Raw genomic sequence first — 72,089 nt, 5'->3', positions numbered from 1 at the left:
GTCCCTAATTAAATATTCTCTGTCTTGCTCATGCTCACATATAGCACTTCTAATCACCATGTTGTTTCCACCAAGGGTAATGGCAATATATCAATGGCAATGGCAATATATCAAAATGCTTTGGTTAAAGTATTTTTTTAAACCATCATACATTTGAAAATGCATCTTTTGACAGAAAATACATTCTTAAATGTGAATTTCATGCAGTTCTTTAAAGTCTATAATTAAAGAAAAGGTTAATGCAGAAATAGCCTGAAATGGATTTATGAGTGAACACAGGTGAAGGCGACCTGGACCAGAAATAAAAGGATTTGTCCGAAGGTAGGAGGTGAGCAGGAAGAATGGCTTTAACACAATTTGAGCTGGAGAAGAGACGTGGGTGGGGGACAAAATAGCTTGGATTGGAATACTGGTGTGCTTTTTGGAGCACAAAACATTGGTATTCCTAGCCATTCCAATTCTTCAACACACCAACTCAGCACTGTGCAAGAGTGGATAATACTTCAAAAGCGATCTGCTATCTTAAAAATCCATTTTAAGTGACTCTTCTTTTTCTTTTCCCCTTCATTGTTGATATATGAACATAAAACAGAAATTAGAAGTTGTTCTAGTGAAGTTAATTTTGGTCTATGGGAAATAGGCCTTGAGTCTCCTCAGTGATTGTTGCATTTACATAATACATTTGTTCCCATTAAAATGTGTCTGTGGAAATATTCAACTTGAAAATTACCTGCCAATGATTCCAGACACAGAAAACCTGGCTTCTGATTATTGGTTGTCAAATGTTCTGTTCCACCCTTATAGTCTGCTAATTTCCCCAGCTATACAGATCCCCAGATGGACTGAATCTGTGTGCAATGATGGAAGGGTGATTGGTTTCAAATAAGATGAGAATATCTCTTGAGCAGCAACACTATGGCAACTGTGCAAGCAAGTTCCCACTGAGCAGCTGGCAAGGAACACCATGATTTAAAATGATTTTCATTTGACAGGATAGATAGATGAAGTCTGTGTTTGCTGCAATGCAGTACATGCTTAAGTTCATATTGATTTCAGTGAGAGACGTTGACATGTGGACTCAGTAGTCCCACTGAGTTCAACGGGGCTTATTCCTGGGTAAGTGTGTAGTAAAGTCTCCAAATCTGGTGGCCTCCGGATGGCTTGGATTATAATTCCAATGAGCACCAGCTAGCATGTCTAATGGTAAGGAATAATGAGACTTTAAAAATGTAATACAAAAATTGCATTGAAGGACTAGTAGAAGGTTAGCATAATAGGCAATACCAATTATATCTGATTACAGTGGTACCTCGGGTTACAGACGCTTCAGGTTACAGACTCCGCTAACCCAGAAATAAATAGTACCTCGGGTTAAGAACTTTGCTTCAGGATGAGAACAGAAATCGTGCGATTTAGCGGGAGGCCCCATTAGCTAAAGTGGTACCTCGGGTTAAGAACAGTTTCAGGCTAAGAATGGACCTCCAGAACGAATTAAGTTCTTAACCCGAGGTACCACTGTACCAGTAAATCACAGGATATTTTACAAATAACAAGAAGCACATACAAAGCTGTTCCAGCTTCTAACCACCTTCAATTTCTAAGACATGTTCTTATGGTAAAATGTGTTTCAGGAAGGAAATAGTTAAATCCACAATTTAGAAGCATATTATTATTATTTATTAGTATTATTTATTAGTAGTAGTATTATTTTATTTATTAGCCTCGCTGATTGCCATAGTCCATTGGGGGAAAATTCTGGCCATGATCTTACATATGGGAACTGGAGAAATAAGAAACCTACTTCCTGGAAACTAGGGCAGGTTCTGAAAGTATGATATTGACTTCCTCAAAGATTTGCTTTAAAAATAAATTGACTTCATGAACGGAAGGCAAAGTGCACAATGCACCATCATGTATCTTAATGGGAGCCCAAGGGGCCCATTAGATAATGTTTTGAACTGGGCTTGGAGAAATCTTCCTGCTTGCAAGTTGGGAACGGAGCAGTTTGGCTACTCAAAGCAGTACTTTGTATGTGGGCTCGTGTCAATGCTGAAATGAATATTTGGAAGGATTAAAATACAACCCGTGTTTCAACGTTGTTCTTATAATGTTGATTTCAAAAAACTGAACAAATCATATTTGTATTTAGAATGTGACATGTTTGACACCCTAACCTGAACATTTTAGACAGCTTAATGTAAAAAATGGTGACATCAATTCTAGCAAACTCCAAACATGAACATCAAATATGTAATACTAACTTTCTACCATTCCATGCTATGTGTTAAATGCTGTCAGATACCAGGAGTCAGGGTGGGAGAACATTGCATATCTTCACATCAAATGTAGATAGGATACAATGCATGAGGACCATCAAATACTGCCAAATACAGTTCAACTTTATTTATTTGCACAAAACAATATCAAAATGATATCTCTTAAATATCACAGCATACATATTGTGCCCCCTTTGGGGCCTTATCTATCTTGGAAGGTTGTGGTTGCAAGCACATGGATCCAGTATTTGATCTTCCTCTATAGGCGCCGACTTCATGGGGCTTGAGGGGGCCCGAGCCCCCTCAAAAATTCGTTTGGGGGGCTCCGCCCCCCAATAATCTCTGGCGCCCCTCCAGCAGAGCGCCATCACCGCCCCTCCCCCAGCCCAAAATGCACAGGGTCGGGCTGCATGCCTCCTGCCCTCCCTCCCGAGCAAAAGCTCCACCCAATTTCCTTCGGAGCTGATTAATAGGAGCAGCACGCTCTCCCCTATTCGCTCACGAGGAGGCGGCACCACTTTATTTGCATATTCATGAGCTTATTTATTATTCATGAGCTTTCCCGCCCCCCCCCCAATATTTTTTATAAGTCCGCGTCCCTGTCTTCCTCTCTGACTGCAGGATCAATTAGATCAAAGTGCACTCCACAACACTCTTGCTGCAGCCATGATAGGACCACATCCTCTATTCTAGATTCAAACAATACCCGACTTCTGGTTCCATTAGGCTGCAATTCTATATCCACTTACCTAGGAATAAGCTTCAGTGAATTCAGTGGGGCTTACTTCTGAGTAAATAATAAATTATAAATAATAATCAAGCAAAGAATTACACTGTTAGGCCACACACGCGCGCGCACACACACACACACACACATCTCCTGGGATGGAAGTCAGACCTGTCCATGGGAAAACAATACAGGAATCTACCATAACAGTGATTGTGCAGCAGTGTGCTTACCTTCCCAAAGAAAGATAGCAGCACAGACGGCAACCCAGAAATTATTCTAAAGAGAAACTTCCTATCCCCCCCCCCCTGCCTGATCAACACCTGGAATGCTGTTACATCATGAGGCACTGTTGTTTTCACAATAAGCTTTTAGCAAAATCCAGGCTTGTCTGAAAGAAATGGGAAAACTCCACTTGAATTCTATCAAGCAAAATACAAATCTTATAGTGTGTGCACACTTTTTAAAATGTGAACTTAGTACTTGAATACTTACTGCTATGGTATGGAAGCTCTTCTGAGATGTGACTGATCAGCTCTTTTGAATAATAATCTCCATATTTAGGTGATTATCTGTAGAACAGCAAGTTTGAAAAGCATGACCTTAATACTTGGCAATGAATACTGATCATTGGTTAATATGATGACCTCCTTGACAACCAAATTCTAATTCAGGAAAATAAATTGATTTAATGAGCATAAAGTGCAAGTGATACATTCAGAATGTATGTTGCACTTGTGATATTATGACTACCACATTGATATTAATGTGTGTTGAACTAACAGAGCCTATTTGGCACCCAGATAGCTAGGGACAGAAGACAACGAAAGAAATGAAGTGAGCCCATGAAATACGTTTAGAACAATAAGATTAGTGCTGTATTTCCTGTTTTCAACTTTTTAAAAAAACAAAACGGAAACCATGTGCTGAGAATTTCTTTCATTTTTTAATGTTTTTATTAAACCAGAAAACTATAAAAGTGTGTGCTGAGACAGTGTGCTTTTGTGCCCTTCCGGGGAGGGTTATTTTATTTATTTTGTATGCAAGATGTGAGTGTAGCTATATGTGAGCATGCTTTGTCAGTACTTAATCAACATAACAAAACCAACAGATTAGAAGGCAGGAACAAACACAGAACGGGACATCTACCAATAGGAATGGAAAGAAGTTGTTCCACTTGTACAGATTCAAGTACGTACAGGCATGGACTACTCTGGTCTAATTTAGAGTTGCGTGTCGAGGTCCCCAAGCCACCCCTCAAAATAATTCACAATTCACACATAATTTTTGTTTAAGGTTTTTGGCATAATTTTGGCCACAACTTTATTAAACTACATAATCTGTGAGTGGTTGCTTAGGCATTGGTTAAGAATATCTGTCCCCCCGCCTGGGACAGAACTGACTTCCGAACTCCCTCGGAAGCCAGTGAAGGGAAAACAATATTGGGGAGCAATGGAGCTGAGTCACAGGCCTTCACCGCTCACCCAACCTGCTCCCCAGGGCTTGCCGGCCCTGGTCCCATTTCAGGGATTGGACGAAATCGTGGCAAGCCCCTGGATTCCTTTAACGGAATTCCCTTCCACACCACCATTGGAGGGGCAGGCCCAGCCTATCCTTACCCCCTCCTTCAACCAATTTTTATAACCAATGCCTAACTGCAACCTTACAAGGTTGCCCCAGGCCAGCTCACTTTACCTGCCTTGCAACAGAGGGTTGGCTTGGCAGACCCCACCGCAACACGTGCTCTCATTTCAGGGAGAACAGACTTTGCCATACATCTGGAATTTCCCAGACATAGCTGGACTACGTAGTCCATAGCTGGACTATGGCAGTCAGAAGCAGTGTTTGGGCAGAAATTGCTTTAATGTCTGGGGAAATGCATCTGTTAAAGCTCAACAACTTTATATGGCAACCCCAGTCTAATTCAAATGAGGAAAAAGTGAGTTTACAGCTAAATCATGCTTGGATGTGGACAAGCCCTGTGTACTGTGTGAAGTTCTTTTCCTGCCCTTATTTTGCCTGTCCTGAATCTTCCAACATTCAGCTTCCTTGAAATCCCCAAGTTCCAGTTTTATGAGAGGGAGGAAAATTTTTCTTTCTCTACTTCCTTCACACAAATATACACCTCTATCATGTCTTCTCTTGTGTATGGAAAAATCAGCATATACCTTATGTTTTCTTAAATTGTTGGGCCTGAGAGGGAAAGCTGGATGGGGATATGTGAGGTATATATACCACTTCCTAATGCTTGGTTGTTGTGATGATTGTTTATAGCTTTTTCATATTTTAAAACCAGTTCAGAGGTTTTTCAAATAAATAACACAATAAAACATACACAAAATCATGCACTCTAAATGGTAATTGTCCTCTGTACTACATTGTGGGAACACTGTATTTATACAAAGAGAGAAAAAGAAGAATCTATTCTCCCTCCAATCATGGGGAATTGATTATTTAAACCAGGCATGGCCAAACTTGGCCCTCCAGCTGTTTTGGGACTACAATTCCCATCATCCCTGACCACTGGTCCTGTTAGCGAGGGATGATGGGAGTTGTAGTCCCAAAACATCTGTAGGGCCAAGTTTGGCCATGCCTGATTTAGACAAATAATAAAATGCTTTCCTTCCAATAGTTTAAATGCAAAGATGTAAAAAGAACACTCAAATAAGACAAGAGATTGTGATGAAATTAAATTAATTCTTAGCATCTGTCTAAGCACTGAGGTTGGATAGAAACCTTCACCTGGAGCTAATATAGGGGAGGCACTGTGTGAAACAGAGGTGACAAGGATGGGTTTTTAAAACTAATTGATGAACTAAATACTAACAAGTCACCAGATGGCATTAAGCAGAGTTGTTAATCAATCCAAAGGTGCAACTGCAAAACAGAAACAGCAAAACAAAACAAAACAAATTCATTGCAATGACTATTGGAATAGTTCATTAGTTGGCTGGAAGATAGCCAATGTACCACTTTTTAAAAAAGAATTCCTAGAGCAAGAATGAGAAACTTTTGGTAATCCAGATGTTGCTGCACTATAACTCCCATCAGCTCTGACCATAGGCCATAATGGCAAGGGTTGATGGGAGCTAGAGTCCAACAATATCTCTGGCCCATAGGATGTTGTGAACGGTACATCTCTCCTCTCATTATCCTTCTGTGGTAAAATGGCAGGATGCATTATTAAGGCTAAAATGATTAGACACTGAGGAACATTACCTGTTTAGGAATAGGACATTGTCCAGTCTACATAATATATTTGGAGTTCCCTCTCAATTTTTCGATCTATGCATCAAGCCCCCATGGCATGGACACGACGAGGCTTTCTTTGTGATTGCCCACAAGTCCTAGTGCTTTGCCAAAGTTAACAACTTTGAAAACAATCTTATGTGGCTTGCTTTTAGCGGCCATTATGAGGTAATTTTAATTTGACCATATATTATATACTTAGCTGAAACCTTAGAGTGCAATCCAATGCATGCCTACCCAGAAGTAAGTTCTTGTTCTGTGTGGCTTACTCTCAAATGATGTATCATACTATTTGTTGTTTGTTATGCTTACTTATATGAACTCTCAGATGCACCTGCTTAGCAAAGATTCTTCACATTTGTTACTGCTCTTCCCAAAGGGGTAGTCATGTCAGGCAACAATCTGAACTGCTCACTAGGAGCAGTGGGGCAGAATAGGAAGGACAGCAGCAACGTGCATGCAGAAGGTCCCGGGTTCCATCCCTGATAAGGCTGGGAGAGGCCTCTCTTCAAAATCCTGGAGAGCCACTACCAGGGAGCTTGTTAAATTCCTATGCTCAAGCCAGCCAGGGTGGAAGGTAGGGTGGAGCTAGATTATTATTTTTTGTCATTTTTGCTCTGCCAGCTCATAAGAACATAAAAGCCAATACCCCATCTAGCTCAACATCCTGTACTCACAGTGGCCAAGCAGATGCCCGTGGGAAGCATCCAAGCAGGATCTGAGCACAACAGCACTTTCCCCTCCTGCGGTTTCCATCAATTGATATTCAGAAGCATAGTGCTGCCAACAGTGGAGGTGGAACACAGTCATCACTGATAGCCGTATCTTCCATGAATTTGTCTAAGCCTCTTCTAAAGCCAGCCAAGTTGGTGGCCATCACTACATCTTATGGGAGTGAATTTGGTAGTTTAAATATATGCTGTGAAGTACTTTCTTTTGTCTGCTGTGCATCTTCCTACATTTAGCTTCATTGACCCACTAAATCCACCTTCTCCACGCCATAAATAATATTGTAGCAGATTTGTGGTTTTATTAGCAGAATATAACTTCAAAGCGATTATCAGATTGAGTTCTATATTTACTATTGTGTCATCTAGAGATATGTTTTCTATTATTTCAACATTTCATCAACATAGGATTATGAGATCCTTTAACAGGTATATTAATCACAGCCATGCCAATCAAGAGCATTTCCCCCATTGCATCTTTTAAAAGCAGACTTAATGCAATGCACAGTTGCACAGTGATAGCTCTATCCCCTGGTGTAACCACAGTCTAGAGAGCGGCAAAGCTCTGTCTCAATACATAAGTTTTGGCAAGTTGTGAACATCAGAGTTATTTGAAAAAGGGAAGTGAGCTCCTGGCGGCTCCATGCAGGGACTTCTTAGTGCTGTGTGAGTATGGTACCAGTGCAACAGATGAAGCATTCTTAAAGGACAGTGGAGCAGAACATGGTATTGGTGCTCTGTTACTGTCACATAAGATGCCGTTTTGGACCATATCAGCCTCACTTGCACTGGAAGGAAGACTGGACAGCCTGTAGGCCATTGGTATATTTTTGAAGCTCAGTTTATGCTCTGTTCTCTTGATTAAATTCTGCATCGTCAGTTCTCGTATGGCTGTTTATGAAGCAGCTGCTTCGCAACGATTTGCATGGATCTTTAATTTGCAGTTTACTAATCCTTTCCTTCTATATTAAAAAAAGACAACCTAAGCTAATTATAAGATGATCTCAAATCACAGGAATTATGGCTTGGCTCATAATTAGCTGGGATCAATACCAGCTCACCCTCCTGCTTCCTGTTTCCATGTTCCACTGCAACTTAGGAGTTCATTTTGACTTAGAAGCAATAAAGTACTTGTTTCAATCCATCTACATTGGATTGATTCATTGTTTGCACACTACTTTTGACCTGTTGTTATCATTTATGGTACTCACTTATTTTAAAATTCTGATCAGTTCAGTAGCTGCACCCTTTACAGACTTGCCTTACACAGCAATGCAAAAGTACATTAGATACAGTTTTGGATGCTGTACCTTCATTCCAAATATGCTGAAAACTGAAGCACCTACATTTCAGAAAGTTGTTTGTTCACTATGTATTTGGACACCTTTTAAGATGCCATGCCCAAATTTTGCATGGTAGTTCATGAAATCAAGGACAAAGTTTTCATCTGTGTTTGTGTAGAACTGGATGACATTCTGAATCAGGATGGTGGACTGAATCTTTCAAAACTGCAATGATTTTAACCATGTTTTGTATCATAGCTGCTGAGATCAAGGAGCTGGATGGATACAGTTAGACACCAATTTGAATCAAGATGGCAGAATAAGTCTTTCAAAACTGCAAAGATTTTGTGGGGTTCCTAGAATTCCTGAGCAGGTATAAGGCTGCTAGTTTAAAATAAAGCAGAGGTGAGTAACCCATGACCCTCCAGATGTTGTTGGACTACAGTTCCCATCATCAATGATCATTGGCTTTTCTGGAGTTGAAGTCCCACAACAGCTGGAGGGTCACAAGTTTCCCTCTGCTGCTCTAGAAAATCTTCTGGATTTTATACCAAGGGATTGTATGTTTCGCCTATTCCAATTTCTGAAACAAACCCTTAAAACATTTCTGTTGTGCATATGCAGAATGTAAGTAGACTGATAAGAATAAATCATGTTGTATAACACTGACACCATATATTTCTATTGGACTCTGCTCTAAACAATATCAATGATTATCCCAATCATATTTATGGGAACTGAGTGTATTTCACCAACAGCCATTATTTGTGGTTCGAGGACCCGACCCCCGCAATGTGAAATAAATACACAAGGACACGTGATATAAGGTTAATGGGCAAGAAAAGGCCACAACTTTATTGATTACAGCAGTGAAAAGGTATTGGCTTAGGCATTGGATGTCTAAAACAAGGGGGTTTATTCACCAGTAGGTGGAGCCTGTTGATGCTAATCCAACTATAGGCTCTCCCCTGATGTCACCGGGGTCGTGCCTCCTGCCAAGCAGGCATCGGACAGAGTACACGACCGCCAGATTCCTTTAACGGAATACCCAAAAATTGAAGGCATAGGCGATGGCCACACCCAGCCCTTCGACACACCACAACACATTATTCCAATGCCTAACCTACCCACCAATACCACAAAAAGTTGTGACGCAGTATGTTCGCTACGAGGTAGGCGAAAAAACCAAAAAGCCTAATGCCAAATGGAAAAATTCCTACCAGGCCCCCTAGACAACCAGGGCGGCCAACCTAAGGTCCATAGCAAGGCCAAAGAACAAAGACCCTAAGCTAAAAGGGAGTGGAGGGTGGGTGACTCACGGCGAGACGACGGCGAAGAATGAGGCCGAGGAGAGGCTGGCGCCGCAGCAAAGGCTGCTGAACACGCCCCCTCGAAGGCACCTGGTTGGATGCCTGCCAAGGGGGCGTGGGCACCAGCCAGGTGAGAGGAGGAGGCAGGGGGCTAATGCCCCCTGCTGGGGGCAGTGCTCGGGCTCCCACCCACAACCACTCCCCTCTCTTCCAGGGAGGAGAGTCTTTCCCACCTTTGACAAAGCTGGTGTAAAATTCAGATGCAAAATAGCTCCATTTAATATACCAGAAAGCCTCTCAAAAGATACATTTAACTTCAATTTCTCAGTGGATGTGAACTTCCCCCTGCCCTGCTTCACCCCTACTTTTCAGTTTCAACCCCACAGCTACTGGCCATTTCTTTCTTTTTGGCCAGCTTCTAAAATTGTACAGGAGGAGAAACAGGGTTAGACAAAGCAACAAGTATTGTGGGAAGGCATATTCGAAGTCACAAGTGTTTCCCCAAGTTGGGAAATATTAAAGGATTAATTTCCAGGAGGCTACAGTCAGCTTATTGAAAGGACATGGTCAGTGCAAATCAATTACACGGATTGCAAGTAAAAGATGATAGAACTGTTTCTGAAAGAACTCATTGCAATGACAGAATGTGGTAGCATGCAGAAAGTGCTATGCATGTTAGTCTCTCTTATTAAGGCATAGAAACAATATAGCAACACAGGGTGACGCAATAATGGTTTCCAGCTTATAGCTCAGTAGGGTTACTTAGCAACTGCTAGCTAACCTGTACCTTAAAAAAAAAAACACATTTCTATATAGAGCTTTAGATAGATATCTAAAACTCATTTCCGGTTCTTCTTCTTTTTACTTCATAAACCAGTGCAGAATTGACATGCTTAATTTTCGTGAGAGCCTGTACATTTCCATATATAAATGAGGGGGTGGGGAGGGATTTTAAACTTGTCATAGGCAATGCTGATTAACTCAAGAACATGGCACCACAGCCTTGATGGCAGCCTGAGGGCTTCATGCAAAGCTGACTGAAAAATCCCAGGGATTTCATTGAGCCCCATAGCAACCAATGCATCCTGAAATCTTCTAAGGGGGTGGGGTAGGTGGGGAGAAGCACATGATAAAAAAGACCTTGGTCAGAATGAACAGTCGTGGTTTGTTTGCAAGCTGCAAAATGGGCAAAGAACATAGTCGGAGAGTTTTCTGTATATCCTAACTCTGCATCTGCATGCACAGAGCTTAGTCTTCTCCCACTGCACAAGAACTGTATTCTGTAAAGCAGGACTGGACAGACTTCAAGCTTGTCAATCTAATAGGTTTTTCCCTAGAAACCTGAAATATATCAGCAGGAATCAAATGTGAAACAGTGACTTAGAAAGTTGAATGGCCGTGGAATTAGAGCATGGCACCATATACATACCAGTTGCCTCTTACAGGAGCCTGGCAAATATGACCAAGGTGGCTTTATGGGTGAGATCCCATGGGGGCTTTAGATTTTGTCCCCACTTGAGTATCACCTTCCAGTACTACAAAGGAAACTGATTTTGAAACCCAGAATGATTTTGAAACTAGTTTATAAAATGGCATAATATTAGTTGTTCTGGTTTTTGTATTCAACACAGCAATTTGTATTCCTTGTGAGCAGCAATTCATCTTAATACCAGTTGCTGGAGGCCACAGGAGGGGAGAGTGCTATTGTTCTTCAGTGCAAGTTTTCCACAGGTATGTGGTTGGCCACTGTGAGAATAGGATGCTAGACCAAATGGGCTATTGGCCAGACCCAGCAGGCTCCTCTTATATTCTCATGTTAAAAACAATACTAACAGCAACTGAAAAAAGCATGTCAGCGCCTTTAGTTTTTAGCCACTATTATCTACAGATCTCCACAAATTTTCACATTTTATAAAATATATGTCAACAACACAAATGTCCCTTTGAGGTGTTATTTGGTCTGTGAATATGAAAGTTGTGTTTTCTGCTTGAATTATACAAACTGAACCGTAAAACCTAACACCGTTGATTTTTAGAAAGCTAATATATTGGGGGGGGGGGGAGTTGAGGAGCGGGAATGCTGCTCAATACCAAACTGAAATCTTTCAAGCTCAAGGTTTTTGGTCTGAAACAACATTCAAAGATGTCCAGTGACCTGAAGCTAAATCGTGCTGATGTGTTGCAAAATTCCTGATCGGTGTAACCAGCAACTAAGGAACTGACAGTCACAACTCTAAAGATATAGCAAGTTGCTCCTAAATCACTAGGGCAACAGGTTGGAAACTGCCAACTGCGGTGCTGCTATGTGTTACTTGCTCATTTCATCACATTGCTAGATTAGTTCAGACCACTGCACCTGTTTGGTTTCCCTTTGTTCATTCACTTCACTGCAGGAGCTATAAAGTTGTTAAAATACCAAGAAAGATAATGGGCTTCAGCAAGTTGGGTAGGAGGGGGGTGTAAAATGTTGCTGTATTGTCATATTTTTAAAAAAGCGCTTTTAAAAATGGGCTAAAAATCTTTACTTAAGCAATTCCCAGAAAAGGCCCCAGAAGATTCCTGCACCAGTCAGGAATGTACATGGCAACTGGGAAGTCAATGGATGACTTCTATCATGTGACATTATGCTATTTTGTAGAATGGCACAAGAGAGTTTTATGATATGCAGAGTACCAGCATACTGAATCCCTTTGAGGAATTTCTTTTTCAACATGAGAGGGCCTTTTGGGTTAGGCCAACAGCTCATCTAGTCAAGCTTCCTGTTCCCACAGAAGCCTATGAGAAACCTGCACGCAGGATCTTAGCAAGGGAGTCCTTCCCTTTCTGTGGCTTCCAGCAGCTGGTAGTCAGATGCATTTCTGCCTCCAACTGTGGAAGCAGCTGTAGGTATAATGGCTAGTATTGCTATTTTCTAAGTGGGCATATGAGTACCCAAAGTCAAAGGAACAGTTTTCAGAGGTTATGTGGCTCTCTCACAGGAACTTGTTACAGTCTTTACAAAGTCCTTCACTGCATAATGTGGGGGCACCATTCATCAGAGTGAGGCGGTCAACTCTGGAAGCAAATACCTGGTGACAGTGAGGAGCAGAAAGGTATTTGAGAGAAAAAACTGTTCCACACAGCCTGCCTTAGAGTAATATTCGACTGCCACCAGTCTGGTTGGCTTCTGTCTGTGGAATGGGAAAGGAGAGAAACTTGTCCTCCACCTCAGGCAACAAAATGCCTTTGGCAGGTGTTGTGTGGCACAAAGATTTATGGAGAAACATAGAGAAGGATACAGTGGTAACTTGGGTTAAGAACTTAATTCATTCTGGAGGTCTGTTCTTAACCTGAAACTGTTCTTAACCTGAGGTACCACTTTAGCTAATGGGGCCTCCTGCTGCTACCGCCACCACGCGATTTCTGTTCTCATCCTGAAGCAAAGTTCTTAACCCGAGGTACTATTTCTGGGTTAGCAGAGTCTGTAACCTGAAGCGTCTGTAACCCAAGGTACCACTGTATTCATTTTCCTGCCTGCAGTTTCACCCCGGACTTTGCTTAGCCAACCAGGCCTCAGGATGCAAAGATGATTCTAAGTATTCTCATTCTAGATAATGCTGATATGTCTTAGATTGTTGGCATGCCTGTTTATAGTAAATGTAGAAGCAGGGGGTTCTGATGGGATATCAATACCTTTGTATTGGCAACGGAAATAAATTCTCCACGGTATGTTCCCCACTTTTTGGCACAGGAGAATAGAATGAAAACATTTTATGAGCCCTAGCCATTCTTTTCTCTGCCCCTGCTGTCAGTCAAGCATCATTTTTCACACATGCTTTCTAACTAACCTATGGAATGTACTATCATATGACGTGTTGGTGACAAATGGCACTGGTGGCATTGGAAGAGGGTTAGACCAGTAGCAGAGGAGGTGGTGGTGGTGTAGTGGTTAAGAGCGGTAGATTCATAATCTAGGGAACCAGGTTCGTGTCTCTGCTCCTCCACATGCATCTGCTGGGTGACCTTAAGCTAGTCACACTTCTTTGAAGTCTCTCAGCCTCACTCACTTGACAGAGTGTTTGTTGTGGGGGAGGAAGGGAAAGGAGAATGTTAGCCACTTTGAGACTCCTTAGGGTAGTGATAAAGTGGGATATCAAATCCAAACTCTTCTTCTCTTCTTCTAATTTGTCAGACCCAGCACCAGATGACACGATGGGGCAGCACTGCTTACCTGAGTCACTGTTGTGTCCCGTGATGGGGAGGAGCTGGGGCAAAGCAGCAGTGAAGTCTGCATGGTGCAAACATATCTTCAGAAGCACTAGATTGGCTCCACTGCTGTGCTTGCAACAACCTTGCCTTCTGCCTTACCTGGAGGAGGGCCAGGTAAGTGGCACAGCCCCACTGGGCCATCCACTCCTGGGTTAGCCAAATTAATGATAAGAGCTTCCATATTCAGATGCAGTATACTGTTAATTACCAGAAGCTGAATATAAACAATAGGAATGTTAATCCCTTGTTTACAAGCCTTCAAAAGCATCTTAGCCGATCACTCTTGGAAATAAAATGTGAAACATTGGCTCTGATCTTGCTGGCCGGTCTTTATCCAGAGCCCTTTACAAAATATTATAGAACCAGGCTTGTGTTACCACTCTACAAGAACTATTTTATTTATACTTAACAACCTCTTTACACTAGCTACAAAGGACTCCCAAACCTAAGAGCTGCTTGAGTTTTCATTTTAGAATAACACATACCAGAGGAGCCAACTTGCAAGGGTGATGGGAGGGCAATGGCAGGAGCTGGAGGTGCAGCTGAATGTGGCAGATGTGCAACTTCAGTGGCCAGCGGCTCCTCCTCCTCCTGCTGGTTCCACCACTGCTTTGACCATCCTTCCCCTCCATGGCAGAAGGAAGAGAAGGAGCCAGCTACTGGAGCTATGCCACACTTAGCTCCGTCCTTTGCCTCCATGCTTTCGGTTCAAAAATATTGAGGAGGTCCAAAAGTGCTCAGCCCCCAGGAGCTGGTGCCCCTGACACGTACAATGTGAATGTGTTTATGAAGATCAACCTGTACCTGCAAGGTGCTTTCCGTATCAAAAAGGGAGAAGATTGTATTGTGTCTTTCAGCTGTGTTTATGCAAGTGGTTTCTTAGACTACATGTTGCATATTAACTATGAAATGCCTGCCATTTCATAGCTTATCCTCTAGTTAAAATAATAATAATCAGCATTTAAAATGGAGATTATTGTATCTCTTACATGACCACTTGAATTTAATTAAGCATTCAGTCCTAATTCGCTCCAATTCACTTTCTCTGGAAAAGAATCAAAATGTTTGTGTATTTTACATGTATATTTTTGCTTTGGATGAATAATCAGTCCAACCAGCTACTGATAACAAATTTCAATTTACATAAATTTGAGGAAATTCTAACCTAATATATCAACCAGTATCACAATGGTAATGCATCTGTCATTATACTTCCACATTTTTAGATCTGAAAGTGAAAGCAGGAAGCAGTGGCAGAATCTAGTTCCAGAGAAGGCTAGTGTCTCAATGGGCATTGGCCGACTCAGCCGGAATCTTTATTTCAGATCTATATAACGACCACTTAAGAATAATCTCTAAGTGATGTGCATAAAATAATGTAAAATAATGTCCATTATTACACAGATCAAATAAGCAAAAACTAATAGAAAATACTGAATTATATATATGATGGGCTTGTTAAAATTAAAAAAAACCCAAGTTTTTAGCAGATGTCTTAAACAATGTAGTAAGACTGCTTGCTTAATGTTAATAGCTAGGGAATTTCAAAGTATCTGTGTTGTCACCCTGAAACTTTAACTTCTAACAGATGTGGAACAAATACTACATGCTATTTTTAAAAGTGCAAGTCCTGCAAATGAAGTGGCTGACTGGCTACTTATGGGGCAAGACTATCATTTGGATGAACTCGATCCAAGCTCCTAAGGGCTTTATTAGGGATGGGTGGAATGGTCTTAATCTAATTTGAGCCCAATGGACACAACTTGAATGATAAGTCCTTTCTGTCAAAAATCTGTGCGTGGAATATTAAGGTACATTAAAATTTTAAACAAAACAAAGCATGCTAATAAAATAATATTAATTATATAACTAACAAGGTGGTCCAAGGACTTTCTATTTCTCCTCATACTTTCTTCTTTGGATAGCTTGGAAATAAAGCGTTTCTCAGGGTCATTTAAATGTTTTGCAGAAAAAGCCCCTGGAAGTGACAGTATGTTGCTACGTGGTGCCCTTCCTAGTTAACTGTATGGAGAGAAAGAGGCAGCCATGTCCCCCCCCCCCCCAATGCAATGTCCTTAGTAACTTTACAGTGACTTAACCGGAACTTCCCTTGTCCCATTCTTGATAAAGGTAATCCATCAGGACAGCCAAGGCCATTTCAGTCTCGTGAACAGATTGAACACAGAGTAGAATGGATCTAGATAATCCGTATCATCCATGAATGCCTATAGTGTGCTGCCACAACCCACTCCAACATCTTCCTTATAAAGGAGCTTTTTGTGGCTGATCAAAATCACTGGGTCCAGAATTGGCTTTTTAGGAGTGGCTCTACTATGCTCCCAACTCAACCAGTGAACCCTTCTGTTAGCTTTAATAAGGGTGATCAAGGGGGTACATAATCAAGTATAGAGATGCAAGCAACTGGGCTGAATGAACTGAAAGTGATCCAACAACACGTCCCAAGCTGTGGCATTGAGCTCTTTGATTGGAATGGTACCAACTGTGCAGTTAGTTTCCCCCATGTTGAACAACTTTAGCCTTGAAATGTGAAGCCTGTTTTTCACAGCAGGTCACTGAGTGCTCTCTGGGTCATTCCCCCAAAAGGTCAGCAACCAGACCACTTGAAAGAGCTCTGCTGGCCAGCTGCTTGAGGATACAAGGTAGGCTGCAAAGAGCACCTTCCTTGAAGTATACTTCCACATGGTAGACATGACTATCTTTCTTCATATGGAGGAACATGAGGTGGAGGGGTCATGTGAACCCCATTATAATTCAGGATATTATTTATTTATTTTTATTTGACAAAAATTATATGCTGCTTTGGGGGGGGGGAGACACCCTCTAAGATGTTTATAAACATACAAATGTTTTTGTATAAATATTCATATACTGTCTTCCATATGAGAATTGGGTGGAAGAAAATGGTAAGCCAGGAATGAGGTACTGAGGTCCTCCAGATGTTGCTGGATTCCATCACCCCAACAAGTATGGCTAGTGGCCCAGGATCATTCAACCTGTGGAGAGCTACAGGATCCTTGCCCCCATCACAGACGGACAGATCACAACTACAATGCTGGCAGGTTTGTTCTTTTCCAACAAACACAAGGTAGTTCCACAGTCAGAGAACAGCACTTGTTATCTACACTCCCTTTGAGAATAATACCTTTTATCTATATTCTAAGGACAGTTTGCTTTTGCATTATTTTACTGAGTTCTCCTTCCTAGAAAACAAGCTGCTATGCTGCCCTATAATAAGAAAGAGAAAATAATTGGATCCATACCCTGTGAGGAGTTGGCTGAGGTGAGATGTAGGTGAAATTGTTGTGTAGAAAACAGAGGTGTGCTTCCTGGAGGGGTGAGAGCATTCCTCTGTCATACACACGGCTCTTTCACCTGTAAGGAATAGTATTGTATTCCATTCAGCAGAAGGGACAACTCTGAAGAAAGTTGTGCATGTGTTAAGTCTATGTAAGAAGCTTGCAGCCTAATTAGCATAAAGTTCTATTCAGGGGGAAGGACCTTGTAATTTTGAAGTTGGTTGACAGTTGAAGTGACAGTTGAATGAATTTGCTGGATGCTGAGACACTGTAAGTGAGGATTTCCCTCCCTCACCTAAGTATATCTGAAGACTAAAGAATGCCTTCATTCTGTCTGGTGAGGGAAGAGATTTCTTAAGTGATCTGAAAGTTGTGTTATCTCAGGAGAACGAGGTCCACTTCTATGAGGGAAATCTCAGGGGGAAGCTGAGTAATAATTTGGAAGCTGTTACCTGCCTGGCTTTAATCTAAAGTTACTTGAATCCCACAATAGCAGCCACTGCTAAGTGTTATGAATGCAGGTGAAGAGATGGAGTTTTATCCAGTGGTAGTCGTACTCAGGAGGGAAACACTTCCATTTCCACAAGGCAAGAAAACAGAATTTCACTGATACATCTACCCACTGCAGCACCACATGTCCAGAAGTGACTGGTGTGGTATGGAGAGGTGCTGAGTAATCACTCTCCCAACAGTGGTATAACTGCAGCTTACATTAAATGGTGCAGGGGTAGAGCAGGGTAGCAGCAATAGCTGCTGCCCCTGTCCAGCCCCGATCTCATTGCCACTGTGCCCTGACCTATTATCATCCAGGTGAACTGAAACAATGCTGGTTGTGTCCCTTGAAAAACTGAAAAACAGGTGTTTGGTCTTGCATGAAAAGAACCATCAGCTATAACCCATGGAAGAAATGCATAATGGGTGGTGATGGTTGTTTATACAGATTGTATAGGCATGGTGGTACTAATTTTCACAATCTTTTGAAACCTATTTGGACTTATCTATTTCATATTTACTGGATATTTATTTCATATATACTGGATACTTTATTTGAGAATAGGGAAGGGTTCATTGGTGAAGCACCTGCCTTGCATGTTAGCAGGCCCCAGCTTGATTCCTCAGCATCTCCAGATAGGCCCAGGGAAGTCTTTTGTCTGAAACCCTAGAGCAGCTTTCCACAACCTCTTAAGTGTTATATTTTGCTGGACTACAACTCCCATCATCCTTGACTATTGACCATGCTGGGTAGGGCAGATGGAAGTTGGAGTCTAAAACATCTTGAGGTTGCCAGGTTGAGAAAAGCCAAAGAGCTGCTGCCAATCACTGTATAAATGGACAAATAATCTGATTCTGTATAAGGCAGCTTCCATACACTCAATACTGCCATATCTTAATTTGAATTTAAAATTTGTATGACTGCTCCAATGTGAGATTTAGTTTAGCTTTGCTTTTTGTCTCACATGTTTAAGACACATTTTAATCCTCATTTGAACTTCTCATTTGAACTTGGCCCACATTGTTCGTGATGCATCTTTCACAGAATCTGGGTTGCATTTGGATGTAAATTGTGAAATGTGGGGTGAGTTTTATAAAATGCACTTTGGAATGATCTTTTAATTTCATAGATAAGTACAACCATGGGATCAGATTTCCTTGAGGAAATGTCAGTTCTTGGAAAATGAGAATTACACTCTAAATTATCTGCCAAGCTTGATAGATCTCCCACCAAATATTTCCTCCCAAAATACTACTGAGCCCTCTAAAGCATGGGCAGAGATTTAGGACCAAGTACAGGGGAATATTCTGCAGCCCAAATGAGGTAAGTTGATCCTGTATCACAATTTACTCCTTTTCTCTGGAAATACAATAGGAAGGCCTTCCAGTAAAAAAAAAGTTTTGACACTTGATTTAAGCACGTCACATAAATGATGAATGAGTGGCAGATGCCTCAAACAGAAAAAAGAAAGTGATTTGTGGAAAGCCTCAGAGATCCTACATTAGACTCCCTTTCTTTCTTTACTACTGATTCCAAAGTCATTATAACTGGATGCCTTGTTGTATTGTAGAACACACTCAGGAGCACAGAATATGTGGAGAATGTTTAACATCTATGGTGTAATATGAAGCAGAACTTTAAGGCCATAGACTCGGCCAGTTGGTTGTTGCAAAAAGGGCAAAAAGGGCAGTGAGCTGTGAACGTATGGATCAAATTACAGTGGCTCAAATTGCTTAGGAATCTTTATGATGAACTGCTGTTAATTAAATTGAGAGTCAAAGAATGACAGTATAGCTCTTCTGATTACTCTCTGTTGATAAGAGAGATGAATCAGGGAAGAAGTGAATCAGGGCTAATTGGGGACTAATTCAAGTTATTATTTAAAGTACTGGCAAGCATGTAAATTGTCAGTGTTTGAGAAGCTATTCTGAGGAGAAAATGACAGATGGCAATAGGAGTTGGGATGAGCCATAGTGGCCATGGGGTATTAGAGACTTCAGGAAACCCTAGATCTGTTAGATATGTAGGTAAAGGAAACACTGACAAAATAAAGAAGGAATATATCTCATGGATCCCAAGAAGGGTAGCTTCTTTTTAAAAAAAATATATACAATATGCACAAAGCATGAAATATTTCAAATGCTCTCAGGCTTTATATCTACCCCTTTCTCCCTGCCGTACCCATTCAGGTGTGGAAGTAGGTTTTCCTGATTAATGCTGCTTTAAGGCCGCACAACTCCAAGCGAGTGACACAGGTTAAATCTCCAAAGTGATCCATGCCCTATCTCATAAGTCACAAAGCACTGCATGAAAGTCCCACCTGACAGTGCCTCGGGGACTCACCATCTCTTCCCTTTACCACACACATATACTATGTGACCAAAACCTATTGACCTAGTTATATACATCACCCACCACTAAATGCACCTACCCAACACTAAAATGTGGAATGGGGGGAGGGGGTTCCTGCCTTCCAGCCAGTTGTTGGAGGAAACAAAATGGGGATGGAGCATTGCAAACCAGTGGAAAAAGAAAGGAACAGAGAGGGAACTTTTATGTCTATAAATGCAAGGAGGTGTTGGTGGAGAAATGGGCTTAAATGTCAGTTGCATCAACATGAATTAGCACATCTACATACCACTTTGTCTGCCCACCTCCTGCATTCTTGGCTTTTTCTACAAAAGCGACTTCAGCTAACCACTGCAGCACAGGCTTTAAAGTCGCAAATTGGGAACAAAACTTTGCAAGATCTTCATTATTTATTGGTGGAATTGTTCAGCCGATGAACTGCGCTGTCACAGAAGCTCTGTAACAAAATATTTTACACACACAAGCACAGTAGTGTCGTGTTCCTGGTTCAGATGCAGCTGGGAAACTCTAGGGAATGCATCCAAGCATTAGGTTTTGCCTTTTGTACTCCTTTGGCAATTTCCTGTGCTATGAAAGTATCTGGGGGTTGCTGTCTACCTAATCACTCTTCCTTTTGTCTTGGTTTGCTTGCCACCGTGATGTTACAGCAAAATAAAATGGTTGCGGAGTCTTTCATGTCTCTCCCTCCTGCAGGTCCCGCATCTGTAAAGGTCAGCGTTCCACTGGATTTTCACTTACCTCCAAAAATAGGATGGATTCATCATAACTGTAGCTGTCCAGGCATTCAAAGTCCTTTAACAATACAAGCTTCCCTCCCCAACCCCATATAAATGTTTTATAGATCTATAGCAGTATTAGTTTTCTCAGTTTCAGGTGAGGTTTTTTCCTTTGTTTCTTTCTGTCAAGACAACTGGTATAACTTTTTTTTTTAGCTATGCAGGTTGAAATTCCCCTCACAGTATTCAATCCTAATGTACCATTTCTTTCTCCTGCAGTAAGCTCTGAAAGAAAAGGAAGGGGAGGGGATTAAAGCTTTTCAAAGTACTTTTTCACGAATGGAGAAAAGTTTGGATTGGCACCTGTGAAATCACTAACATTAAAGATAAGTTCTCCCCCCTCCCCCCCAAAAAAAAAATCGGGGCAGAGGCTATTGATTGTATATCATCTTCCAGTCATGGAAAAAGTTTTCAACTTAAAATAAAATACTGCATTTCTGTGTTAAATATAATAAAATATACCTATATTTGGCACTGAGGGGTGAGTCATGCTTTCGTGCATGCCTGCTTTCCCAACTGTAAGTCAGACACCAAGGCCACCATTTTAATGCAGGCAGCAACCATTTTGTGCAGTGCTTCTGTTCCCAGCCCCCATTCATGTCAGCAGTGTATAAATGCACCCCACCCCGTTATTCCCCACCCCGTTTACCCCCATTCCAACTTCTTCTGGGTCCAAAAGGACCCATGTGCTGGTGATAATTGCCTGTATTATGTCTTCTTTCCTCCCTCCTTTTCTCCCATTCATGTTGTGTCATGGACTGATAACAGTTAGTTAACATTATCAGCCTCTTCCCTTTTTTAAGTCTCTGTCCATTCTACAATCTTTCTTCTCTGAGGCAGGTCTGTCCACCATCCTATATACTCTAAGATATTATCTGAATGCACTATATGTGGGGGTACTACTGAAGATTATATTGCAGTGATGCAATATTCTTCATCTTGTTCCCATCTCCAGGCAGGTTGCTCATATAACATACCGTATTTTTTGCTCTAGTCTATAAGACTCACTTTTTCCCTCCTAAAAAGTAAGGGGAAATGTGTGTGCGTCTTATGGAGCGAATGCAGGCTGTGCAGCTATCCCAGAAGCCAGAACAGCAAGAGGGATTGCTGCTTTCACTGCACAGTGATCCCTCTTGCTGTTCTGGCTTCTGAGATTCAGAATTTTTTTCCCTTGTTTTCCTCCTCCAAAAACTAGGTGCGTCTTGTGGTCTGGTGCGTCTTATAGAGTGAAAAATACAGTACATCTTTAATTCGGCTAAATTGGCTTCCATAGGTTTCTGAGCCCAGTTTCCTCAAGGGAGTGCTTTATTCCATATTGCCCCTTTGCACTTTAAGATCTGTAGGGGAGACGCTGTGCTGTATACCACCATTAAATTTGTGAAGGTGAGGAGAAGCACAACTTAGTGGTGGCACCCACCTTGGACAACTTGTTTCAAAGAATAACATCTCAGTCTTACTGACCAACTTTGGGCAGCAAATAACAGCTTTCTTTAATATGGGCTAGGAGTGAGCTTGGAATTAGAACTTGTGTTGCTTACTTTTTGATAGATTTTAAGGATATATTTTATTTTAGCCATTTTATTGTGGTTTTGACATTTCAAGTGTTAGTTTTAAAGGAGCTTTAACTGTGGTAGAAGAATGAACATACCAAATAAACCTGGGGTGGAGATTAAGTTTTGACCTACAGGCCAACCTTCCAGGGGCTCCATTGTCATGGTGCACAACAAGTGTGTGATCTTTCTTAATTTGATGTATTTTCCGTACATTTTATGTATGTTACGTTCATACCTAAATGGCCTTGGCCCAGTATACCTGAAGGAGCGTCTCCACCCCCATCGTTCAGCCCTGACACAGAGATCTAGCATTGAGGGCCTTCTGGTTGTTCCCTCAAAGCATGAAGTGAAGCTACAGGAACCAGCCAGAGGGCCTTCTTGGTAGTGGCACCCACCCTGTGGAACGCCCTCCAATCAGATGTCAAGGAAATAAACAACTATCTGACTTTTAGAAGACATCTGAAGGCAGCCCTGTTTAGGGAAGTTTTTAATGTTTGATGCCTTAGCGCTTTTCATTATTATTAATATTTGGTTGGGAGCCGCCCGGAGTGGCTGGGGAAACCCAGCCAGATGGGCAGGGTATAAATTATATTTATTTGTTTGTTTGTTTGCTTGCTTGCTTATATCAATATCCTATTAGAATTGTGTGAACTATACAGATTTTTTTAGTCTAACACAGGCATAGGCAAACTTGGCGCTCCAAATGATTTGGGACTACAACTCCCATCATCACTAGCTAACAGGACCTGTGGTCAGGGATGGTGGGAGTTGTAGTCCCAAAACATCTGGAGGGCCGAGTTTGCCTATGCCTGGTCTAACACTAGGAAAACTGCAGAGAATTATAGAGCAGGTTGAAATGATTAACAGGTGACATCAAATGATGTCACATGGTTGGAGATTGGGTGGAGCTTGCTAGAAATGGACTTGTGGCCATTTTGGAGGGAATTGGTGAGCCAAATTAGATCCATAGGCTGGAGTTCCCCCACTGATGAAATAAGCAATAAATGTGAGAATACTGGCACCCCTATTTTACCCACTGGTAATATAATATATAATAAATAACTACCCTGTAGATCTTATCCAAATCCATAACCCTGTGGTATAGGACTTAATTTCAAGGACAGGAATGTGACCAAATTCCTTTAATAGCAATTCAGTTAAGGCATGAGCGATTCTCTAATTTGCTGCTGCTTCTTCCTTAGGTAGTTGTTTCTGTGAAAATATGTCTAATCCATTTCATACACACAAGCACTAGTTGATACATTAGTTGTGCCTATGGTAGATACTGGCTTCTTTACAGAATTAACTAAATCAGTATTCCTGCCACTTGCTTTTGCTTGCAGCTTAGTTCAAGCAATTCCTTTTGAGTCAGTTATGACCCATACAGGTCCTTACCAAGCTTAAAAGATGAATTAGCAATTTACGTAAATAGCAGGGATATTTAATTACAATCTTTGTAGCTGTCAAATTTTAGAAGGCATATCAACCCTTATGTTCAAGGACTTATAAGTAAATAATTATTAAAGACGGGGATAAATTGCTACCAAGAAATGTGTGTATACCTAATCTTCTTTATTGGTAGTGCTTCTATCTCTACCTGAAGCATATGCAAGTATGGACCATCCTTTGTGTAAATATGAAACAACGGATGTACGTAGCAGTTAACATAATAAAAGAGACAGAACCATGGGGCGTTGGAAGTAACCTTGTCGGCATCGAGCCCAATTCCCCTGCTTGATTCAAATAATTCAGACTAGAGCACAGATGGCTGTCTAGCCTCTACCTGAATACCTCCAGCATGGAACTGACCACTGTCCTTCAAGGAAATTGGTTCCATGTCAAATGGGTCGCCTAATATTCAGTCAACAGCTACCCCCTTGTAACAAGTTAGTTCTTTCCAAAACTAAATGCCATGGAATGAGAGAAATTAATGAGGACTTGCTGGAATGTTGAAGAAAGTGTGTGTGTGTGTGTGTGTGTGTGTGTGTGTGTAACGGGGAACATAAATCTGGTGTGCTGCTAAAGTTGGAGATAACTCAGTTAAGAACAATATTCAGTAAAATATATTGGCCCAAACTATGCAGAAGTTTGTTGTGATAAAGCTCTACTGAAAGCAATGAGACTTAATTGAGTTATGAGCAGTGCTTTTTTCTGGGGGTACGCAGGGGTACGCATACCGCTAAACATTTTGTGAATTTTTGTACTTTTGTCCATTTACTGTATTTATTTTCCCCGATTTGAACTATAAAATGGTGGTTTTCTTGAGTCAAAATGAGAGTACCCCTAAACATTTATCTTTAGAAAAAAGCACTGGTTATGAGTAACCTGTTTTATTAGTTTCAGGGGAACTTAGCCATTACATGTTAGCTGCAGTGCAGTGTGATAATTTTGAGTTGTTGCTTCTGTTTTCATGCTGCCGCCGTAATGCTTGAAAAAGAAGCTTGTACCCATGTCTCCTAACCCAGTATTAGGATCATTTGTGCTTCTTCCCAGAAGTATATGCAAGGGTGGGTTTTTTGAATTATATAGAAAAAAGCTGTGAAAATGGAAAGCACAATTCATGGAATGTGTGAAAGAGCTCATGCAATACTAGGAAACATCTGTAAATTCATAATGGTCATTAACTTTATTGCAATTATTTTACAAAGTACATTTCTAGCTGAACTTGAATATGCATTCCCCATACCATCCTGCAAATCACCTATTAAAACATAATAATCTAATAAACTAAGCTCATCTTTTTTTGTCCAACTGAAATCCAGCCAACAAACACCTGAGACATCTTACAGCACTTCAGGATGATGGTTAGACTGGTAGGTGAATCAGGGGAAGGGAGCTGGAAGAGCAAACACTGAAAATGCTTTTTTGCCATTCAAATGTGGCACATGGATGGTATAGATGCTCTCAGTTGATTGTAGAGGTCATAATGATACAGTTGGAAGGAGAAATTTTCTAAAAAAAGGTGGTTCACAAAATGTGAGGCAAAGCCTCCAAAATGTCTCTTGATTGGGATCGAAATCAGAGTATCTTCTGTTGATTGCCAGTTACTGGAGATCATTGGGACCATCACCTCCTTTTCCTAAGCTTTTTGCATTGTCAACTTAAAGTGTGTTATGCCCTTCTCTTCCATAAAATTGCAACCCTTTCTTTTTCCATCCATCTTCTTGCTTCTAAGCTGAGAACAAAAGTGAATTGTAAACTGAAGAACATTCTGTCCACTGGTTTTACATCTGAAGAAACTGCAGAAGTGGTGTTTCTGTTTCCCTCCTTGTTTGTTTGTTTTGTGGTGTGGAAACACTCTAAGACAAACTTTGAGTACCTAGGGTTCAGGGGTGGGATAGAGAAATGTTTAAATCACTCAAAGACGATTTATGAGGGGTTTGATTAAAGGGGTAGTGAAAACAGGAAAAGGGGATGGTGGCTGCCTCAGTGTTCCCCTCACCCACCCCAGAAGTCTTTACAAAGACATTGCATGTGCAAAAAAGATGGCTGTCCTCACAGATTGATGGGGGCAACCTGATTTTCTCCATACAATTACCCAGGAAGGGACTGTACATTATGAGGTGTATGGGAGCATTATTATTTTTTAACCTTTTGAACATAGAGGAGAATTTAGCTGTTCTAAGGAGGTTAACATGCTAAAGAGGGAGATAGTCCTTGGACCACCTTGTAAGTCCATGAACAGATCAGTTTGTTGATTATGCAACTTAATCCACATATCTATGTTCATATCTATGTGTGAGGTTGAAATGAATAGGTTCATCCCAGAACCCTGAATAAATAGGAATCCTCACCCCTATTCCTTTGGAATTAAGGAATAGGAAACTGCTAACTGCAGGAAATTGAAACATGGGTTTTGATCTCTTTAATATAAAGAGAGAACACTTAGAATCATAGAATCATAGAATCATAGAGTTGGAAGAGACCACAAGGGCCATCGAGTCCAACCCCCTGCCAAGCAGGAAACACCATCAGAGCACTCCTGACATATGGTTGTCAAGCCTCTGCTTAAAGACCTCCAAAGTAGGAGACTCCACCACACTCCTTGGCAGCAAATTCCACTGTCGAACAGCTCTTACTGTCAGGAAGTTCTTCCTAATGTTTAGGTGGAATCTTCTTTCTTGTAGTTTGGATCCATTGCTCCGTGTCCGCTTCTCTGGAGCAGCAGAAAACAACCTTTCTCCCTCCTCTATGTGACATCCTTTTATATATTTGAACATGGCTATCATATCACCCCTTAACCTCCTCTTCTCCAGGCTAAACATGCCCAGCTCCCTTAGCCGTTCCTCAACGGCTTCTACAACCAAGGAGTTCCCTAGAAAATGTAAGTGGTTGAGACAATAGAGAGAACATACTTGGTGATAAGTAGGAATGAACAAATCTGGCAGTTTTGATTCTCTGGTTGCCATTTTTCCAATCTTAAATCCATTTATCCATATTTCTGCATTAATTTGTGATTATTATTTTCTTTAAAAAAGCCTCCTTATGAAAATTATTCTGCATTTTAATGTGAATTTCTCTTAATACACACATTGACACTAATACGTCCATGTGGAATTCCTTCTAATATATTCATTTTTGAAAACATTGTTTAGCTGAAGAACTGTGTCACAAATTTGGATAAGTGTAGATTTTTAAGGATAGTTGTGTTTTGGTTTATGGTTTGAGAAATGTAAATTAGGTAGTTTCCCATTAAAATTCAAACAGAATCAAATTTCTCCCCATCTCAGAGTATGTTAGCTGATCCAAAAGTGACTATACATATTACTCTTGGTGGAATCAATCTTATTTTACAGCCAATGATAATTTTCTTCATATTCCAGAGAAAGTATATTTTATGGATTTTGGTCTATTGAAAGTTTTTCTGTAGTCTATACAAGATTGCAGATTTATCCTGAGGTAGCCACTGCCCTAACCAATACAACTGAGCAGGTTCATAATACAGTGGTACCTTGGGTTAAGAACTTAAATCATTCTGGAGGTCCGTTCTTAACCTGAAACTGTTCTTAACCTGAGGTACCACTTTAGCTAATGAGGCCTCCTGCTGCCACCGCACCACCGCCACAGAATTTGTGTTCTCATCCTGAAGCAAAGTTCTTAACCCGAGATGCTATTTATGGGTTAGCAGAGTCTGTAACCTGAAGCGTCTGTAACTTGAAGCGTCTGTAACCCGAGGTACCACTGTACCACCGAAGATTAGGAAGTCTTAATCCTCCATTATAAACTGGTTTCTGCATAGCTGATGTCTTGACCCTCAGGCTACCTGCCCATATAACATTATCTAACATTTTCTGCCAACCACACAGAAGTCAATTGAAAAGGGAGGATTAGCAGTTTCTAATCTTCTATGGTATTATAAAGCTCCTCAAATATATTGGTTAGGACAGTAGCTATCTCAGTATAAGTCTGAAATCTGGTGTAAATTAGAGCAAAAATTGATTCATATTTCATTAGGCACACTACCTAGGACAAGATGCCCTTCTTGGGCAGGAGCTTATTCCATCTCAAATCCAAGAAAAGGTCTTGGAGTATCTCCCTTGGCATTAGCTATAAGCAATCAAAACTTTGACATGGAAAGTACTTTGCTTTTTCCCTATCAAAAATAATCTCTAATGTTACTAAATTAGGTTATACTCATCAACAATATAATTAATTACTTGGGAAAACAATAGGGCAAAACACAAGGATGTGTTCCCCTGTGGTTTAAAAAAAACCAGGCACAATATTCATAATTTAAGAATCAGGGATTGTAGGACAATTGAAGTTATAATCCTGGGAATTACTTTTGTGCAAGCACCATTGAACTCAATGTGACTTACTTCTGTGTTGGTACCTAGAGGACTGCCTTGTAATGAAAACTGTAAGCCTTGTGGATGGGTTTTTTGTTTTTGTTTTTAAAGAATTGGTAGAAGTAGAATACTATCACAAGTTTATTTTAGTTCATTCATAACTGGGTGCTATGAGCTGTTCCATCTGAATAGAACTAGATCTAAATTTATAGATCAAGTAGATCTATGTCTATCACTGAGAGAAACATTTATGCATTTATAAAATCTATATTCCATTTTGAATGTAAAAAAACATAAATTGCCTTTCAAGGCAATTTAAAACCATTAAATTAAAATAAAAAATGATAAAATTGAAATAAAACAGTAAAAGCAGAACAATAGAAGTACAAAGAACAGAAAAAATAGTAAAAAAAAACAAAAGCCAGCTATGGCATAAATAAATATGTCATCTGTTAAAACCTGAATAGAGTCAAGTTGATTTTTCTGGTACTTAAAAGTTAACAGAGAAGGCACCAACTGAGTGTTCCTGGGAAGTATATTCCACAACCAGACACGATTACTCAGAAGGCCCTGACCAACACCTGCCTAATCCCTCAGAGATGGTCCTCTGATGAAGATCTTAGAGTAGATAGGTTCTCATGGGTACAGGCAGTTCTTCAGCCATAATGAGCTTTAAAGGTCAAAGCAAGCACCTTGAATTGTGCCTGGAAACATATCAAAAGATTAATTTTGGACAGGTGATTGCAGCACCATGGAAAGATCCAAGTAAACAACTTCCTCTAACAAAGGCTACAGGTGGGGTGAGGCCACACAAGTCCCTCCAAAAAGTTTCACTCTCCTAAGTCCTACCAACTTGCCTTAGGAGTGTGAATTATAGGGTTGCCACCCCACCCCACCAATTCCTGGCCTGAAGAAGAAGAAGAAGAAGAAGGAGGAGGAGGAGGAGGAGGAGGAGGAGGAGGAGGAGGAGAAATAAAATAAATAAATACATTTTTATTTATACCCCACCCTACCCAGCCAGGGCCAGGTATAGGGCGGCTAACACCAAATATAAATTACAATAAAGCGTAAGGGGGGGGGGGCAAAAAAACACACAATTAAAATACGGCTTAAAGCCGAAGGCCAGGTGGAACAGCTCTGTCTTGCAGGCCCTGCGGAAAGATGTCAAATCCCTCAGAGCCCTAGTCTCTTGTGACAGAGCAAAAGGCCCTGGCCCTAGCTGAGACCAATCTAACCACCTTGCAGCTTGGGACCTCCAAAGTGTTATTTATGGACCTTAAGGTCCTCCGTGGGACATACCAGGAGAGGCAGTCCCATAGGTACGTGGGTCCTAGGCTGCATAGGGCTTTAAAGGTCAAAACCAGCACCTTAAACCTGACGCTGTCCTCCACCAGGAGCCAGTGCAGCTGGTAAAGCGCTGGATGAATGTGGTCACGCAGCAAGGACCCCATAAGGAGTCTCGCTGCGGCATTCTGCACCTGCTGGAGTTTCTGGGGCAGCTTCAAGGGCAGCCCCGCATAGAGCGAGTTACAATAATCAAGCCTGGAGGTGACTGTCGCATGGATCATTGTGGCCAGATCAGGGCAAGAAAGGTAAGGGACCAAATGCTTAATACGGCTTTCTTCTGTGTTCTTCTGTGGCCTCCTGCCTGGTGCACTTCTTGTGCTCTTGGGCAGCCACAGTGAAAACAGAGGCAGGTGACAAGTCAGATAAAATGCGCTTGGGACAGGTGTCTGCAAGGCTCATGGCTTTTATTTCACAGAAGCCACAGGTGCCATATCAGGAACATAGTTTAGCTCTTCTGCCAATGGTAGTCAGCCCCAGATTCAACTAGGTCACCTTCTTCTGTCTCTTGAGCACCAGTCTGGGGTTGCAACACCCCAGACATTCATTTATTTAAGCTATTTATTAACGGCATTAGCCTAATTGGTGAAAGCTACTGCATCACACATGCCTTCAGAGTAAGGAGCAGTTCTCTCCCGATACTCGATCGGCGATACTCTCCCCGATGCTTTTTAACATCTTTATGCGCCCCCTCGCCCGGCTTGTCCGGAGTTTTGGGCTGGGCTGCCATCACTATGCTGATGACACCCAACTCTATCTGTTGATGGATGGCCATCCTGACTCGGCCCCAGACACACTGACCAGATGTTTGGAAGCTGTGGCTGGATGGTTATGTGGGAGCCGGTTGAAGTTAAATCCTTCGAAGACAGAGGTCCTCTGGCTGGGACGGGACGATATGGGATTGAGGGGTGCAATTCCCATCTCTTGCGGGGGTGCAATTAGTGCCAGCACCGTCCGTTAAGAGTTTGGGTGTAATCTTCGACACCTCCCTTTCCATGGAGGTGCAGATTGCAGCTATAACAAAGGTGGCATTTTTCCATCTCCGCCAAGCTAAGCAGTTGGCGCCTTACCTCTCTTGCCCTGACCTAGCCACTGTGATCCACGTGGCGGTCACCTCCAGACTGGATTATTGTAACTCGCTCTACGTGGGGCTGCCCTTGAGACTGACCCAGAAACTCCAGCGGGTGCAGAATGCTGCGGCGAGACTCCTTACGGGGTCTTCGCTGCGAGATCACATTCATCCGGTGCTATACCAGCTGCACTGGCTCCCAGTGGAGCACAGGATCAGGTTTAAGGTGCTGGTTTTAACCTTCAAAGCCCTATACGGCCTAGGACCCTCATACCTACGGGACCGCCTCTCCTGGTATGCCCCACAGAGGAACTTACGGTCTTCAAATAAAAACATCTTGAAGGTCCCAGGCCACAGAGAGGTTAGGCTGGCCTCAACTAGAGCCAGGGCTTTTTTGGCTGAGGCTCCAACCTGGTGGAACGCTCTGTCACAAGAGACAAGGGCCCTGCAGGACTTGACATCTTTCCGCAGGGCCTGCAAGACAGAGCTGTTCCACCAGGCCTTTGGTCAGGGCGCAGCCTGACTCCCTCCTTTGGCAATCTTTACAGAACTTTAGTTGCCATCAATTTTGATTTTAATTGATTTTTATAATGTTTTTATAATGTTGCACTATTTTACTGTTGTTAGCCGCCCTGAGCCCAGCTTCGGCTGGGGAGGGCGGGATATAAATAAATTTCTTCTTCTTCTTCTTCTTCTTCTTCTTCTTCTTCTTCTTCTTCTTCTTCTAATGGCACCTCTGCTTTCTGAATTTGATCCCTAAGTGGAAGTGCAACTGCAGCCTCATCCCAAGCAGGTCAAATGCTGACTCACAGGTTCATTGAACTACTTCCCAACACTGTCTTTTTCTTGTGGGAAATTAGTACTTTCAGAACTGAACCTGGACCAAAAGATGGACTGAAATGGATCCAGATAATCTGTAGTGTCTTAAGAGTGGCTGGCATTGAGAAGCATATATTCAAAGTTGGGCCACCCCACCCTAGTACATCACTTCCATTGAACTACAACTGCTATTGTAGCACCCCATTGATTAAGGTATTGCTGAGATAACTAAATAGATTGATAGTGCTAATAAAAGACATTAATTTACAATCATAGAACAATCCAGTTTGAAAATGATCTCACTTGTGTGTGTGTGTTTTAAAAATCATAATACACATTGTAACTCCATTTGTTGAAACAGAAAGTTTCTTTTCTCTCCTAAGAGCAAATTTAATTGCTATGTGCTGATAGGACTGTAGCCAAAACAAGAGGGATGCTCTTAGGGATGCTGATGTTTGCAGAAAGGCAAACAAAACAAAACAAAACCCTGGGGGAGGGAATGCAAGGGGAAATCATCCCAAAGAACCCAATAAAAACTGAACATACTCAATAGTCACAGAAGGCTCAATGTCTTCTTTGGTGGGATGGAAAATGAGGAATGGAATCAAGTTCCCATAAGAGGCCATGGCTTGCCTGTTTGGAATTGTGGACCGGAGTCCTGCTTTTTGAAGGGTGAGGGTACAATGCAACACTTAGTTACAGGCTCCCTTATATGTTGTAATTCTACCCTTTTAAATCAGAAAAGGTCTAGACCTGAGCTGAGGCAATTTTCATTCCAAGCAAGTGTAGAAAAAAATAGAACCATTCCAAAATCCCCCTTTAAAAAAAAATATCCAGGCAAATTTCCAGAGCAGTGAAGGAGAACAACAAAAGCCTGATATGCAGATAGCAGACACAGGGTGTCTGTTCAGACTCTAGATTGATTGATTTATTACACATTTCCAGCATTCACATCTTGAGAGAATGTCCATCCCCATCAATCATTTAAGAGGATTTATTCTGAGAGGTGCACAGATATGCAGGCTACTGTAAAATATGTCTCAAAGCCTGGTTAGTGTGACTGTGACTCAGCCCATTTGTGCAGCCCACCCTCTGCAGCTTCATTTTGATTTATGTACTGTGGCAGATTATCTCCCTCGTAAATACTAAATTCCATCAATTTATTTGCATTATGCAAAGAGGAGAGCATTTTAGTACCAAAGGGAGCACACCCCATGTTGTGTAATCATGTTGCTTTATGGGGTTTCAGGGATATTGTTGCTGCTGCTGATGTAATAAAGATCTGCTTCATGCTATCTGATGCACTGCAACCCCCTTCTTTAATTTTATCACTGAAGTGATGGGCCAGGCTGAGGTCAGATGATAAAGGACAGGATATTAACAAGTCATAAAGTTTCACTTTAGATAATGCAAACTTAAAGAATGCTAATGATGCATAATTTACCACTAGCAACCCTTTCTGTACACTGCACAGCATCTAGCAATGTTAGTAAGGTACTAGGTAATTACAAGCTGCTACCATGTGTCCTCCACAAATATGAGTGAGCTAATTGCTATTAATTTAAAGAAACCTGTGGAGTTTAAATAGAGTAAGCTGCTGTCTGAAAATTATTGGGCTATAATTCTTCTGCCTTCTGGCTGTAGAGATAGTATAAATCTGCAAAGAATGTGCCAGGTTAGATATGTAGTCAGCAGAACCCTGAGATGAAATTAAAGACCCATAAGTCATAAGTTTAAAAAACATTTTCTATAATATGTATACTCAAGTTTTGCTCAGGGAATACCACTGTGTATATAGACACAGACTACAAGTGTAATTAAAACCAAAGTGTTTATTCAGTCACTCTGTAGTTTATCACACCACTGGGAATGGAAATCATCATGAGAAGATGCAGCAGTAGTTCAATGTACAGTCATTAACATTTGATTTCTTTTAAGGGGGTAAGGAAAGGGAAGTCCTATATTTTGCCATTAACACTATACCCACAAATCAGAAACAAATGTGCATCTAACTGCAACATAATTTTGTCATAATTCCAAACTTCTACTTTCCTAGATATAATAATCTAGTGGAAGAAAAGAGTTCAAGAAAGTACTTCAAGGAAACCATTCTGTGTCTACTCTACCCCTCCATGCAAATATTATATGAACTCCGGTAATCTGCTCCTACACATTGTGACAGCTAACCACCTCCCAAATTGCTATCTGTTATATGTCCTGTTCTGTGAATCATTCTGATTGATTGGAAAAGACAGGGACTTTTACCAGATTTAGAGTTGCTGACTGATTCTGGGCCTCATGTATATAAATAGTAAATACTACTCTTGGAAATGAAATAGCACTGGTTGCTTTATTCTTCATTTATGACATAGACACCAATAGAGAAATATATTTCAGACAAGATCGCATCAAAATAACAAAATGGCAACCATTGGCTTACTACAAAGCTACTAATCAGGTGTCAATAATACAGGTTGTTTAACACTGGTGTTAACCGGTACTGTCATAATAAACAAGGTTAATGGCTACAATGAGGCCTCTGGTGGTGAACCACTCTATTCATTATTAACATTTAGAAGGAATTTACAAACATTAATGCTCACTAGGGCATTTGATGGCTTAAATATACAAAAAGAAAATGCAATTCACTGTGGTATCTGATCCTGCACCTGCATGCGAAGCCTCTGCTCTACCGCTGAGATTTTTGGCATGCAAAACATGTGCTCTTTCACATAGCTACGTGGCTTCAGTTGTCTTCAGTTGAAATAAATAGTATAGAATTAAATATAAATCCTGAGCTCCTGCTATGATGACATGTGAAATGCACCCAGCTATATAGTTAGGAAGACACACAGTAAAACCTGTCTATTTTGAAATTTTATTATTCAGTGGGAGTTGCCAGGATGAAAAGCAGTGACAGACTCAACTACTACATCAGCATGCGGGCATCTTGTATTAATTGATGAAACAACAGTGAAGCTCACAGCTTCAAGGTAAACTCTGTCTGCCAAAACTACCTGAAGTTCATAAGAGTAATTAAGATCTAAACCCAGAAGAATAATTAAAATATGCAAAACACTTATTGATCTTCAGCATCTGGTGACTTGTCAGTTACCACAGACATACAGACACAAAAGCAAGCTTGATTTAACATACTGTTAATTTGCTTTCTTTGATTAAGCAAATTTTTGGAAAATATTCATATCTTTACCTAGTACGTAAAGAATTCTGCTGCTCATACTAGTGTTTCCTAGAAATTTCTCTGGCATTTGGAAGCCAGTTGAGATGCTGTGAAGAGTAAAAATGCTGAACTGAATATATATATATATATGTAATGAACCAGGTATTTATTTGGATCCACAAGAGATTATGCCATAAGAAATTTGATAGTCTTTAAGATATTAGGGAGTTGGACTAGATGCCCCTTCTAACTCTGCAATTCTTTGATTCTTTGATTCTATTACTTCTGCCCAGAAGTCATCTTCCAAATGCCAATGAAATGTTCAATGTTAGTCCCTACACAATGAACACAAGAGCTTTGAGGACTTAATGTTATGGTGTTGAAAACCATTTGGTGGAAAAAGAAGAGGAGAGCAGATTGCTATGCCCCTGCCCCTGAACTGAATATCTAGAACCAACAACTCTTGTCACCACAAAACATTTTCAAAAGAGTGAGGTAGTATAACAGGTCTGAATTTCCACCTAGAAATATAGGAAGCTGCCTTTGTTCTTCTGGCTCGCTGTTATTCGTAAGTCCTGCAATAATTCACCAGAATTTCAGGCAGGTATCTCTCCAAGTCCTACCTGGAGATGCTAAGGATGGAACCTGGGACTTATTATTGATAATAATATCTATTAAATGTCTATACTGCCATTAATCCAAGGATCATAGGGCAGTTTTCCATAGAGAAACACAAAAATACATAATATAGTAAGAAACAAACACAATACTCCCTCACAGTTTAAAAGGCCAGGGTGTTTAATTAGTCAAAGTCCTGGGAAACAAGGAATGATTTTGCTTGGCAGTGAAAGATATGTACAGAGGTACCTCAGGTTACAGACGCTTCAGGTTACAGACTCCGCTAACCCAGAAATAGTACCTCGGGTTAAGAACTTTGCTTCAGGATGAGAACAGAAATCGCGTGGAGGCAGCGGGAGGCCCCATTAGCTAAAGTGGTACCTCAGGTTAAGAACAGTTTCAGGTTAAGAATGGACCTCCAGAATGAATTACAGTAAGTTCTTAACCCGAGGTCCCACTGTAATGAAGGCACCAGGTGAGCCTCCCTGGGGAGAGCTTGCAAAAAATGGGGAGCCACAGCAAAAAAGGCCTGCTCTCATGTTGCTACGCTCGTGGAGGGGGCACACAGTTGGTAATTGCAGGGTCCGGGTCAGTTATTTGAGGTATGGCAGTCCTGAGCCATTTAAACATTACTATTTTTCTAGAAAAAAGGGTGCTGGAGCTTACCATGAATGCCTCCCTTGGTGTCTTATAATGCCAATGGAGTCTACCAGAGAGGTTCTGGAACTTGTTATGATACCTGTGATGTGATTTATACCTCTTTGAGGGGTGGGTGTTTTTATCTTTACAACTAATGGTACTGCGTACGAAATAAATACAGCAACATATTTTATGTATGTTGTTTGGACAATAGCCTGCAGCCCTATGAGTAAAAATTAGGCTAGGAAAAGAAATGGGGGGGGGGGGGATTGAAACCACTGTTCTCTTCCCAGTAATGTGACCATGTAGTCTCCATGTTTAAAATGTGTTCCTATAATAGTTTGACTGGAATATATGGAATAACTCTTGACGTGAAAAAAGAAATGGCCCCAAGACACACTGCATGCTGGGAAATGTTATTGTCATCAGACTCTTTTTGCTTTCTGTTTTCTTACATGCTTTACTTCCCTCATTCTATGAACACACACATTCCTTCCTAGCCTTCTTGTCTGAGATCACTCATCTCTTACCTTCATTGCCAAACAACTAGAGCACTTGATGTTTATATCTATGACTTTTGTTTCATTTCATAAACCAAGAGGCTCCCTGTACTGATGTTCACCCATTTCATTTTACCAAATATAATGGCTTTTTTTTTACTTTCTGCTGCCTGTAATACTACCAGCTGGGTTATGCACCTTGATTGTCTTCTTCCTTGAGTTTCTAAGATGCCGCAACACTATTGATTCTTCTCTGTCTATTATTATGATCCCCCCTCACACACTTCATCTCCAGTAATATCAGTTTATTGCAAGACTTCTACTATTCTCACATGACATATTGGTGATTCTATCTTCTAAGAAACAGCATTTATCCCTTTGACTTCTAAATCATTTTTTTTTCCTAAACGCAAAACTTTCTGTCTGATCCTGTAACATCTTCTTGGGCATCTATCTAACATCCTGGCTTAAGCCAGTGAAGAAGACAGAGAACATATAGTGAAACCACATGTTAGCTGCTATTTTAGCATTTTTGCTAGCAATATCAGAGGAGATTTCACCAGCCACAATTTCAGCAAAACTGTGCTTTCCAAAGCAAAATGACTGCTAACATTTTGTACTTTCGCATGGAGGATAGCAATTTGTATTTTAATCCATAACCATCTCTAATTCAAAGCAACTTTATCAGCGCTCCATATAGCAGTCTTCTTGGCTGCAATTACAGCATTAACGTTTAGCTTTTCAGTCTTGATAACACAGTCTAATTTTATCCCATCTGGTTTATTGTGCAAAGTTTTTTTTTCATGCCTGGAGGTGGCATTTCCTTAATCATTTCTTCTGCATGGAATTGCTGGTTGGAGCTTAAAAGGTTTTGTTAGCTACAAGGACCAACTGCAGGTTTCTTCTCCATGAGGACAATGTGTCAGCAGTTCTCTGCAAGAATTGTCTAGAAGGCAATCATTTGGAAGCTCTCGCTGTACTAGGGAGGTCATCAAACCAAACTGAATAAGCTTTTGATCTCGCTTTATTTTTTAAATGACTGTAATGTTAGAGTGACATTTCCTTTCTAATGATTAGCTTTCAGGGAGGTAGGATTACAGACTGCCAGTTTATTAATAGCTGGTGGGAAACAGGTGACCTTAGATTTGCATATTAAACCCATGCCAAAATCAATGTGGAGATATGAAGGTGGAGGAGGATCTTCTCAGCAACAATGTGGAAAGTGTTTGGAAATCGGCATGCAATCAGTCCTTTTCCCTTTTGATGGCCATATGCTTCAATTAGTTCCTGTATTGTACATTTGTGCAAGATGACACCATACCAAACCACTTTAGGCATTTCCAAATAGATGCTTGTGTTCTGTTTCTAGGAATATCATGCCAAACATTTTCTCAAACAGGAAAAAAGGCTTAGATACTTTGCTTCGCTTTGGCGAAAATGGGATATTTTACCAGTAATATAAAATCTTGAATAGTGATGCCAGGAAATACATTCTGTGATTCATAAAAAATAGGCCCCCAAACAAGAGGTGACCATTTCAAGCCTCAATCTTTTGCATTAAGATTCCTGGCTTCCCCCCTGCCAACCTATCACTGCTCTTCCCTTCCTTTCTCAGTGCAAAGAGCAGCAGCAACATCACAAAAAGAGAGAAAATAAGTCTCTCTCTCTCTCTCTCTCCCTCTCTCTCTCTCCCTCTCTCCATTACTTCATTACATTGGCTAATAGTGTAATGGGATTAGATCCCTAGAGATCCTGCAATTATAGCTCCTTTGGGTAAAGCTACAGCTCCCATAGTCTTTTATGCCCTCCCATGTCCTTTAAACTGAACACAAGTACAAGCAATCTCTATACATTTGTGTGAAGGTGTGTACAGCTCATCTGTTGTGTATTCAAATGGACAGACTGTACGGTCACTCAACATTACATATAAATAACTGTGCAAGTGTATGGTTCAAGTATTTGGGTACACAGACTGCACAGTCATCGAATGTACTATTAGCTAGCGTACTGGGGCAATGGAGTGGGGGAAACTGTGTTCCTCTCTTTTCCATGTCTGTCTCATCACTGCGCAGAGGAAAAGGAGGTGGGTATTTGGGAGGAGCTGGCAAGTCAATGCAGAAGGGATGCTGGTGATTTTCTTTCAAGCCCTCAGTGTGGTCTATTTTTATTTCTGGGAAAGTTGGGGAAAGCCCAGCCCAAAAGAACTTTGGAGAGTTTAAACAACTCTGTTTCTTACATAGTATATGCAAGCAAGTAGAAAAATCAGAAAGATAAGCTGGACTGGCCTATCCGTTTCCACCCTTTGTCCTCGCTCATATTTTGCTCTTCACACCCATTCTCTGTGATCCATAGTCAGAGGAGACTGAACATAACAAAACTGTAGTCGACATACCTACGGATGAGGGAGAAATTCAGTCTAGTTTGCATATAAAGGTGAAGTGACCAGATTTGCACTTTCCAAAACAATGTGCAAAATGAAACACAACCATCTTTTGAAATTCAAACCTCTCCGAATTTTGCAATGCAGTTTGCTACCCAAGCAATGTGTACAAAAATGTTTATCCTTGGGGAAAGTGTACACAAAAGCACATATATCAATGGAATCAACATATATATTCACTGTATGTTGTGAACACAGAATAATTTTACTTTCTTTTTTAACACTGATGAATTTTCATGATGAGCTTTTATTTATTTATTTTTTAAAAATCCCAAACTGATGTGGAAATCTGAAAAGCTGTATTTAAGATTGGATAAATTTGAAACAGAGACACCAGAATTGACAGATTTGCTCATCCTTAGTTATATTTCTGTTTTCTTCAGTACCTTTGTCTTCTTGCTTTTTTTCTGTGTTTGTTTCCCCTATTTCTTTTTCTTCTAGTACCATCATCCAACTCTGTTTTATATCCTTTTTTTGCATGGGTCACTCTAGACAATGACTTGTATCTCTGTTGCTAAGCTTGTTTCACATTTGGAAAATGTTGGTTGACTGCATTTCCACCTTCCACCCCCCATGACTGCAGTTATATGAAGAGGCCAGGGATTTTTTTCCTGTATTCCTTTAGCATCTCAAAATTCATTTCTGGATTATGTATCTAATCATACAAACTGATTTGCTGTTTAGAACTTCTGACATTAGAGTTTCCACTATCAGCTTCCCAAATATCATTTGAAGTATTTCCCCCATATTAATCAGCATGACATTTTCACTGCTAACACCTGTAGCTATTTCTGTGTTTAATCTCTGAGTCTTTTCTGTTCTCTTTTAATATGGTCACTGTATAGAGAAAGAAAATACACAATCCAAATCACAGTTAAGCACATTCATTAAAATCAGTTAGAATTCAAGAATGTAAGTATTTCTTTCCAGGACTGGTACTACTATTAGGTTGAGGAGGTTGCTGTCTAATGCAGCTGATTGTGGGTCTCACGAAAGGGCAGGAACTGGTTTGTTTAATATTGTATTTTTATTCTGAAGGAAAGGCACTTCTGGGATCTTTTTTCTTTGGTGTGTGTTGTTTATTTGTCTTTTTCCTTTTTTTGTTGGTTGGTTATAGAAAATGAATAAAAAGAAGTAAAAAAACAAAAAACAAAATAGAAATGGGTGTGGGAATTCAGCGGCGTAGCGTGAGTTGTCAGCACCCGGGGCAACGCAAGTAATTTGCGCCCCCTAACCCGGGGCAAGGCACGTAATTTGCGCCCCCCCTAACCCCTAACCTGCGAGTTGCCGCTGGCGCTGCTGCCCAAACGACGCCGCTTGCCCGGAGGAGGAGGGGGGCAGAGAGGCGAGGAAAATGCAACGGCCCAGCAGCGGCAGCGTCGGAGGCGGGGCTGTGAGGAGGGGCTGCCTGGCGCGTCCTCCGCGGCGAGCGCTGAGAGCCGCTGCCTGCCGGGCGCCTTCAGCCGGGCGCCGCGAGACATGCGGCTCTGCTACAGCCTGCGCCCGAGGCTCTTCGGCGACTCCGGAGGCAGCGAGCGCACCCCCCCCCCAGATGTTGCGCCCGGTGCGGCCTGCCCCCCTTGCACCCCCCACGCTATGCCACTGTGGGAATTGTCACTGTTCACCTATTTGCTCATTATCAGGACTGGATTGATGTCATGCAAATGAAAGCAGGCTATTTTTGACACTGAATTTCAATGCTGTGGATGTCTATCACCAAACTATATGCCTTTACTTGGCAGGAAGGATTTAAGGTAAAGGGACTCCTGACCATTAGGTCCAGTCGTGGCCGACTCTGGGGTTGCGATGCTCATCTCGCTTTATTGGGCAAGGGAGCCAGCGTACAGCTTCCGGGTCATGTGACCAGCATGACTAACCCGCTTCTGGTGAACCAGAGCAGCGCACGGCAACACTGTTTACCTTCCTGCCAGAGTGGTACTTATTTATCTACTTGCACTTTGACATGCTTTCAAACTGCTAGGTGGGCAGGAGCTGGGACTGAGCAACAGGAGCTCACGCCGTCGCAGGCATTCAAACCGCCAACCTTCTGATCGGCAAGCCTTAGGCTCTGTGGTTTAACCCACAGCGCCACTCAGCCAGTAAAATGGCCTGGCACAGCGCTGTCCTCAACCTTCTCCCATTGGAATGTGACAAACTTAAACGTACTTTACTTTGTCTGGATCATGCCCATAATATCAGTCCTCCTCCCTAACTTGACAGTGGAAAAGCCTATTAAGTGTGGATTGAGAATCCTATAGGGATGCGGTGGCAGCTGACTAATCTCTCTCCCCGCCCCCAAACTCTCCTCTTCAGCTCACCTATCCAGAGAAGCTTTCTCTTGCCAATAAATGAGAGGGGAAAGTGCAGGCCCATTTTCCTTTGCAAAGAATGGGTATTGCACCTGTGGCAACTGCATTAAATGGGTACAAATTAGGATGCAGAGGTCTTGTACACACTTTGTGATGCATCAAAACCATTAGCCCTGCTGTTGGTATATATAATAATGAGATCTGTAAAACTGAGAACAACATGCTGGTTAATGCTGGCTACTTCACTTTCAGATTATCCATTACACAACAAGCACCCTTTCAATAATATGGTAAACACAGCCTAGAAATGTGAATTTCTGATATCACTCTCCTTTCCTCTCTCCATATTGTTCTATTACATTCTGAGCCAGAATTGATTGAATTAATTTATTCAAGTACACTGTTGAGTGGCCCATAGCTTTGAGAAGTCTAGGTAGGGTGCATTTACCAACTCTCCTTCATCAACAGTTATCAGCTGGTATTGTGCTTCATCACTATCATCTTCCTGCAATTCTGGGAGTCCCTGCCTCTTCAAAGAAATTAAATGGAAGATCCTTATCTGTTGAAGATAACAAATGTGCATTAAACATTTCAGTATTATGAACAGGTGGTCAAGCACAGAAGAATGAAGATGTTTTGAGTTGGAAACAATATGAGAAGTAATCGCTGCCATCCCAATTGACTCTAAATGGCAATAGGCCATTTCAGAAGTAGGAGATATTCAATGTGGTCACATGAACTAATTGAATTGTAAGCTAGTGCAGTCCAGGCGTTTCTGTTTCTTTTTATGTTTATGCTCAAACATTGTTATCTATGCAGTAGGAACCACGGTGCTTTTCTTCTGTTCAGTGAGCAAATGCCAGTTCTCATTAGACCTGCAATTTGGGTTTCATAAAAGCTCTAGCTTGCAAAACTAAAAATAAATAGTGAGAAACAAAATTTGTTTTCTTTCTTTCTAAAAAAAATGTTTTAGGAGCAATGGACAAAAGAACAGCTTAAAAAAAAGTGTTGGGATGAAATGTGAAAGAAGTTATTTCTAAAACATACAACAGGCATGTGTGGCTGCACTTATCCTAAGTTTAACACTGGGAGCCAGGAAAGAATGTGGTCCATAGAGGGGGAACGTGAAGGGACTAAACCCTACACACACCAATGTTGTTTACCTGATGAAAATTCCCCCATTCTGCAATTTGTCACAATATGAAAATGATACATTTGCATATGCATTTTTCTAGTGTGGCAAATAACAGCTTAAGAGGAGCTTTTACCTGAACATGCAAGGGTGTAAACTGCGGGGGGGGGGGGAGTGTGTGGATGCAATTCCCCACACCCCATTGTCCCCCTTCAGAGCTTTGTGCTGTATGGACAAAGGTCTGACAGAAGCCAAGAACCTTGCAAGGATTTGTGGGGTGGGGGGCTTGCATGCAATTTTAATGCTCATGTGTTCAGGAAAATGCTTGAAAAGTGTCTGTCATGATTATAACAGAAGAAAGTGTCTGGGTAGGCAGTTCATCAGGATCAGAGTACATGCTTTTGGCACATACACATTCTCTCTCTCTCTCTCTCTCTCTCTCTCTCTCACACACACACACACACACAGAGAGAGAGAGAGAGAGAGAATATTTACATTGAAAAACATAGGTTGAATTGGGCCTTGATTAGCGAAATATTGCTTGGAAAAATTCCCAAGGAAAGTAGCTCCCATAATCCCCTCATCCAATCAGATTCACACACATAATCTGCATTTCAATGTTGTTGGTTTCAAAGCCAAGACTGATCATATGTCTACTGCAGTGTTTCCCAACCGGTGTTCCCCGGCACACGAGTGTGCCGTGAGACACCGGCTGGTGTGCCGCGAGATGCCTGGAGGGAGGCGGGCGAGTCGGGCGGCGAGAGGCGGGGCGGGGGCGGCGAGGAGAGGCCGCGCCTCCTGCTGCTGCCTGGCGCTCCTCCTCGCAGCCGGCAGCGCTGCCTGGGCGCCTCCGCGCGACTCTGTCTCGCTGGGTTTGGTCTCCCAGCAGAGACGGGTCACACGCGCCCCTCCCTCCCTCCCTCAGCCTGCGCGGAGGCGGATTGAGCGCAGCTGAGAGGAGCTGCCGAGGGAAAAAACGTTCACTTTTGTGCGTCCCTCCCGGCGTGACGCTGCGCGCTGACGTCACGGGGCGGGGCTTTAATGGTGGTGTGCCGCGAGATTTTTTTTTAGTACACAGGTGTGCCGTTGCCCAAAAACGTTTGGGAAACACTGGTCTACTGGTATCTCAGTTTAGGCTCTTAACCTAAATTGCAGGGATAGGACTTTTCACTATTCTATGATTTTTCATATACCTTCCTTCCTCTTCCTACTCTTTCTCTTGGTTCTTCTGAACTGTCATCTATAAGCTCATATCAGAAGCATTTTAAAATTCTCAAGGTTTCCACAGTCACTTTCTTAAAGTCAATGGAGATTCTAGTTTAAGATTAGTCATTTGAAGTTTTCATGTTCTCAATTATGCTCTAAGGTGCTTTTTAAGGGCATTTAGCAGGACTGTTTAGAGGGCTCTTTGAATGTATTCAGTCTTTCCCACCATCCCAATAAGTTTTGTAATATGTCTCCTGTTACAGGTAAGGAACAGCAAAAGAATCATTAAGATGCTCCACTGTACATTAGGGAAGTGATTTGTGGGTATATTAACCCCTTGAGTGTCCTAATGACCGATAGAATTATACATTTCAAAGAAAGTGAAAACCCTGCGTTTTCCTCATGAGAAACACTTTATCCTTCTGCTGTACCCAAGTTCAGGAACTGTAAAAATGGTTTCCCTTTGTGTTAGCAGAACTCCAGAAAATTAATACAGTTTATGTAGATAACTATGTGGTTCAGAACATTTCACACTAGCAAAATAGCCATTCATCTCTCACATTTTTTGTACTGACAATATTCAGTTTATCATATAGACTATCCTTGCACAACAAAGAAGTGCAGTTCTGAAGTTTATGCCTTGACTGTTGGCAAAATGACAAAAACTTTCTAAGGGACTCATGGGAATATGTTAAATTGGATGCAGTGACTCAGATGTGTGACATAGATTTGCACCATAATAAATTCATAGTTCACTTTTGGTCTCAATGGGAGCCAAACACTGGATTTCCAAATTAATGTCCTTGGATATTGGTATGAAAATTTGCAGCATATTGCCTTAGAGAAACTTGCACAAAACTTGAAAACTGCTAGGGCACAAAGTTCAGAGGACAAGCTTGTGGCTGTGTGATATTGTTTTACTGTATGCAATACAGGAGTCAGTGTGTGTGAGATTGTCCACCACCTGCAACGTATTTTGACTTGGGATTACAGTAATAACTTCAGCCTTGGGAGTACAGTGGGACCTCGGGTTAAGAACTTAATTTGTTCTGGAGGTCCGTTCTTAACATGAAACTGTTCTCAACCTGAGGTACCACTTTAGCTAATGGGGCCTCCCGCTGCCGCCACACCGCCAGCGCGCAATTACTGTTCTCATCCTGCAGCAAAGTTCTTAATCCGAGGTACTATTTCTGGGTTAGAGGAGTCTGTAACCTGAAGCGTCTGTAACCTGAGGTACCACTGTAATAGGGCAGCCTGGAACATGAAAGAAAGATACTTATGAATTTGAAACTGGATGGAGTTTCCAGACAAATGGCTGTTCATACAGAGGCTGTAGCTCATGCAAGAGGTCATCTGTGTGATGGAAGAGCTCATACAGTGGTGCCCCGCAAGACGAATGCCTCGCAAGACGAAAAACCCGCTAGACGAAAGGGTTTTCCGTTCTTTGAGCTGCTTCGCAAGACGAATTTCCCTATGGGCTTGCTTCGCAAGACGAAAACGTCTTGCGAGTCTTGTGATTTTTTTCACTTCCCCCCCTTTTTTCTAAGCCGCTAAACCGCTAAGCCTTTAATAGCCGCTAAACCGCTAAACCGCTAATAGCGCTAATCCGCTAATCCGCTAATAGGGTTGCTTCGCAAGACGAAAAAACCGCTAGACAAAGAGAATCGCGGAATGGATTATTTTCGTCTTGCGAGGCACCACTGTACCATTTTCCTGCTGTGCTGTTCCAGTGTTACCTTTCAGTGAATATCAGAACCAAGGAAAAAAGATGCAGGGCACTTGTCTGACAAGGGTTAAATCAGAGATAGAATTTCCACCACATGTAACTTTTACATCAGCTATAAAGTGATAGCTGAATGATGAGAGAATCCATAGATTGATTTTTTTAAAAAAAGCTGTTTCCCATCAAGAAGGAAAACAATTTGCACAATGCTAATCAGAACTTGCTCTTACGTTCTTTTTAAAAAAGGATGTTTCTCTTAACAAAGGAAAATGTCACACTTTAATATCCAGCGTACGAAGATCAGCATGGGTGTGTGTGTGTGTGTGTGTGTGTGTGTGTGTGTGTGTGTGTTTGATCACCTTGTGTCTCAACACATATTTAACACAACAGTAATGATTGCCAGAAGAATGCCTTCTGGATAGTACCTTAAAAATATGCATTGAGACAAGATACAGTATTTAAATGCCTCTTTATCATAAAACAGCTTGGAAGTTCTGTGAAAGAATAATACCAACTAGAGGATAGTTTAAAGACCATAATTGGACTTTATCCCAGAAAAGGCTAAATAAATTGAAATATGTTTTATATCATTATGCATATTTTCCTGTGATAAAAATAGATTTATATTTCATAGTAGCACAAGAAATTGTACAACAGGGGAATAATAATGGAAAGGAAAGGAAGCAATCAAGAAAGAAAGCAGAATATTCCTTATATCCCTTTAGAAAGGAAGCAATAAATTACTTTTGTGAATAATTTCAAAGACTCAGATATGGTCCATGTATATCCCAGGTGACATTTTTTAAAGAAAAAACAGTCTCAGCCCCCTGTTCATATAAAAAAGGTATAAAACAATCATTGGGTTTTTAATCCAGAGAAAAAAAATGACTACTGAAATATTTACTGTACAAAGTCCTCTTAGAGAGGCCTCTTACTGAATAAAGGAACAGTTTCTGATCAAAAAAATTTCATGGTCCACCAGTAAATTCAAAATTCCAGCTAATATATAAGTTTCTTTCTCAGAAGGGAAACTGTGTTACACCTCTTTAGATCAATGGATCATGCTTAATTAATAAGAGTCATATGTTGCAAAATAATGGAATCTGTGAATAAATTCCTTTTTCTTCTGCTGAAAGAGTTATATTCTCTAATTTCAAAGGCGATGGTGCTGAGTGCTGGAACATCATATAATTCTGTATGGCGAGATCTGGGGAAAACAAAAGAGCAGCTCATTGTTAGCTTTTAGACCTGGAATCAGCTACTGCCATACAGGGCTGCCTTTTCATTTGTACTTAAAATTTAAGTGGAAAATTAAATAACAGTCCTTTGTTGATGCAGCCATTTTAAAGGAACAGATAGATGGTCAGACAGACACAATGGTGCTGTGAATTAAAACTTCACAGCTTTGACCTGCGATGACTTATCATGCAGGCATACTGATATCCACAGGTATTTAGAGAAATATTTTTTTAATAATAAAAAAACCCACCACCCTTATTGATTTTAATTTCCATTTTTTGAGATTGATTTTGGGGATGGGAAAAATCTGCACTGTTTTCCCCAGCAGAGGAAACATAATTTCCTGTTTGGGTCATCTTTATATCTTGTTTTTGAAAAGCACAAACCTATCCCATCATGTTTTCTCCTCCTTTTTTTGTAATAAGATCAATAGTTTGAAAACTATTTTTCCTTCTCTGAGTGTGCCTTTAGGGCCCAAAGAGTCGACCTTGTGAAAACGGTTATTGCTGTTCTTTAGGCTGCTTTCATAGGTTTCTTTCTTTATGTGAGAGGCGGTGGGAAGTAGCTTTAAGTACAGGTTTTTAACGGTATCAAAGGTAAAAAACCTCCACAGCCAAGTTCACTGAAAGTTTCGCTGAGGCTTGTGAACTTAGGCCAATTTATGGCATCTGCTGGAAGTCAGCCAATAAATAATAGCTTCTGCTGAGGCAGGCATAGAGATTCCTATGTAGTTTATAAAAGGAAAATTATAGGGATGGCAGATTGGGCCAGAAACTGCAGATGAACAACTCATTATGTCTTCATAAGACATGAATGATTGTAAGGGGGTGGGGATGTGGATTCACGCTCATATTGGCAACCCATTTTATTTCATAGACCAAGAAGGATCATTTTTACTTCCTAGCTTTCTCCTGGTTTGCCTGCATCTATCCAGACTCCATTTCTATTATTATTATTATTATTATTATTATTATTATTATTATTATTATTATTATTATTATTATTATTATTATTATTATTATTATTACTATTGTGATGGTTATTAGTACATCAAAAGCATATGCAAGTGTGAGTTAAGGTGGTCACCTAACTACCTTCTCTCTCTCTCTCTCTCTCTCTCTCTCTCTCTCTCTCTCTCTCTTCCTTCCTTCCTTCCTTCCTTCGGGGGTGAGGGGCTTCTTATCATTTTGCTTTGGTAATGTAAGGAGTTCTGAGTATTGTGGGATGTTGTCCCCAACCCACCACAACAGCAGCCTTCTTGGAAACAGGGGCATTCCTGGGATGTAGTAGATTCCTCTCAAGTTTTATCTAGAGCACTGTAAGGAGCTATTCTGGGTGGCAAAATAATAAGGTGCGTAAGAGGTTTGCTTCCCCTCCCCCCACCTTGCAGTACAGTCCTTATGGAGAGCAGTTCAATTAGTTTTTCTGGAATTGCTGGGAATAGCTACTTAGTATGGTACTAATTCATCTACAAAATAAGGAACAGAATATGTTATATTTTTTTTGGAAAGCTAAACCATAAGCAACTGGAGAGGCTTAATAAGAAATAATTGGGAATTTTAAGATATGAATAAGTAAGAAATCAGGTTTCATGCTAAGGAAAGATAAGACAAGTGCATAATGAATGCTGGGTAAATTAGAGCACAATCTTACCTCACCTGTGCTCCAAGCAGGGCTTGGTGGAGCTGTGGGGCCACCACTGAACTTGCAGACCTGCTGATTACACTGGCTACCGTGGAAGCAGGACAATTGGGCATGCAGTTGACTCAATGCTATCATATTACAGCTATGAGAACAGCCCAAGATCCAGTGGTTCCCAGGCTGGTCCAGCTTTAGCCCCACTCTCAGGCCCATTTCTAGGCCTTCCACTAGCTCCATTCAGTAAGGATCCTCCCATTGGGTCCCTTGCCTGACCACACCTTTGTTGGGGTTGGCACCAGTTGAGTGATGCTTGCACTTGTGTGTGTTTTAATGATGATTCTTCTCACAAAGGAAAATGTCTCTGTTATACATTCCTTAATATCCACTGCTCAGATACCTTAAAAAAAAAAGCACATTGCAAATGAGCAGTAATGACTGCCAAAATAATGCCTTCCAGTCAGTACCCTTAAAAATAAGCATTGAGACAAGATACAATATTTAAATGCCACTTTAAAAAAAAAGTTCCAGGGAAAGATTATATTAACTAGAGGACATTTTAATGACCATAACTGGACTTTAAATTTCAACACAAGAACATATGAAGAGCCCGTCTAGTTCAGTGGTTCCCTACCCCTTTTGGCCATGCCCCACCTAAGCATCTCTAATATCCTGATCCCCCCGTACCCCCCCCCCGTGACATAGTGAACACCTATTCACAAGGAGAAAGCCTAAGAGGCCATTCACTGTTAAAAACTCATTATCAAGACAAGTAGACATTGTTAGTTTTATCCTCCATAAATTTACCTAATCCACTTCTGAAGTCATCCAAGTTGGTGGCCATCACTACATCTTATGAGAGCAAATTCCATATTTCATTCTCCAAAGAACAAAGAAGAACATATATTTGTACAGAGAAATGTAATTATCTGCATCATGACTAGATGAACTCATATCTTGCATCAACTGCACAAGTTGTGCTGGTGCTGTAGCTACTAACCTCTTTTTATAGTTGCATGTGTGTCTGTTATCATCTATATATCTATCTATCATCTATCTATCATCTGTCTAAATTGCTAGATGGCTAAAATTTTAAAGTTAGCATTTTTCTTACTTTCTGCCATGTCTAGAGACAATACAGGTAATTACCAGATGATAGAGAGAGCAACAGGGCATAACATGCCCTGACCTATTGTCGTCTATTGGAAACAAGTTACAAGTTATGTTTTCTGAGTCTCATCCACTACATTCAAAATTTTTAAGAAAGTTTGATAAATATATGTTATATATAACCACACTTGCCGAAAGTGTTTTCCCTGCTTTTCTAGACTATTTGAAAAATGAGAACATATTATGTAATGTATCACACAATAATAGCAACTAACAGAGTTGATAAACTGAAGAAGATAGTTCAGTATTCTTTTGCAAGCTGACACATATGTACACAAAATCATTCAAACTGGGGTGAAAAAAAATAAAATTTGATTCTTCAAATTAAATGTGTAAAGAATATCATTTCATGGTGATAATTTGCCAACAGAAAAGAGAGATAATTTGCAAAATATTGCACAGCTTAATCAAGATGAAGCCTTTTTATAGGCTACTTGTTCCCCTTTATGCTCATGGGACAAATATGTTTTGAAACATACTTGACAGCACAATCTTGTGCATGCTTACTTAGAACTAGGTTCCACTGTGGTCAATGAGGCTCACTTTCAGGTAAGTGTGCAGAGAATTGCAGTCTCAGTCATTCACATAATACTAATATTATGTCTAGTTTAGAGTTTAGTTTAGAGGTCCTAAGGAAGACAGACTATCCTCCACCAGGGCCAGGGCCTTTTCAGTGATGGCTCCGACCTGGTGGAATGCTCTGTCCCATGAGACCAGGGCCCTGCAGGATTTAACTTCCTTCCGTAGGGCCTGTAAGACAGAGCTATTTCGCCTGGCTTTCAATTTGAACTTAGCCTGATAATAATAATAATAATAATAATAATAATAATAATAATAATAATAATAATAATAAATTTTATTTATATCCCGCCCTCCCCAGCCGAAGCCGGGCTCAGGGCGGCTAACAACAATCAAATAATCAGTCAAATAATCACACAATCTAAAAATATTTCATTATAAAAATTAATTAAATCAAATTGATGGCAACCAATTAAGCAAAATTCTGAGCAGGTTGCCAGAGGAGGGAGTCAGGCTGCGCCCTGACCAAAAGCCTGGCGGAACAACTCTGTCTTGCAGGCCCTGCGGAAAGATGTCAGGTCCCGCAGGGCCCTAGTCTCTTGTGACAGAGCATTCCACCAGTTTGGAGCTGCAGCCGAGAAGGCCCTGGCTCTAGTTGAGGCCAGCCTAACCTCTCTGAGGCCTGGGACCTTGAGGATGTTATTATTTGCAGACCGTAGGTTTCTCTGTGGGGCATACCAGGAGAGGCGGTCCCGTAGGTACGAGGGTCCTAGGCCGTATAGGGCTTTAAAGGTTAAAACCAGCACCTTAAACCTGATCCTGTACTCCACCGGGAGCCAGTGCAGCTGGTATAATACCGGATGAATGTGCTCTCGCAGCGAAGACCCCATAAGGACTCTTGCCGCGGCATTCTGCACCCGCTGGAGTTTCTGGGTCAGCCTCAAGGGCAGCCCCACGTAGAGCGAGTTACAATAATCCAGTCTGGAGGTGACCGTCGCATGGATCACAGTGGCTAGGTCAGGACGAGAGAGATAAGGGGCCAACTGCTTAGCTTGGCGGAGATGAAAAAATGCCGCCTTTGTTATAGCTGTAATCTGCGCCTCCATAGAGAGGGAGGTATCGAAGATTACACCCAAACTCTTAACGGCCGGTGCTGGCACTAATTGCACCCCCGCAAGAGATGGGAGTTGCCCCCTCGATCCCATATCGTCCCGCCCCAGCCAGAGGACCTCTGTCTTCGAAGGATTTAACTTCAACCGGCTCCCACGTAACTATCCAGCCACAGCTTCCAGACATCTGGTCAGTGTGTCTGGGGCCGAGTCAGGATGGCCATCCATCAACAGATAGAGTTGGGTGTCATCAGCATACTGATGGCAACCCAGCCCAAAACTCCGGACAAGCCGGGCGAGGGGGCGCATAAAGATGTTAAAAAGCATCGGGGAGAGAATTGCACCCTGAGGCACTCCACACACCAAGGAGTGGCGTGATGACAATTTCCCCCCAAGCGCCACCCTCTGTCCCCGACCAGAGAGAAACGAGCGCAGCCATTGAAGGACTGTGCCCTGGATCCCCACGTCGGCAAGGCGGTGGTCCAGGAGTTCGTGATCGACCATGTCAAAGGCTGCTGACAGATCTAGAAGAATCAGCAGCCCCGACCCGCCTCGATCCAGCTGCCTGCGGAGATCATCTGTTAGGGCGACCAGAGCCGTCTCGGTCCCATGACCAGCGCGGAAGCCGGACTGGAATGGATCCAGAGCAGATGTTTCATCCAGAAACCTACCAAGCTGTTCAGCAACCGCTCTCTCAATCACCTTACCCAGGAATGGAAGATTCGAGACCGGGCGGTAATTGGATAGATCTGAGGGATCTAATGATGTTTTCTTTAAGAGCGGACGCACCACCGCCTCCTTCAGTTCCCCTGGGAATATCCCGGTGCCAAGGGACAAATTGATGATATCCCCCAGGGGGCCCCGCACCTCGTCTGGACACGCTCTAATCAGCCATGACGGGCACGGGTCAAGAGGACAGGTGGTGGGCTTTCCAGCTTGGAGGAATCTGTCCACATCGGCTGGAGATATCTGGTCAAAGTGGTCCAATACTGGACCCGAGGACAGTCGAGGGGCCTCCAGTTCCTTTATTGTATCCAAATTGGCAGGGAGGTCATGGCGGAGCAACAGGACCTTCTCCGCAAAAAAGCTCGCAAATGCCTCACAGCTGTGTGTCAGATTATTATTTAAATTTGGCTGTCCTTCAAGGGACGTTAAAGACCGAATTATACTAAATAATTGCGCCGGGCGAGAGCTAGCGGATGCATTGGAGGCCGAGAAGTAAGACTTCTTAGCGGCCTTCACTGCCATCTCATACGTTTTCATAAAAACCCTATAAGATGTTCTTGAGGCTCCGTCACGGGCACCCCACCATACTCGCTCTAGCCGTCTGAGGTCCCGCTTCATTTTCCGAAGCTCCTCGGTAAACCAGGGAGCCCGGTTTCTGCGGGGTCGCAGAGGGCGTTTAGGTGCGATCTCATCGATGGCTGCCAGGAGCTGGGTATTCCAGCCCTCAACAAGCTCAGTCAATGAGTCGCCAGGGGGAGTAAGGTCCCGCAAGGCTTGACGGAATCTATCCGGGTCCATCAGCCTCTGCAGGCGAGCCCAAATCGGCTCGCCACCTAAGCAGGGTGGGGGTGGAAAGTCAATCCTGGCTTTCAGAGCGTAGTGATCAGAGGGAGTGGTGATCTTTTATTCCCCTTCCTTCCCTCCCTCTCCCCTTTTTATGAAGATTACCCACTCTGGGATCCCACAGTTAATTCTCCCCATGTCTCCTCGCTGGCCCAAATAGGACTAACTTAGTCAGCTAGCCCTGGTGATCATCTAATGTTTATTGGATGGATTTCCCCCCTAAATTGATTTTTGAATTCTGAATTTATTGTTATTCACGTTTTATACGGTATTTTATGCTGTTTTTTGTTGCATCAATTAAGTGTTTTAAATTTGTTGTTATCCACCCTGAGCCTGGTTTTCTGAACTGGGAAGGGCGGGGTATAAATAAAAATGTATTTATTTAGTATTTATTTATTTAGTTTGAAGTTGCCATACAACTAATTTGTATATATATGATACTAGTTTGGAAGAGCCTGTTGGGTTACAGGATGTAGTGATGGTCACCAACTTGTATGGCTTTAAAAGAGGATTCGACAAGTTTATGGAGCACAAAGTTATCCATGACAGCTAGCCCTTATGGCCATGTTCTGCCTCCACTGTTAGAGATAGTGAGCCTCTGAATACAAGCTGGAAGCAACCACACGGGTCATCTAGTCCAACCCCCTGCAATGCAGGATTTTTTTGCCCAAGGTTGGGCTTGAACCCATGACCCTGAGATTAAACGTCTCATGCTCTACCAATTGAGCTACCCCAGCATGAATATGGATGAGAGTGAAGGGTGGGGAGTATGTGGCTGGCTGGCTGGTTTAGTGTGAATCCTGGTGCAGTGTGTAGATCATCCTTCCTCAACCTTGACCCCCCAGATGTTTTGAAACTACAGTTCCCATCATCCATGACCACTGGTCCTGCTAGCTGGGGATCATGGGAGTTGTAGGCCAAAAACACCTGGAGGGCCGAGGTTGAGGAAGCCTGGTGTAGATGGACTGATGTGGACTCACCTGCTTTGAATTTGGTCTTGTCCACTGATGGTTTGTGCCCCTCAGAATATTACACAGGAGGGAAAAGAGCACCCTCCTGAGTTCACCACCCTTGTGGTAAATACAAAATATCCTAGGCCTTAAACACCGAGAGCTTTCCTAAAATGTTTCCCCTTTTCCAGACAGTAGCAAATTCTTTTATAGTACTACAGAAAATTAAACTCCTTTCAGGTCACTGTGGTGCCAATAATAGCTTTACTTTAAAATATTTTTGAATAATTCATAAGCACAAGAATAACATTCTGACATTTACCTGATCTATCCTAAAGATTAGACTCTAATGGGAAACTTGATCATATTCACTAGCAGTTTCTAGGGAACAGTGTGTGAGGGAGGGAGACTCAAGTAGGTCTGAATGGCAGATTGAGGCTGTACATAGAGCTACCGCCTCTTTAGTAAGTTTTAATGCCAATGCAGGTGCTTAGGATCAAACATGATGTGCCCCCCTACATATTAGTGGCCAGAAATTATGAGTTGCTCCTTTCTGCATTAGTTCTGCCTGAACAGAACAGAGATCTGAGGCTGATGCACATGTGAGAGAGCCTATCGCTTGGCAGATATTTCCACAGACAAGGTACTGCAGCACAATATTTGGAGTTTCCTGTTAACATGCTATATGCCTTTGAAGACACTGCAGGTGGCTCAAAATTCAGCAACTAGATAAACTAGACTGGGAGAAAGCAAATGGAATTATGCTGGCTCCCAGCAAGGACATCTCAAAATGGAACTCCTTGTCTCAGACAATCATTGCCTCCTGTCCCCAGCCTGTCCACTTCTGATTCTGTCCATCTAAAGAGCTACCTGTCACTGTTTCATGGGCATAGCTCTTTAGATGGACAGAAGCAGAAGTGGACAGGCTGGGGACACAACTGCCACCACAAGCCAGTCATTCACCACCCTGACCCAGCAGATCTGCCGAGGATCTGCCTAGGCATTGCCACTTTGCTCTTGACCCAACCTGGCAACAGCATATCTATGCAGGTACCTGGAGAGCCAGGTAGCTGTGATCTGAAGAAAAAGCCTTCCTTGGGGAGAGGCACTGTGGCAATGCGGCCAACATTTCATTCTAGTAATGGTGGAGAGGTGAAGAATACTTATGTAAAGTTTTGCACATTACCAGTATGAAACTTTAAATAGGATTTGCCTCTGCAAAGAGGGGTGGTCTCTCTCTGTGCCACCTCGCCCACAATGCCTCCACCAAGGAAGGCATTCCTCAGAGTAAAACATGGGTAACTTGTCCCCAGAGAGCCTTAGAGGGGCCTGCGCTGCCAACCCTGATGTGCAGCAAAAAAAAGAAAGAAAGAATAAGAGGAAGGTGGGGAGGATGTAAGAGGTGGTGTTGGAGGAAGTTGGCACTCGGGGAGGCAGTGGCGACTGGCCCACTTCACCTCAGGTGCAACCATGTTCTGGTCCTATTTCAAAGCACAATTCAAAAGGTTGGTATTGACCTATAAAGTCCTAAATGACTTATGACCCAAGTGCTAGAATCACCTCTTCTTAACATCAAACTACTTGTACATTAAAATTTGTCTGAGAGGCTCTTTTCTTGTTTCAAGCACCGTTAGACACGAGAGGATGGAAACAAGGAATAGGGCCTTCCATGCAGTGGTGCCTTGGTTTGGGAATTTTATTCTCAGTGAATTTTGCCAGAAAACAGGTCTGTGAGTTCACAGTTTTGAACCCACCAGTGTCACAACACAATGCCCTAGTTGTATTTCACAGCAGTGGTTTTCCCCCGCCTGTCCATCTGGCACCTCTGCTGTGTAGTCCCACTACCCAAAGGCCATCTTATAATACCTTTCCCCTAAAAATACAAATAGTAATCCCCCTCCACACAGAGATATGGATTTGAGAGACAAGCTGACAAAGTGCTTTTTTATATCGTCTTTCCCCTTCTTCTTTTCTGAGGAAGAGTTTTATCATAGTGTCTCCTTCAGTTTATTTTTCTCAAGCAAATATGCTAACCTAAGTAATCTTATGAAAGGCAAACAGATAAAGCTTGCGAATGTAGTGCTTATGAAAAGTCTATAAGCTCTGTCAAGGAAGTTATTTGTATTGACTGGCTAGAGAAATTATTGAAACCAAACTAAATTTGGAACAAAAGATGCACTGTTGTTGTTGAGTTTGCAAACAACACAACATTTAAGGGGATCCATAAACTAATGAAATAGCTCTTTGACAGAAGAGTGTGCTGGCAGTATATCATGAACCACATTTCAAAGGCTCAGCCAACACAATCCTTCTAGTTATGGCGAACAGCTTCTGACTAGCACGGCACCTTCATAAATATAGTCAGGTATCTAAAATCATTATTTGGACTTTTCCTTCCCTATAGTGTTGAATCTAATAATGTAGAGCTGTTCAGTTTCTGATGTCCCCAATACATCTTCATGTTTGCAAAAACAAAGTGGTAAAAAAAGGAGGTGGGGGGAACCAACACACAAACATTCACCAGAGAAGCACCAAGGGAAAATTGTTGTTAAAAACGCAATCCCTTCTGCTAAACATGCTTATCCATGAGTAAGTCTCAGAATGATAGCACTAACAATGTGTGTGTTTAGGAGCAGAGCCAAATAAATAAAGAAGTTAATCCATAATTGTTATCAGTCCAAATGAATGGAACTAAATCCAACACCCCAAAGGTTTATATGGATGTTTATTAGAGGCTTGGATTTGTGTGTTTATTACTTAAGTTTATCCAATGGAGAAGCTGAAAAACAAAGGTTAAGTCAAGGCTACCTCCACATTCCATGAATAATAGTGGATATGCAGAAATGAATATCTTCTTGGAGAATACGGGAATGTGCCTGGGCAGGGGGTTGTACTGAAGGAGCTGGTGCATTAGTGGATGCTCTTTGCTTCATTTCTGTCATTGGAAACCCAAGTAGCCTCTGTGGCAGAGGTCACCCAATACCAACTTAGGCTGGTACTGTTCGGAGTGAAGCAACAACATTTGCAACATTTGGGGGGTGATAAACAGAAAAGCAATCTGTTCTTCCTGCTCAGTGATTTCTTTTATTCTAGTAACTATTTGTTGGTAAATTCCTTTAAGACTATACTTCTTGTTCCTTCTCAAGCCAATACAAGTAAGCATTACCATGTGCTGGTGTTAACTTCCCGGCTCCATCTTGGCCATATGTCCCTTTGCTCTTCTAGGGTAAGTGCCTTTGTGGGCTGGCCCCAAGGCCATTCTTGTGAAGCAGCGAATGGTAGGCCGGATCATCCCCTGTGGGCATTCCTCTGGGCACAGGATCAACTGCCCAGTGGTGGCACTTGGCCCCACACCAAGGGCCAAGATAAATTGCAGCCTGCCAGGCCATTCAGCCTACACTTAGAATAGCTTTGTTTGCCAAGAGTAATAATCCTCACTTTTTCTTTATCCCTTCAACTAGTAGTCTTTCCAGACTACCATTTCTTTCTGCACACTTATTCTTATGCTGGTTTTATAAGGTATGGTCCTGAGAAGCAGGAGGCAGTGTGCATGATGGATTGAAATAGCTGTGGACCCAGTGAACTGTTTGCCCTGGGCTGACTAGTTTGCCTTCTGATCTGGGTTTCATGCAGGAGAATGCCAGGCACTGAACCTGGGACTCTACCACTGCACTACAGCTCTTCTTCATATAGTAATTTGGGGCATGTCAATTAAAATATATGAATTGCAGTTTGGGGAATGCCATCTGAGAACAGCCACATCCTAATTGGTATACATATATATACTTCCCATGTGTATAGAATGCAAGGAAAAAAATGGGAGATATTTTCATGATGATGTTTAACAGTTTAAAACTGAGCTATAATTATTTGTTTGAGTATACCGGTACATTGTTTGTGTACAATGATGATATAATTATAACAACAATACTATTGCTTTATTAGTTTCCTAAAAGAGGTAGAAATTATTTCCCACAGTCACCCTTTGTTTTCTTTCCATGTTCTTTTTTGGGCTCCCCCCCCCAAAAAAAAATCACTTCAAAATTTGCTTTACGTGATGTTACGCATTAAAAGAAAAAATGATGAAAATTACCCACAGATGGTACTTAACACCTGCCAAACTAGCGAAAAAAGAAAAAGGGAAATGTTGGAAATCCAATGAAGTAGAGGGAATTTTTTTCCACATGTGGTGGTCCTGTAAGGTAATCAGGGAATTCTGGGAAGTAATTTACAATGAAAATAGAAATATATTTTTTTAAAAAACAACAACTTCCCCCCAAAACCTGAAACATTACTCTTGGGAATGGTGACAACAAAAGAATTTATTATTATATGCCACCACTGTGAACCAAATCTTATTGGTGGAGAACAAGTATGGTACCCACTAAGGAAGAGTGGCAGTTTAAAATGCTTGAATATGCTGAATTGGCAGGTAAAACAAATAGGGTAAGAAAAAAGGTTGATAAAGAATATAGGGAGGATTGCAAAAAGTTTATTGAATATGTTTAGAATAATAATAATAATAATAATAATAATAATAATAATAATAATAATACATTTTATTTATATCCCGCCCTCCCCAGCCGAAGCCGGGCTCAGGGCGGCTAACAACAATAAAATAGTACAACATTCTAAAATCATTCATTATAAAATTAATTCAAATCAAATTGATGGCAACCATTGAGCTAGAGTTCTGTGAAGATTGCCAAAGGAGGGAATCAGGCTGTGCCCTGACCAAAGGCCTGGTGGAACAGCTCTGTCTTGCAGGCCCTGCGGAAAGATGTCAAGTCCCGCAGGGCCCTAGTCTCTTGTGACAGAGCATTCCTGGAGCTACAGCCAAAAAAGCCCTGGCTCTAGTTGAGGCCAGCCTAACCTCTCTGTGGCCTGGGACCTTCAAGATGTTTTTGTTTGAAGACCGTTTGAAGAACCAGTGTAAACAAGTAATGAACCTAGCAGGTTCTTGAGCAAATCCAGCAGAATAGTAGCTAATAGAAATTTGAAGAAATAGAAATAGGAAGACATTTGAAGATTAAAAATTTGGAATATGCGATTTAGTAGAAAAGTAAAGAAACCAGGGAAAGGGTGGAAGGGGAGTGGCTAGGTATTAGTTGTATGTTGTGATTGGTATGAAAGTTGTATAATTGGTGGGTGGAGGGAAGGGGATGTGGGATGTGTGTTTTTTGTTGTTTTTGTAATAAAAATGCAAATTTTATTTTTTTTTTGTAAAGAAAGAAGTAGGCAACAATATAGTGATAATATAGTAATAAGACAGAGATGTGGAAAATTATGCTAGACCTATCAAAGCTGTATTAGTTTCCATTACAAATCCTCAGAAATTTTGCCTAGGTAGGAAGTATTCTGATTTCCCTTGAACTTCACTTTAGGCAGAATTCAGTGCCACTTCTATGCAGCAAAAGTTTACAAAAGAAAACCAGAACTTTAATTCACTTTGTTTGAGACATGAAGTGAAATTTGTGTTTGTAAATGTATCTGCAGAACAGAAAACCAGAAAGCAGTCCTTGAAATTTGTGTTTCAGCAGATTATTTCACATGTCAATTTCAACTCTAGCACTATGGATTTCAAAAAGAAACGTAGTAATTAATCTCTCCAGAACAACAAAGGAGATTGTTGTTGATAAAATGACAGGATAATGACAAAAATATTTTCCCAGCTTGTTCACTTGTTCACTTGTAATATCTGTTCTGTGTGCCAAATTCATTTTCAATATTATTTTACCTCTTAATTTCATACCTAAAGATATTGCATAAATCAAGCATAAAGGTCAAACTGTGGGCATAATAATACACTATTTTTGAGAAGTGGCAATGTTGAGACCTTAATGAGATGGCAATTTGTTTTAATTGATCCAGTTTCTGCATAAATTACAGAATAGTTGTCTACCCTTGGCCTCATATTTATTACTTGACCCAAACAACTCTAGGAGACCATTCACTGGGTTCTCAGTGTTTGTGCTTTAAGTACCACAACAGTAACTATAAATCCAAACAAACACACATGTGCAATACCCTGGTAAAAATACATTTTTTAAAAAAAAACAAAACTGTCATTGTTGAATTGCTCCCCGATTACTTGGGGTAAAAGTATTCATATGAATGGGGTATTTAATGAGCCATACCACAAGGTCTCAGGTTCGGTCCGCATCATTTCCAGATAGGTAGCCTCTTCTTTGAAATTGCTGAACTCTCTGTGAGTTCTCTTACCTTGAGTAAGCAGCTCTGACAGTGGAAGTCAAGGCTGCCCCAATTGTCTGCTGAACCTCTGTTCCCCAGCATAGCTAGCATCCTATCGGGCTCTGGTACTCACCTAGAAACCAAGTCTCGAAATCCCTGCATCTGAAAGCAAGGCCAAGGCATCAGCAATACCATTTCATAGTCATAGCTCATTTAGGGCCACAAATGAAATATATTCCTTCTGAAACTGCATTATGGAAGCATGAGCAAGTCATATCACATGGAAAGTCCAGGGAAGTCTGGGTATTGCTCTCCGGTATCAAAGACCGGCTATCACTCCCAAAAATTAACTGTGCAGTTATGAAACAACCCTGACCAGAACTGAACAGTTACAGTAGTCAGAAAGAACATTTTGTTACTGTGATGTAATTCCCCACTCTTCCCCACTTGGTGTGCTCACCGCAGAACTTCACAAAACCTGTCTTTGTTTATTCCTCTCATTTTATTGTTTGTAATGCCTGCCATTCTATACTTACAATGCAATAAAATAAACACTAATAAAGAAGCTAGGTCTCTAATAATATTGGCTGTGAGTCCTGGAAGACTGTCTCCCTGCTCTGCAGGCCTTTCTCCACCTTGCCTGGTAGGGCAGGGCCCTGACTGACTTCAGCTACAAAAGCTGAGGCTGCTGAACAGTCTCTTGGCCTTGAGCATTGTTTAGGGGTTTTTGTCAGGGGGCGAGGCTGTTGTTATTAATATTATTTTTTGATTTTTTTCCCCCTTTTGGATCTTATGGATCTATGTGGAAATGGTTCTGTTTGGTTGTGTATTTTTTGATGCTTCATTTATTGTTTATGACTACTTTTGGTATGTTGCAATTATGCATTATTTCATGTTGTAAGCTTCCCTGAGCATGGTTTGAACTATGAAAAGGTGTCATGCAGATAAAATTATGCATGTATATATGTATGTATATGGGTACACACAGAGAGAGAGGGGAAGAGAAAACAAATATGACCTTATATAAGAAATTTAGTTAAAATTAAGTTAAGGGAGCATCATAAAGAGAGTTGTGTAGATCCCCACCCCCCTGAGTCTTGTAGAGGGCACAACTGAACCCTGCAATTATTTTGTTTGAAATTGTACATATCTGGTGCCTCTAACTAGGACAAACATATGGATTTTTCTTGTCTGTAGAAATTTCGTTGCGACTTCTCTCCAATACAGCAGTCTCAGAAAGATTTTAGGAACCTATTTGTCACCACACTAGGTGACAACAACCCAAAACTATTTCTCACAGCATGACAAATAATATCTACCATTGGAGACGCAGAGGTTGTATCTCATTTGTAAATGTAACAACTATAAGACAACAGAGCTGAAATTTCCCACTGAAAGAGCAAAGGGCTTGCTGTACAATTTCTTTTACACTGCACTATGCAAATCTTGTAACGGAAGTGTTGGTAATTACAAGCAGTATGTTTTAAGATTTATTTTATATGTGCTGTGTGTCAGTGTTGTTTATCAATTGTCTTCACAAGCCTGCCAAGAGACATATGGGCTTCTTTGGGGTTTTGATTGTAAGGTGTGTGTGTGTGTGTGTGTGTGTGTGTGTGTGTGTGTGTGTGTTAATAGACAGATATAAAAGGTTCACACAACACTTCACACAGGCTTGCTCTTAGGCCCTTTCAAGGATTCAGCTGAACACTAATTTATCAGTTGCTCTAATAAAAATGAAATTATGTTGTTTCCAAGGTGGCAGTTACAGAGCTTTGAGGTTTGGAAGCTCAAAAGTTCTTCATTTGCCAAAGCTACACAATATTACTACTATCCTCTGATAAGTCTGATGGCTTCTGGGTCTCAGAACTAAAGTGTTTAGCAACAGGTCAATCGACTTTTTTTGTCAGACTTGCCAATTTGTGGTTTCTAAAACACATGCATAGTTTGGCCATTTATTATTGTGAGCCAGTGAAAGCCATCACTCATATTGCATTGCACTCATGGGAACCTTTTCTCAGTAAAGATGTTTGGGTTTGGGTTTGACTTAATGTGATAACACACCTGTATTATTAATGACCTGTTTAAACCGATCCATAAATGATATTGTAACTATAAATTATTTGTCCTGTCTACAAAGGAACTTGTGCCTGCCCAGACAATTTGGCTGCCAGTATATCCCTCTGCTGTTCAGACACCTATTGATATCCACATAAGACCAAGAGATGCAAAAAGGGATCTCATGGAAGGTGTGGGGAGGTGGAGATATGGGAGGAGGATGGGGTGTAAACAGAAGCCAAAGAGAGCTCTTGAGAGAAATAAATCTTCCATGTAATCATTAACATTCCAGTGCTCCTGGATACTAATATGCACTGGAAGAAAACAACACATTCTGTTTTCACTATTTACTTTACAGTGTTCTTGAAATACAAAGGAGAAATTAAAATTTTGTAGATGCTGGTTGCATTTTCCACAAAAACACTATTTCTCTTGATAAGCTGAAGGTGACTGGTGACAGAAAGAATGAGTTTTTGTTTCAGAGTGCTAACTTCAATCTCCTAACTATTCAGGCATATTTATATTTTATTTTATTTTATTTTATTTATATCTCACCTTTCACTTGACAGGGACTCAAAGAGGCTTACAGATAAAATGAGAACAGCTAAAAACTTCCACCTGTTGCCTCCACATCTGTTTCCCCTTTTCTTAGAAGCTCAGGCCAATGCATCTGAAACCAGGATGTAGCTCCACTGCCCACTTATTCTTTCCATTTACCAGACTCAATAGCCTTTCAGGTCAACTCCTGCGCGTTATTGACTTACCAAGTGAAAACAATTGTTTGTGGCTCAGGCTGAAACAAAACTGAGTGGTCCTAGCAGTGGGCAGGCATATGCCAGCTGCATAAGATCGTCCCTTATGTGCCATCCCATAGCCAGTGGGGTTGTCATACATTTAGGCCACAGTGTGCAAAATCCTATGAGCCACAGCCTCAGTCTAGTGGCACAGGAAATTAGGCTGTGTTGAATCACAGGTTTTTAGTTAGCATATTATTCGGTGAGGTATACTTTTGTTTCTGCTGCTAAAATTCAACTGCAAAATTGCCATCAGCAGGCCTTCCTTATCATCTCAGGATGAAACTGAACAATGTTGCGTATAAGAAGCCAGGAAGAAAAGAAATCAAAGACCTAGGAGTTCAAACAAAAGCTGTTTCCCAAATTTCAGCAAGATCTTTGTGTCTTCAATGATCTTTCCCTTCTGTTCTCATATATATTTGCTTGCTGATCAGTGTCTAAATATTTCTGTTAAATATCAGGTGATATCAGTTATTACAGCCTGAACATGTAGCAACCGCGGATGGCAGACTAGATGGATTTGTAAAACAAATGCAACCTTTTGTCATTATGAAAATGCATGCCATTTGTAAAACAAACACATCAAATTACTTTTATGCTTACAATACTGTAAGTCAGAACTTATAGATGTTCAACAGCATCATAAATGTGACTTATTTGTTTCAAGAACATGGAACAATAGTAAATATTGAAAATTGCAAAAGGCAAACTAGATTGAATAGGGCAGGTGTGGGGAGGGAATACAGGGCAAGATCCAGTAAAAGATAACATTTTAACTCTAATTAACCTTAATGAGGCATATGCAGGCATATGCTTAAATCTTCCGCTGAAAGTGAAGGGACCTTATTGCATAGTTTTGGCTAGATTGTGGAAACAGTTCTCATCAACTCCTATGCTTATTTCTGAAAATCATAACTGTTCTTAAACATAAAAATATTTCACCCATCACAGTCTTCATAACTATTAACTCATTAATGTTTCAGGGGAGAGAGTGGGGGGAATTTTTCTGTTTTTCATTCTTCCGCACACATACAATGAATACATCAGAGATGAAGAGATGGTGACTCTCCTGATGTTGTTGAAGCCCAACTCTCATCATCCCTGCTCTGCTGCCGTTGCCACAGCACACTGATGCTTCCATTTCAGCCTCAGCAGTGTCAGGAGAAGGGAAGAACCAGCAGAGCAGGACTGTTGCTGGAGAGTTGTCCTTCCCTGTCCCAGTTGTTCCTCTACAGCTAACCTGGATGCAATTTAGGTGAGCTGTAGGGGGGGAAGTGTGTAGTTTGGGTGACAATGTTAAGGGAAGGGGGTGGATTTGGTGAGGTGTAAAAGGTGGGTGAGGCGGTTTGGTGAGGGGCTGAGGATCTGGCAGGGCTTTGGCAATGCAACATGTCAGCATTGTCAGGCTTAAGCTGATAAGCCTCAATATGACAATAACGACAGGGCCTCCTCTGTACATCATTCAGGCATGTGGGCAGTGAAAAGCAAACAGCAACATCATTAATCTGAACCTTGGGAGTCAGGGTTATGTTGCCCATTCAAGAAGACTGGCCCTCAGTGTGGTGCAAAGCACATACCTACTGAGTTTGGGAGGGATGACTATAACCAGTCCTGGGATGTGGAACTTGAGGCCCCAATATGTTGTTGATCTATAGCTCCCATCATCCCTGACCATGGACCATGCTGATGGGAGTTGGAGTCCAACAACATAAGGTTCCCCATAATGTTGCATATCAGATAGACACATTGCAAAAGCTGTGACCAATTTTTCAACCTTTTCACAGTCTCATGTATTGATAACAGGGATGTGGGAACAATATATAAGCGTAAGCTGCAGGTGTGCAGGAACTATTTTGCTCATCTCAATATATTCTTGCATAGGATTAAAATTAAATGTGAAAAGAGCTTCTATCTTCCCTCTGTTCTTAAGAATTAACCTCTAACTACTATTCACCCTCCTGCATCAGTCACATCATTGTTTTATAAATCATCAATGTTCTGCAACATGCATCTCAAGAAGGCATCATCAATTGCTTTTTATTTTGACCGTTGTTACACATTTATTTTCTCTTTATTGTTTGCAGTACTTTGAAGCTGGAAAATGCAATTTCTTGAGTATTGATTTTGCCCTTTCCAATTAGTAAGCTAAGACCCTAAATACACAAATATCTATGCACATTTCTTCCCATCAGTAATCTGAGAATATATCTTACAAATGGAGACATGCAAAAAGATGCAGATGGTTTTCTCTCACTTTCTCGGCACTTTTGCTCTCATTTCTAGTGATGTTGCCAAAATTTTCATTTACCTGGTTTGGAATGCATATTTTCCTAGCTGATGATTCCTGGATATGCAACACAAATCAAACGTTATTTTCCTCAGAAGCTCTAATATGACTCAGAATACAAAACAAGCATCCTCATACACAGAGGCATACACTGCTTTTATAATCTGTGGTGGCAATCCTATGGCCCTTCAGAGGGCATCCCACGGACTATAATATATATTGGTTCTTCTTTTCCAATGATATACATACATAGAGAGCAAGAAAGTGAGAACATTGTTATCAGAAAGGAAGATCCAGTGTGAAACAAGGAGATACAGTGTTGGATTCCCCCTCCTTGCTACAATGGGAACTTCCAGTGCTGTGGCCCAGTTGATATTGGAGCTCTGATGTTGGTACGGGCAAAAGGAGAGGGGGTGTCAGGGTCATTTGGGTCATACCAGTGAAAGATCAGGAAACAACTTTGTTTTGTTTTGTTTTTAAAGTAATATTTATTAAAGTTTCATAAACAATCAAAAGCTTCAAAGTTTAAACATAGAATACACAAACCAAGAAAAGCTACAAAATTAAAAAAATACAAAACAAAACACATAAAAAATACACAATAGAGAACAGTTAACAAAATAGAAGAAAAGAGAATAAAAAACGCCAATAAGCAAAACAGAAAAAAGATTAGTATTTTCATATCTTATATTTCATTCACTAGTTTCTTGACCTCCTCACACCTCCCTTTTTGTATTCCAATTCAGAGCATAGGATATGATGATTGAACCATTTTCCTTTCCTCATTGCTAATATTGGGATTGCAGTTGTATGGGGTTTTGTTTTGCTTTTTGGTCCAGGCAACACCTGCTGCTTTGACAGGGTTAAGGAACCACAACCAAAGGAGGACTTTTGAGATTCAAGGTAGGAAGAGTTTCTAACCACAGGAAAAGGCTTTTCAGGTGCCACCACTCCACATTAATAAGCATACGCCCTGGACATTAAAAAAAAAATTCCTCTGAAGAGCATCAGTGTGTTGATTCTGTTGGGGAGGGGTCCTCAACTTTTTCATAACCATAATATGACTGTGCATAATTTGCACACACTGCAGTTTAGGCAAGACACATAACTGGTGCACAGCTATATTATCTATCCTACATGGAACTTGACCCCAGGATGTGATTTTCAGCTGCAAGGGAAACATTATCTCTTTCTCTTTCTTTCTCTCGTTCTCTCTCATATTGCATAATCATGACTGCATTATTTAAAATTATATGAGCAAGGGGTAGGCTAAAGGCTGCATTTTAAATACTTGCATGTGCATCTTTAAAACTTTACTAACAGATTTTGTACATTTCAATTAAGATGTATTGTGGAAATGGCTAAGTGTCACAGATGGTAATACTGCTGGGGCTACTTCAGCGTTTTGATTACAGTTTGCACAATATGCTACTTTTTATGCATTTAAAAGTCATAAAATTTTATTAAAAGAAAGTGAAACAGAGATATGTTTTGATCTGCAAAAATGCAAAAGCTGCTCAGCTGATTACTGTACACTTCTAGGTTTCATGTAAATAAAGGCCATGATTAACTAGATGCAGAAAGATTGGAAGCAACATTCAGTACAAATAGGAAAAACTGTTATGTCTTCTTGCAACCCCCCCCCCCCAGAAAGAAATGTATTGGAGACCTGTCATGTATTGTGCTGGCTGGCAAGGAAAAAAACCTTATACTGCTAAGTCCATGAGTAGGCAAACTAAGGCCCAGGGGCTGGATCCAGTCCAATCGCCTTCTCAATCCAGCCCGCGGACGGTCCGGGAATCAGCGTGTTTTTACATGAGTAGAATGTGTCCTTTTATTTAAAACGCATCTCTGGGTTATTTGTGGGGCATAGGAATTCGTTCATTTTTTCCCCCTTCAAAATATAGTCCGCCCCTCCACAAGGTCTGAGGGACAGTGGACCGGCCCCCTGCTGAAAAAGTTTGCTGACCCCTGGCTAAGTCCATAGTAGAATTAGAATTCAGTAGTTACCCCTTCTTCTCTGCCTCTTTTGTCTTCTCTTCCACCTCTTTTTTCTTCACTAGCATCCTGCAGAAAATAAGAGAAAATTATGTTGGAAGACGTATTATCCATTGTTATACCCACAATGTACAAGAAGGTTCTAAAAAGCAGCTCATCCCAACTGCATGTTCCACAACAGGAAAGAAAAAAAAGAATGTTACCTCTTCTTGCTCAACTGAGAGTGAGCAACAATATACAATGGAAACTGGTTGCCATTGCTACACAACTGGACAGAATCTGAGATCTTTACAGTAGTCTACAATGACTGGGAGTCATGGAGGACCAAGATTTGTAAAGTATAATCTGAATGAATCCAGTTCAGAGATGACCACTTGTTAGCCTCCACTCTCCTGTGGCATTCTATTGGCTAAAATAAATGGAGAGTTTTAGTTTACCCAATCCCCTTACTGCAGTTTTCAGGTGGGAAAGGAAATTGCCCAAATACATATCCCTGTGGAGAAGAGAAGATAACTTACACCTCCTTCCAGTAGAGATAATTTTCTTCTTGACTACGCTTTTTCCCCTTTTTTTAAAAAGTAAATGACACCAATTTCCACATCAATGCTATCATCCTTACTTGCTATGGTGACTACATATCCAAAAGTGCTAACCGCATCTTCCCAAAGCCTCCAATCAAGGCAGCTTCTCAGTCAGGGATAGAAGCCTGTGCATCAATATTCATCCTGACAGTAACAAGACAGTAAGAGAAGAGTTGAAAGAAACATGGCTGTTCACCTTGGACCAAGCGAAGAGTAGTAGAAATAAATGAAGGGAAAAGAAGTGTAGAAGTAGAAGGGAAAAAGAGGCAAATTCCAAAATGGTGCTGGGGGGAAATGAAGTTAATAAAATCATAAAAATATGCTTATAAAATAGTGAAATGGCTAAATGTGTTTCACTGAAGATATTCAGAAACACAAAAATACAGTTTTCCTATTAAGTCAAGAGATATCACTATCCTACTCCCTTACACCAGCCAGTAAAACAATATTTTGCTGTGACTAAATAGCTTTCTACTTTAGGTTTTTCTGCTGGTGTGTATTACAGTTATTTATTTATTTTTAGAAATCAAGAATATTTTAGTAAGCCAGCCACCACTTTGTATACCACACTGGATGTGCATGTAGGACAGTGGTAATATCTTTTTTAAAAAGTAAAGATAATAGTTATCTACAGACATCCTTTTGGGTGTAGAAACATTTGATGATTGGATGGCTAGGGAGGAAAGCCATGCTGGATTGCAATTATGACTAATGAAGACACCAGGCAACAGTTGAGATCAGAGGGTCACATTTATTACTATTGAGTCAAGAATCTGCAGTGGGCTGGACAATAATCTATTTTTCTGTGGTGATAATTAACAGGGGGAAACACTGAAGAAGCCCCATGTTTTCTCCCTTGGGTGACACCACACTGGTTCCACGTTAACCACAAACTGGTTCCAGTTAACCATCAGGTAAGGTTAACTGATGGATGCCTTTCATTGATGGCCCAATTTAATTGCACATTGAGTGCCTACTGGCTGCTCCATCTTATTCCCACTGTCCAGCATTCACAGGGAAGAATGCTACCAGACCCAAGTCATGCTCCCCTCCCTTTCCCTCTCAAGCCAGCTGGGAGAAAAAGGTACAATGGGAAGTACTGTATCGCTTTACCCATGGGATGCTCACCAGAGCATATACAACTCTCCTTTCCTGACCACACCATCTGTCCAAGTGTGCCCAAACCTTTCTTTTTAAAAAAGCAAAAAACAATTACTCCACATCCTGGCCAATTACACATACATCTCAGCCAAATCAAGCAGTGTGGAGTAGGTGAAAAAAGGTAGTCCCAGAAAGCCAATTGTGAGATCAACCAAAGAAGAAGAAAGTGGTTCACCAGAAGGTGACTCGCTAACTCCTTAAGTTCCTTTATTCCACACCTAGTAGGAGGTGGTCCCCAAATCAATCCATTCTATACATAATGTGGGTGGACGAGGAATGGAAAGGAGAGAAGATGGCTCCTCACCATGTGGGGAGAGATCAAAGGCCCTGTTCTTAATACAGTGGTACCTCGGGTTACAGACGCTTCAGGTTACAGACTCCGCTAACCCAGAAATAGTACCTCGGGTTAAGAACTTTGCTTCAGGATGAGAACAGAAATTGTGTGGTGGTGGCGCGGCAGCAGCAGGAGGCCCCATTAGCTAAAGTGGTACCTCAGGTTAAGAACAGTTTCAGGTTAAAAACAAACCTCCGGAACGAATTAAGTTCTTAACCCGAGGTAGCACTGCATTTGGATGGTCATGATCAGTGCTCCCCCCCCCAGGGGGTACACAAGGATACACAGTACCGGCATCTCTCTTTTGTTGTTGTTAAAAAGTGTGGCATTTACTGTAACAACTTCATGGTGAGTTCTGGCACCTATTTTTTTGGGGGGGGGGCACTGGTCATGATCATGTTTACCACCTTAAAAACCAGGATACAGAATAAAGCATGCTCACCTGAAGAAATCAGACCCTTTCAAATGGTCAGAACTAAGTTGCTCTGAAGAATGTAATCTCAGCAGAGGAAAAGATAGAGCTGTCCGAGTAGAATAGTAGCAACCAGAGCCATTGAGCAGGATACAATGAGGCGAAAGGATGGAGCTGTTAACAAGAACTGTTATGAAGTGTCGGGTAAGTTCATGTCAGTTTTTCTGTAATTTAAATTGAAGATTGTAAAGTGCTATAGGTTACAAGAGGTCAGGTATTTCTACCCAAACTGGGAACCCAGCCTGATTGCTACTTTGCAGCTGGAGGTCCCAAAAGTGATAGTATAACAGAAAAAGAACAAGTATTCCAGAAAATTACCCTTGTAATATATATCCCACAGCAAAAAATACAAAAGATCATTTGAAAATGTAGTCACTGTGTATTTTTAGAGAGTCTGATGAGGATAGTATTGAGGTGGAACTTGGTTTGATTTACTTTTTCTTTACTTCCCCCAAATTTAGTCAGGGAGAAAATGATCTCTGCTGGAAGGAAAGAAGAATTTATTTTCCACTGAGAGTTATCTTATATATTCTGCATAGACAGAAATGCTGTTGTTCATTATCGAGTCACGATTAAACAAGACTAAAAATTGCTTTAATTAAGTGTCCTAAAAAGCAATCAAGAGATGGGTGGGTGTTTTTTGTTTTGTTTTTAATAAAAGAAAAGCAAACTGTTTCTCTCTCTCAAAAGCTCTAGGCATATGAGGCATTGTTTGGATTATGAGAAATCTCATTGATTAGACTTGATTTGTTTTTAGAGCCAATGAGAGTATTTTTCAAGGGTTTAAGCATGTAAGAAACACCATTCTCAATGGAATATCATTTAAGTAGGACAGTCTAGTCCAACAGGGTGGTCTAAAGCAGAGCTCTCAAGGCTTTTTTTGGTGATCTTCGGCAACACTTTACTTCTCTCCCCTTCGGCCTCCCCTCACCTGGGTAAGCGCGGCACTGGGCTTTGAGAAGGAGGTGTGAGGGCTCTGACAGGGTCCTAGAGTCCTGTCTCCTCCATCCCAAAGCCTAATTAGTGCTTTCACAGCTATGGGACAAAGGAAGGAGGACTCTAGGACCCTGCCAGATCCTCATAGAATCATAGAATAGAATCATAGAGTTGGAATAGACCACAAGGGCCATCGAGTCCAACCCCCTGCCAAGCAGGAAACACCATCAGAACACTCCTGACATATGGTTGTCAAGCCTCTGCTTAAAGACCTCCAAAGAAGGAGACACTACCACACTCCTTCTACCACACTCCTTGGCAGCAAATTCCACTGTCGAACTGTTCAGTTTCGGTTTCAGTTTCTATTAATTGGTTCTCGTGGGAAACTTGCAGATTCTAGCTTCTCCAATTAACTCAAGCTGGAGTCAATTTACTCTTGGCAGAAAGCCCAGGTCTGCTTGACCTAGAAACTACTCACTCTGATTGGTTAACGAGCAGCACTCAACTCTGTTATCTAGGGATTGCTAGCACAGTTTGATGGGAGGTGTGTTAGGAGTTAGAAGTGCTGTGTATGGTTATGAGAGAGAAAGAAAGAGAATTTATTTTGCTTTTATTTGTATGCAGAAACTCTGCTGGTTTTATTTTCCTTCTAATAAATCCTGTAAATAGTTATTCTGAGTCTAGCTGACTAGTCATTACTGCCGCAACTAGCTTCTTCGCTGTGCAGGAAAACTCTGCTACGTTTGGGCTAAAGCCAGTAGGGCTATGCCTGACACTTCAAAGTTCCATGAGGTTATGGGCATTGTGCTGCCAGCCTAAGTTGTGGTGGTGTCAGCATCAACGACGTTGGTTCCAGTAGTTCCAGAGGTTGTTGTTCCTGGCTGGTTCCTGACCGTGGTGAGCTGGTGACGCAGCGGACACAAGGACAACAGCTGCAGTGTGTGAGTGCTGGGTGCTGTGGTTCCTGTTCTCTCTCTCGGTGGTCGTGAGTAGCTGGTTCCGGGTTCCAGGGACATCGCTCTCAAGATGGCCTCACAACCAGTTCAGATGGCTTTTGAGCGTCTGAATGACTCCAATTACTTGCTGTGGTCGGAACGCATGCAGGCAGTGCTGCAGAGGGATCGTCTCTGGCAAGTGGTGAGTAAGTTTCCTACGAAGCCTGATGATGAAGACCTCGATAAAGACCAAAGAGCAAGGGCCACAATTATCTTGGGGCTGGAAGATTCCCAGTTGCCGTATGTGAGGGGAATCAAGACAGCTAGAGGTGTGTGGCAAGCACTTAAAGAACTCCATGTGCGTGAGACAGCGGTTTCCAAGCTGTTCATTCGCAAGGCATTGTACAAGGCAATGTTACAGCCTGGGGTTACAATGCAGGAACACCTACACAGTTTACAGTTAAAGTTTGCTGCGCTCCAGGAAAGAGACTGTGCATTAGACCAGCAGGAGAAGGTGGCTATTATTTTGAGTTCTCTCCCGGAAAGCTGGGATAATTTAGTTTTGTCTCTAGAAGGCATACAGGAGCGTGATTTATCAGTCAGTTACGTTACTGGGCGTTTGATTGAAGAATGGCAGAAGAGGCAAGAAAGGTCGTTGGCTGCAGAGACTTCTACTGGTGGACGGTTTGGAAGGAGTTCTCATGCCGTGCCAGAGGTGAAGCAAGAGCAGCGTACTGGTGAGGAGTCAGCGTTTGCTGTTAGGCGTTGTTTCCGATGTGGGTCTTCAGCGCATCTAAAACGACAATGTCCGGAGTTGGTCAAGTCTCAGTTGCCGGTGCAGGAGCAGAGACGAGATCAGCAGCAGCAGCGTAAAAAGAAATTCTTCAAACAAAAACAGTCGGCTCAGCTGGTGACCGGCGAGGTCAAGATTGCTGATGAGAAACAAGCGGTCTGGGTGGTCGATTCGGGAGCGTCTCGCCACATCGTGAATTCAGATGAATTGTTTGTTTCCAAGAACTCAGCACAGCGCAGCCAGGTGGCTCTAGCAGAC

General features: G+C 41.4%; 1 long non-coding RNA gene across 1 annotated transcript; it reads left to right on the top strand.

The window, feature by feature from the left end:
• Positions 1-17,365: 17,365 nt before the first annotated feature.
• Positions 17,366-67,060, top strand: LOC308590047. Its single transcript, XR_014009631.1, has 5 exons — positions 17,366-17,475; positions 34,241-34,344; positions 63,481-63,589; positions 65,461-65,524; positions 66,685-67,060. It is a non-coding gene; the product is annotated as an uncharacterized lncRNA (long non-coding RNA).
• The last annotated feature ends 5,029 nt before the right edge of the window (positions 67,061-72,089 follow it).

Source organism: Podarcis bocagei (assembly GCF_964188305.1).
Source record: "Podarcis bocagei genome assembly, chromosome: 6".
NCBI lineage: Eukaryota > Metazoa > Chordata > Lepidosauria > Squamata > Lacertidae > Podarcis > Podarcis bocagei.
The sequence above is the reverse complement of the archived record's forward strand: the minus strand, read 5'-3'. Positions and strand labels throughout refer to the sequence as shown.